The sequence below is a fragment of the Lygodium microphyllum genome, chromosome 7, assembly GCF_053477565.2.
Source record: "Lygodium microphyllum isolate KBCC chromosome 7, Lygodium_microphyllum_v1.1.10, whole genome shotgun sequence".
In the NCBI taxonomy this organism is placed as follows: domain Eukaryota; kingdom Viridiplantae; phylum Streptophyta; class Polypodiopsida; order Schizaeales; family Lygodiaceae; genus Lygodium; species Lygodium microphyllum.
Genome location: NC_141141.1, coordinates 50,638,115 through 50,710,203, shown reverse-complemented (window position 1 = coordinate 50,710,203; position 72,089 = coordinate 50,638,115). Strand labels below are relative to the sequence as shown.

At 42.4% G+C, this 72,089-nt stretch overlaps 1 protein-coding gene across 3 annotated transcripts; it reads right to left on the bottom strand.

Annotated features, from left to right (window-relative positions):
• Positions 1 to 31,816: 31,816 nt before the first annotated feature.
• LOC148033432 (integrator complex subunit) lies at positions 31,817 to 66,297 on the bottom strand. 3 transcript variants are annotated; one of them, XM_087681356.1, is made up of 10 exons: positions 66,121 to 66,297; positions 65,545 to 65,970; positions 65,097 to 65,311; positions 64,832 to 64,975; positions 64,394 to 64,723; positions 35,492 to 35,588; positions 35,128 to 35,424; positions 33,818 to 33,903; positions 33,692 to 33,743; positions 31,817 to 33,559 (listed from the first exon to the last, which is right to left on the bottom strand). In XM_087681356.1, the coding sequence occupies exons 1-10, from the start codon at positions 66,127 to 66,129 to the stop codon at positions 33,017 to 33,019; spliced, it is 2,199 nt and encodes a 732-aa protein (XP_087537482.1). In that variant the 5' UTR covers positions 66,130 to 66,297; the 3' UTR covers positions 31,817 to 33,016. The 3 variants fall into 3 exon arrangements, with proteins under 3 accessions (XP_087537482.1, XP_087537480.1, XP_087537481.1); XM_087681355.1 differs by having other exon boundaries at positions 31,820 to 33,559; positions 35,128 to 35,248; positions 35,333 to 35,424; positions 64,394 to 64,975; positions 66,121 to 66,296; XM_087681354.1 differs by having other exon boundaries at positions 31,819 to 33,559; positions 64,394 to 64,975.
• Between the last annotated feature and the right edge of the window lie 5,792 nt (positions 66,298 to 72,089).

Sequence of the window (72,089 nt, the reverse complement as noted above, 5' to 3'; positions counted from 1 at the left end):
GACATATGGTGTCAAAGAATGGCATTGCCACAGATTTCTCAAAGATCAAGGTCATTGTCAATCTTTCACCCCAAACTAATTTCAAGGGTGTTCAGTGCTTCTTAGGACACACAGGGTATTATTGACGGTTCATGTTGAACTATGCATTGATTGCTAGAACTCTATACAAGCTGTTGATCATATTCAAATGGACCAAGGAATGCCAATGCGTGTATGAGGAGCTGAAAAAGGCTCTGACCATAGCACCAATTCTACGAGCCCCAAATTGGACACTCACATTTCATGTGCACATCAACGCTTGTGTTGTGCCGACCTAGTGAAATTGGATTACTCTGTGAGCTTTGTTAGTAGAAAACTCACTGAGACCGAAATAAATTACTCAACAACAGAGAGAGAGGGCTTGGCCATGGTGTTTGCCATAAAGAAATTTTGACATTATCTTTTGGCTACGCCTTTTATTTTCTTTGTTGACTATCAAGCCTTGTTGCATCTTGTTAACAAACCATGCGCTATATGATGCATCACTAGATGGCTTCTTTTGCTTTTGGAGTTTAACTTCTCCATGGTGGTGTGTAAAGGAAAGCATCATTACATGGTTGACCATCTGTCTCGTATCCCCACAGGAGAAGTAGTTGGACAAGGCATTGTGGATGACCTGCCAAACACACATTGTGGATGACCTGCAAGGCATTTGTTTAGAGCTGACATGATGTTGTATTGGGTAGATGACATAGTTCAAGTGAGCATGGACTACCAAAATGACTGATAGAAAAGCCCACCGACACACTCAAAACCTAGGAAGCCAAGACGGAATTGTAAGCAATGATGCAGAAACAACCAAAACTGCTACTCAAACGCAACCCTCGAGCTTGGCCACATGAAACTATGAGTTGGAGACACTCAGACCATAAGAGAAGCAAGCCACCAACTCCATAAAATCGCTAAAACCTAGCTCAGTAATGCCTAAACCAATCTATCGCCCAAAATCACAACCTGCTACTAATACAATGCCCAAATCTCATGCTGATGATACACCTCAAATCTCAAATGCATCTAGTAGCATGACAACCACAACTACAACCCAACCCATCAAACATGAGGCCACAAGCTACAACCTAAGGAGCAAACCCACCACATGCAACCATTAACTGTTGAACTCTCTAGTGCTGTCAAATCTCAACCACCTACCCGGCTTGGACCCTCTTATGAGCGGTGATCAATTCTAACCTTGGTTGTGGACTTAGCTAAAAATAATAGGGACGACTTGGTTGATTGCCTAAGACGCTTGGATGCTACTTTCATGGCATTGGCTAAAAGCTACAATCGACTAGACTTAGGTCTCTTGGAAGAACCTATAGCAACGGAAGTAGGAACACTCCCTTGCTCTTGGGAGGAGTCGGAATTTGCATTCGTTAAGGCTTCTGAAAGTAGTTGAGGAGTTAATTGCAACTGAGATATCCAAGGAACAAGCAATCAAACTACATCTCATTACGTCATATAGCAAGAACACGATCATGGCCACAAACTAAGAAATCGAGAAGTTGAAACAACTTGCTAACAATGACTCCTTCTTGTAGAAATGGTAAGCTCTACGACTACAATGGGCGCTAGAGGGATGTCAAATAATTACCAAGGCTGAGTAGCGATGTGCAATCAAGGCATTGGAATAAGACCCAACCTATGTAGCTGTAACTTCATATAGGGTGTTGACTACCCTTCGTAATCGACCCCTCAAAGAACACATTAAGGGACATCCTTATTTAGATTACATCCTCACTGAGGAGGAGTTGCATGTTGCTAGCTGAGTGGACTTCGATGACTTCTTGTTTGATGTCCTCACTTACATTACGCATGTAGGCATCTGACCTTTTCATATGGATAGCTATTCTAATTTAGAATATAATCCGAATTTCTACGCCTAGCTCATGCGAAAGTAAAACACTAAGATTATGTGTTGAAGACCCTTCATCCTCTAACCCTTTAATCCTAGGAAGGATTCTTCTCATTTCAGAAGTGAGAGAGGGTAAGGTGAATCAAACAAAACATATAAGGAAAAGTGCACATTGCAAGGGTAGGATGCAATAATTTTTGATTGAGGAAAATGTCAATAAAATTTGAAATCAATAGACTACTGGGAGGAAAAAGTCTACTTCTGCACTCAAGCATTTCAGTTTAGAAAGTCTATAGTCATTTCCTGTTGCTTGTAATTATTTTGAAAAACACTAATGGTGAATATGGCTTCATGACAAGCACCCATCATGGCAAGCCAAGAAAAGGCTGGTAAATTGCATTTTTCAGAAGAAGAATAAGAAAAATATGGACTCTCGGTGGAAACACGAGCCTTCAACCTATTCAAGTTTCGTCAACCTAGAATATGTGGCCATAGAATAATGGGTTGTGAGGTAGATCATCAAGCAATGCAATCTACAAAAATACATGAAAGCAGTAAGCCAGGGGGTGGACTACTTCCACTGTGAAAAGTTCCTAAGGACTTTCCGCAGGAACCGCCGCACCTTAATTGTGCATGAGGGAGAGGAAACTCGTCAGGTGCAGATTGAATTGACCCCGGAGCTGGTGGAAAAGGCATTGGGCTTGGTGAAAAAAGTAGAGAGGAAGTCGAAGAGAGATATATATGCCTTGCTAGGAATGGACAAGGTAAAGGTCCACAGCAACAATGACATCAGCTTTGGTAGATATCTCAGATTGTGACATCCAACTCCAAGCCAAGATGGTGCATGCATTGTTCTCTAGTCAGAGGTACAACACCATCATGAGCCGCATCAACATCCCCGTGCTAGAGAGCATCGTGTTAAAATATGCAAGATCTAGAGCATGGTAGATGCGGAAGCTATGGAGGTTGAAACATAAAAAAGAAATTCATGAAGACATTGACTCTGACAAAGACAAATTGTCACACAAGTGAACTAGGCTCCAAGATTGAGACTTGGGCTCATAAACACAATCTTATGTATTGACGGTGACAAGACAATTTATTGGAAAGAAAAGAGTACTATCATTGCATTAGAAAAAGAGTGCAAGTACAATGCTTTATAGGAATTGAGTGGTGGCACTTTCTCCTACTATTCATATGGGATTTTGGTCCTAGGCCCTCACTGCTCCTTACAAAGGGGCTGAAGTAGGTGTGATTGCAAATATCTCAACACCCCATGGGGAATCCAAAGGACTAGGGGATTAAGCACGAAGCCGGCCCCCAACCAAGGCCACCAAACACACCTAACTTGAGGACCCCTAGGTGCAGTTACTGTGATCGATGTGTAGCTTGTGGTGTCTACGTGTGATTTTTTATTTATTTTTGCCCAAGTTACATAGTTGTGAAAGAATTTAATCTTCATCATCACAATGAGGTGGAGAAGGAGGACTTGATAGATTTGTTAAGAAATTGGTGGCTTTAGAGATACCCCTTGAGGTTTAGGCAGACCTAAAGGGTGGTGGTGGAGAGAAATAGATGGTTGCAATGGGTGAAGCAACTATCACTCATGTCCTCTAGAAGGGCTAAGAAAAATGAAGGTAATAGAGTAGCCCACATCATTAGTCGACTCATCACACAATTATCTATAGCATTAGGATCAAAATAAAGTACTGAAGGCCACACTCCTGTAGGGTGGGGTCTTGCCTAAGGAGTATCCTAAGCAGTCTAAGGTAATTACAAGTAGTAATAAAGGCGGGGTCAGGGCATGAAGAGAATTCATTAGTGAATTGGATTAGGGTATCATACAAGTTCTCTTATGTGAAGACGAGGGCCTCTTCATATGTAGTATAATGAGGATTATAGATTATAGGAAAGTCGTAGTGGCTATGGATTGGAGTCAAAATCCACTCCCAACCTTCGAGGGTAGGGTAAGGCATAAAGATTGGGTCATTCCACTCAAAGGGTTGAGTGTTGCAAAAGGCCATCCAAGTATCTAGGTTGGAGTCGCAAACCCTTCTTCTCCATTTAGGTTGACATTCGTAGTTGGCCATTGACCTTGGCACTTCAAAAACCTTATCCTACCAAAATTCAGCATCTTCAGTAGCCCATAAGGTGGGATTCTGCTCTCTCTCCTCCAACCATTTCTGTCTGAGCGTGCTTTTGATGTTAATCACTTTCTCCACCACCTTGATGGGCAAAACCCTATGCAAGGTGGTGGGGAATCGGAAGTTAAAATTTGAGGGGTTCCTGGATGTTTCTTGCCTCTCCTAGATTACAAGGTCGGTATGGAAGCTCACTCGGGCATCATCCTCGCATGGTGGGATAGGTGCCTGGGGCTCCCTCATTCCCTTGGCATTCCATTTTCTCCTTGTGTCCTCCACCATTTGTTTCCTTCTTCAATGCAGTCTTCCCTTCTATGGAGGTGTCTGCATATTGCTGCTCTCCAAACCGCAGGGAAGGAAGCGGTGGGACAAGCTCTTCTTCGTGTTATCCCATTTCAAAGTTCACATCCACCTCTCTCTCTTGGCTTTTGGCTCATGCTGCTCTTCTTTTATGAACCCGAGTGCGTCCACTTCCTGCGAGGTTAGGCCTGCCAATAAGAGATAATGGCATTGCTCTTTCAAGCTTGGGCCAACTCCACTTGGTTATGGCAGCATCTGCATTCCTACTTTCAGTGCTCTACGAGCCATTCCCAGTTTCTTTTTCATTGCCTCTATGGACTCTCCCTCCTCTGCCAAGGTGACGTCCAATAGGGTATCTAGGAGGTGTGTTGTTGGGTTTGGAAGCTCACTTGGGCAACTTCCGCTCTGTTTTCAGCGAGTATGTTTTCTTTTTCAACTTGAGGGAGACGGTATGCCAAGGCTTTTTTGACTCTTTTTTCATTCTGGTTAGCCCATTCCTTTGTCCTCCTATTCATAACTTTGAGGCTTTCCCCCTGCCTCTAAGCTAGCACTGTCAGCTTTCGTTCTTGATCTTCCATTTCTGTCCTTAGCTTTTGCTTCTCTTCCTGTGCTAAGGTAGCCTCTTGGGTTAGTTTCTCCACCTCTCTTTCATACGTGCAAGCTCTTTCCTCCCTCAGGTCCTCCAAATCTTCTGTGGCTTTAGTGATTTTCTCCATTTCAGCTTGCAGATATTCGTAGCATGCCACAATCTCTTCATGGTGCCGTTGTAGGTGTCGTATGGCCTTTGTTTCTTTATTCAATCACGCTTGTCATTTCGTTTATGTCTCTTCCTTAGTTTGTAGTTGCTCCTTTAGCTCGTGAATTTCCCTTTGGGCCATGGCTATTTGGTGTGTTTTCTCCAACTGGGATGAAGGCATGGCCTCTTTTTTGGCTTCGATCTCTACTACCACAATATTTTTATCCTCCTTGGCTTTCTCTAATTGAGAGAGGAGCTCCTTGACATACTCATCATATTCTTCGGATGGCCTCTCTATTGCAGGGACGAGGTTGTGGAGCTTGCCACGTTTTGCCTCTTAGGGTCTTGCCTCGACTCGGTGTTTGCCATAGCTGGCCTTTTGGTTCCTACCAGGGGAGTTCCTTCTCATGATCCTTGGCCCATTTCTTTATTCACAAAGTACTAGACCCAAGCCATTAAGTTGCTGGCGTCCACATGTGTTGTAGAATTGGGAGTGGACATGACAGTGGTGGTGGCGGGCGTCATGAGAGTGGGAATGGGGGTGATTGGGGCCTTGCGTTGCCTTCTTGCACTGCAAGTGGCATGAAATCTAGCACATGGGCACTTGAGCTTGGCCCTTCATCTTTGATTGGGCTTGTAGGTTCTAGCTCGTCCTGCCCAGTGGAATGTTGCTCAATGGACCTGCACATGGTGAGGGTCATGTCTTTCTCCTTTTTTCTTAACTCCTCTTTCTCCTCTTCTTGCTTTCTCCTTCTTTCCTCCTTGGCCTTTTTGGACTCCGTACGAGCCTTCTGCAAGTCTACCTTCTCTTGTTTCCTCCTCTCCTCTTCTTGCTTTCTTAGCATAATTTTCTTCTTTATCTTCTTAGCCTTCCCCCGGCTAGTTTGCTCTTCTTGTTCCCTGTCTTCTTCTTCCTCACTTAGTGTCCTTTCATTTGACTGCACCTCCTATTCCTCGTGAGGTGGAGACCTGCTTAGCATTTCATCTACTCCTTGCCTTGCTTCTTCTTGCCCTTGTTCCTGATGATCGCGGCGAGGACCCCACCGAATCCGATGGTTGTAGCCTTTGAAGATGAAGCTTTCCTTTTAGCCTTGGTGGTAGGAGATTCTCCTCTGACAGGTTGTCCTCCCATTGCCAAAGCTTTTGCTAAGGTCTCAATGGTCTTCCTCACAAAACCATTGAGGTTCACCTCATCCAATGACCTTGCTGCGATGTGTTGAGATATTTGTAATCACACCTACTTCAGTCCCTTTGTAAGGAGCATTGAGGGCCCACGACCAGAATCCCATATGCACAATAGGAGAAAGTGCCACCACTCAATTCCAATAAAGCATTGTACTTGCACTCTTTTTCTAATGCAATGATAGTACTCTTTTCTTTCTAGTAAAGTGTCTTGTCACTGTCAATACACAAGATTTTGTTTATGAGTCCAAGTCTCAATCTTGGAACCTAATTCACTTGTGTGACAATTTGTCTTTGTCAGGGTCAATGTCTCCATGAGTTTCTTCTTTCTCTTTCAACCTCCATAGTTTCCGCATCTGCCATGCTCTAGATCTCTCAAATTTAACATGGTAGCTCTAGATCTCGCATATTTTAACATGGTATCAGAGCTCAACTGATCATGGTCCAGATCTCCTTTCACTCCTCTCAGTTTCTCTTCATCTCAGTCTAGCTTAGATTGAGTGCATGACCCTCATTTCTCACTTGAATCTCATAGTCACCTTGTGCAAGCCATAGCTAGACAGGGACCTGCTACACTTGGAGCTTTCATATCTCATCATAAAGCTCATATCTTTGGAAGCTTCATTCTAGAGAGTTGTGCCTTTGCTCAGGGAGAAGATTCCTATCACATGATACCTTGAGATTGGCCACTCCAAAGCCCAACATTGCAGAAATTCGTGGTCACTGGCCCAGAATGCGCATGCTACCGTTCGTACAGCCGTCGCCGTCAGTATAGCTCACGATATCGGCGACCACCATAGGGAATTGATAGCCCTTGAAGTAAGCTTCATCTTTATATAAAAGGTTTTCAAAATGATCAAGTATAGCTCCTGCAATCTTAGAAAAACGAGGCTGTCCCCAAAAACCCTAGCTGTGACTCCATAGCCAAACTCCACCAAGCTAAAAAATCTTATCTTTTTCTCTCTCTTGCCACTTGGAACAACCCACTGTCACTTGGATCTGAAGATCCTAGCATCAAATCAAGAAGGGGAATATTTGGATTTGTAAGAACTTGAATGATTTTGCAGATTTTGAAGACTCAGGGAAGAAATGTAGTGTCTATTGACACTCATTTTAGTGATCTAAACACTTGTGTCTTTTGACACATCTCAACCAACTCTTCTACTACTTAAATCTAATAATTCTAAAGCCGATTTACTGTTGTTCTCGCAAGTCTAACATGGGCAAATACTCTCCAACTACTCGTTTCAAAGGAGTTGGGTTTCATACCTGGCAAACCTGCATCAAACTCATCCTGATGAAGAAGGGCCTTTGGGCCATTACCACTGAAAAAGAAAAGAAGCCTTGTGATGTGGACGTTGCTGTCACTTGGAAAAAGAACGATGATAAGGCTTAGGCCATTATCAAAATAGAGCTAGACGATAGTTATATCCACCATATGGATAACTGTGAGACTTCACAGGATATATGGAAGAGACTTGACACCTTGTTTGGTGCACAGTCTAAATCATCAAAGTATGGTCTCTTGATTGAATTTTTCAGGCTTGAAATGATGTCTAGCACATCACTTGCCACACAGCTAAATTACATGGAAGGACTTCTAGCCCAACTTACAGGAATCAACATTAAAATGGAAGAAGATGTTTGCATCGGTGTTCTACTTAAGAGTTTGCCTCCTGAATATAATAATATATCAACAACTTTAATCAACATGCCAAATCCTGAACTTGTTGATATCCAGACATCATTGTTAGAGGAGGAAAAGAAGCTAAAAACTAAGGAAGAACATCTAGAGATGCACATCTAGAGATGAACATGCATTATATGTTGACAACATGTACAAAGGCAAGAAGGATCAGCTCTTCTATGACTTTTGCAAAAGGACCAGACACACCGAGAAGTTCTGCCATACCAGAAAGAGGCCCAAAAGGCCCATCTAGTTGCAGTTAAAGAAGAAGAAGAAGAAAAGGGAGCAAAGGAAGAAGAAGAAGACCACCAGGAGAAGGACAAACCTCATCAGTCCTTCTATTTAGATAGAATTTTTTAGCTTTGTATTTCCTAGCCTTAATGCCTCAGACATAAACTTATAAAGTCCTCAGTTGGCCATGTACTACAACCTCTATACACTTTGTGAGGCCCCTGCTATAGCCTCTGGATGTCCATCATGTTTGTGGTACCACACTTAGCCTTTTTTGCAACGACCTCTAGAATTTTGCCATGTTTATGGTGTGCCGACACTTAGCAGGTGTTGCTTTCACTAAAGCCTCTATGCACTTAGTACTTCTGATTGTGATTGAGCATCAAGGGTAGGACATACCTAGGAAGGCAATTATTGCCTAGGGTTAGACTTGTCACCCTAAGTCCCCTTGCACCACACCTCCCTTATGCACAAATTGGGTCCTCAAGTGTGGGACATCACATCGAGGGCTTGCCCAAGGTTAGACCCATCTCCCAGTTCCACAAGCACGGTCACCACACACTCAAGTATGGGACACCACCGAGGGATTTAGACCCATATCCCAGTTCCATAAGCACGGTCACCATGCACTTCATGAAAAGGCACAAACACCCCCAGGTAGTGCACCTTTCTTTTCTTTCCAAGTACAAACAAAGGCCACAACCACTAACTCCAAAGACCCCATCATCCATGCAATGCACTCCCATCTTATGCGACATTTCACCATGTAGATGCAAAAAAGAAAGGGGTGGATATAACAGCCCTAGTCAAAAAGTGAATGAAGAAACTCATTTGGAATAGTACAGGAGAAGGTAGCCAAGGAGGGCCAAACGACATATCTGTCCAACTATATCTTCAATTTCAAAGATGGATTCGCACACCTGCCACCTCTCTCCACGTAGGGATTCACCCAACTTTATCTTCAATGTAAAATGCATAAATCCCTCCAACACTGAGGCTCATGTCCAACTCAAGGGCCTTTCAAAACCATAAATTCTTCCAACACCAGGGCTCATATCCAACTCAAGGGCCTTTCAGAACCATAAATCCCTCCAACACTAGGGCTCATGTCCAACTCAAGGGCCTTTCAGAACCATAAATCCCTCCAACACTAGGGCTCATGTCCAACTCAAGGGCCTTTCAGAACCATAAATCCCTCCAACACTAGGGCTCATGTCCATAAATCCCTCTGAAAAACCTTCCAACAGGGTGGGTGCGTATACAAACTCAAAAATCCATATGGCTACCCCAACAACACCGTCGTCTGACTCACCACCCAACAGTGCCATGGGAATGGCACTCAACTAGGAGGGGGGTAATGTTTACTGCAAAGCGAGGGAAGTGGAAAATGAGGCATCAAGAGGAAAAGCGCAAGGCAAAAAAAAGGAAAAGGTGCCCTACAAGAGAGTGGGCCCAAAAGAAATCTAAAAGCATGGGAATAACCACTAGGAGTATAAGACGCAACCATGGAAGCCACAAGAAGTCAAAAGTAAGAAGGCGCACCTTTAAATATAAAGGTGAGCCAAAACCTCTATAAAAGAGTGCCATGCTCCCTCCTATGCAATTTGTAACCATGAATGAGCATTAGGACTAAGCTAGGAAGAGAGAAGGACAATGGAAAAAAGGGCCTAGGCCACGGTCAGTCATGTAAGAAAAGGGGGATAAGGGGATGACCGCCCAAAAGAGATTTAGGGTTTTGTATATGAAGTTCAAAAAGTGAATGAGAGCTCATTCTTTGGTGTGTGGCAAAGTAGACTCTTCTTCTCCTCTTCTTCTCTTATCTTGCTTCCTTGTGAGTGCTTGAGGGAGGGAGTGTGAGTGAGTGAGGGATATTGGAGGTGAAGCCCTTCTCCATCTCCTCTCTTCTCTTCTCTCATCTCATGTGTGGCTATGGAGGATGGAGCTTGGAGGAAGAGGCTTGAGGATGATTGAGCATGCATCACAAATTGTGGAGTCATCAGAGTGCTAAGAGAGGAAGCAACTGAATCGGGCATTAAGGTAAGCTCACTACACTTGTAGAGAGGGATAGAGCATCAACTATGTGAGAGGTAGCCATTAGTGCTCGCTTGAAATGCTTGAACAATAAGTGGTCCATGGGTCTTGGCAGTTGACGCCTCTACATTGGTCGAGCAACAAGCTTGGACTGATGAGGCTTCAAGTGCTTCAATTAAACTTCAAGTTCTTCAATTGAGTGCTTCAAGCTAGCTTTCAATCGAGTTCTTTCAATCAAGTGCTACTCGGTTCGAACCAAGTCATGGAATTGATCAAGCAGCGAGTCATGCAAAAAACTCAAAATTTCTTTTCTATAATCTCTCTAAGAATAAAAGCAACCAAAGTGTGGGCACTCACCTACTACTCTCCAAGGAGCCATACATCTATCACCTTAGCCTCTCTTATATAAAGAGATCATTTGTATCAATCCTTTCAATCAAGTTCATAATACAATTGCTGGATCCTTCTCCATTTGACCTCTCTCTCTCTCTCTCTCTCTCCACACACACACACACACTTACATTATTGTCTCATTCTTCTCTTCTATACATGCTTAGAATCATGGCATATGGTATCAAAGCAAGCAACTCTTGATAGATATCAAGTGGATAGCAAGTACAAATGGTAAGGACCCTCACTAGTTCCAAAGAACTTTGGAAGTTCTTGAGTAGTAGCTATGAGCCCACATATCTAATTTATCAAGTCTCTCTAATCAAGAGACTTGGTAGTTTTACTATGCAAGAGGGACAAGTTGCTTTTAAGTTTCTTGATATATGGATTACTTTTGTAGGTGTAGTACACCTAGAATTTGGATCTAGATGAAAGAATGCATATGTGTCATGCGCTCTCTCTAGTCAAGATATCTTGTAGTCTCTCACCCACAAGATCTCTTACCATAAATTCCTACCCATTCGACTACTCCTAGACAAAATCCACAACTTGCTAAGCAAGTAGAATGATTCACACAAATACTCAAAGTGAGAAAACTCACCAACTGCTATAGTCTAGGAGTCCGTTGAAGAGCTTCCAAGTCTAATGATCTCGTTGATTGCACACCCACCACAAGCTCTGCATCTTTCAATCTCACAAACTCCATGCAAGGTTGTAGCTCCTCACTTGTTTCTCCAAGCTGAGCAAGATGCACGTGCACACACACACATGTTCTCTCTCTCTCTCTCTCTCTCTCTCTCTCTCTCTCTCTCTCTCTCTCTCTCTCTCTCTCTCTCTCTCTCTCTCTCTCTCTCTCTCTCTCTCTCTCTCTCTCTCTCTCTCTCTCTCTCTCTCTCTCTCTCTCTCTCTCTCTCTCTCTCCCCCTCCCTCTCCCCCTCCCCCTCCCCCTCCCCCTCCCCCTCCCCCTCCCCCTCTCCCTCTCCCTCTCCCTCTCCCTCTCCCTCTCCCTCTCTCTCTCCCTCTCCCTCTCCCTCTCCCTCTCTCTCTCTCTCTCTCTCTCTCTCTCTCTCTCTCTCTCTCTCTCTCTCTCTCTCTCTCTCTCTCTCTCTCTCTCTCTCTCTCTCTCTCTCTCTCTCTCTCTCTCTCTCTCTCTCTCTCTCTCTCTCTCTCTCTCTCTCTCTCTCTCTCTCTCTCTCTCTCTCTCTCTCTCTCTCTCTCTCTCTCTCTCTCTCTCTCTCTCTCTCTCTCTCTCTCTCTCTCTCTCTCTCTCTCTCAAGCCCTAAAGCTCCTATCACAAACTATGTATCTCTCCTATCACAAACTATGTATCTCTCTACCTCTCAAACTGGGAGAACCCAAGAAGGAGAGAGGGAGAAATTGAGAGGCTGCCAACAAGAAGTAGAAGAGCACAAACCTATTTAGAACATAACACCATGCTCATAGATCATTGCATTATGAAATAAAGGAAACTTTGAGATAGAGTCAACACAAATTTACCATTTTCACAAGAGCGATTCCATTGCTTAAGAAAAATTAATTTTATATTTTTGCTCTATAGGCCACTTGAGATTACAATGTCAGTAGACTTTTGAGTTTTTCTACTATACTTCAGTCTTCTCTTGCCAAAAAGTAGTTTTTTTCCTATTTCTTAAAAGGATATGCATCCTCTTCTGCATTGCCTATTTCTTAAAAGGACATGCTTGCTCTTCTCATCTACTTACCCCCTCCCCTTCCCTAAAATTTTGTGGTGCTTCCTAGATTGTAGGGGAGGTTAATGGTGAAGTTCTAATATTCCATGGCTCAAGAGTTCTTGTTAGACAATGAATGTGAAAGAAAGAAAAAGAGTTAAATGAAATGCATGTGCAAAAATTATATAGCACTGGGTATGTAAAAGAAAATTTAGACTAACTCAATAATGTAGAATCTTGTTGCAATAGCCAATCATAAAAATGAGGATTGTATTCCATGCCATTGTAATAATCCATGTTGCTTAGCCTTATGCCCATATGAGTGATGTAGGTGAGAATATCCTTTAGGAAATCTCTTGTCTCCATGTGACTAGCAATATGGAGTTCCTTCTCAGTGAGTATTGGATCCAAATAAGGGTAAAGTAGAACATGGTCCTCTAATAGTCGATTCCGTGTGATGGCTAACACTGGAATGATATTAGAGAAATATAAGTGGGATCACATTTGTTTTTACGGCTCAACATTGTTTAGCATTGGTCATAATTTGGTAGCAGAAGGTGAGTCTTTCCTACTATGTACAAAGAGTGTTCCACTTCTGTAAAAATGGAGATTCGTAGTTGGGCAAGCTATCTAAGTTTTCTATTTCTTCTCTCATTTTTTCTATGCAGTGACATTTGAAGAAGGTGATCAAATGATTGTTGAGGACTTGCTCTTGGTCACTTGTGTTGCTATTACTTCTTTGGCAGTAGAAGCATGCTTGGTGAAGATGAATTCAAGAACAAGGAAGGCTTCTAACTACCACTGTTGTGTCTTCATCTTATAGACCTAAGTCAAGATGGTCATAGCTACAAGCAAACAGGGTGAAACTATTATCAAGGCATCGATACTATTGACTATACTGTCACATGTATTGGCAGCCATCTTTGAAACAAGTTTCATTATTGAAGGTCTAAAGTATGTAGGCAGCAAGTGCACAAGTGGTTTGGGTTTAGTGTGGCATACCTGGTGCATACTATTACCTGACCTCATGGGAGGATTTCCTTAATTATCATTCAATGTTGCTGCAAGCTTTGGTGCGATGTCACTATTGATGCTCGTTGGGGGTCGGTCATGGGGTGGGAGCTAGTTTAAACTTTGTGAGCGAGCCTCCCAAGGGTTGAAACATGATGGCCCCATGATTTGAGTTTGGTATCCTTTTGAGTGTTTTTAGTTGAAGTCATTGCTAAGGATGCAAGTTCTTTGTGTTTAGGATCCCACTTTTGAGCAGATGGTGGAGGCTCATGGTCAAAAGGCCTTCTTGTTTCGATTGTGGTCGCATTGTAGTACTCTTGGGTGGTGCCAAATTAGATGTTGTACCTTGGTATTTTCTACTAGAGGGGAGGACATTCATAAGTATAATAGAGGGTTTATAGATATCATTTTGAGTGTATTTGTGCTCTCTTTGTTTGGAGGATGTCTGCACAATGGATGGTTGTACAACCACTTGTGGAGTCACGGTCTTTAAGATTTTGATAGGGAGCATTGTGGAGACCTTTTGGAGCCAAATCTATTGATTACCTTCATAGGATTCTTATGCATGTAATAAGGTTTTTGAAACCCATCATTACTTTTTATATGTTTGTTTATCATAGCACCAATTCTTACGTTTGGGTCTACATTATGGGGTTTGAGGTCTAGGTTTTTCCATAGACTAAGTTTCTGAGTTAGGTTTAGCCTTGGGGACCCATTTGGTTTGGTGTATTCTAGTTGTGGTCAACTTACTCAATGGTTTCCTCTTGCTCTTTTGAGCCTAATTTTTTTTAAAAAAATAAGATTTTACCCCTCACTAAATTTGGTACATGATGTGGACATGAATGGCACCACATGCTTTGCAAAATGTAGGGTGTCCTTGCTGAAAGCCATTATGATTCTTAAATTTGCTAGGGTGAGGTGGATATGTTGGTTGTCATAAACAACATTACAATGGGTTTGTTTCTTGAAGGCCCTCTTTAGTATCATTTCCTTCCCCACCGCTTCAGCATTTGGTAGTACATAGAAAATCGTTGGAAGGCTCTCAATCTCAATGGATATTATAACCTTGTATTTTCCTAGTAAAAAATAGGGTTTTCCCTTGTATGGGTTGATCTTGGCTATGGTTGGGATTGAAAAAGGTTGTTCTAATTTGGTCCAGCCCTTATACATAAGGATGTATGGTATGCTCCTTCATCAATCAGTGCATTGAGGACATGCTCTTTATGGGCGGTGACTCACAACCTCAAATAGGCTAGTGCTATGGGCTCTTCATCTTTGGTATCAATATTTGTGATGTAGACTACACATAAGTCACAATTGGTAGCAGCATGGGATGCTCATATAGCGGTGAGATGGTAGATAATACTTCTTAATTCAACTTCCATTAAAAAAGCAAATTCCTTCATTATCCAAGGTCTCAAGCTCCACATTACTGGTTCTATTTATTTGAAGAACTCAAAAGAGTCCAAGTCCTCTAAATTTCATTTTTTGATTATGGCCTTTAATGGAATATAGCAACTCTAGATTGCCTTTCTCAAAGTCATGATATTTGACATGTTTGTTGAACTAGGCATCTCTCCTAGTTTTTTTGCAAATGAGTCGCATTTCAAAGAGTCATTCCAACTTTAGCAATGAAGGGAGAAGCTCGAGTGGAAGCACAAGAAAGAAAAATCAAGAGAGATGTAAGCTATGGAGGATGGAGAGAGAGAGAGGGAGGGAGAGAGAGAGAGAGAGAGAGAGAGAGAGTCAATATGTAGAAACTCTAATAGACACATGTGTGACCGGTTTTCCCTACTAAAAGGATAAAGAATGAAGTGACAATGATGGGTGCCCACCACCTACAATATACAAGTGTGCACATATTAGAAGTGTAGTGAATATACGGATGGCAAAGGCACAAGCATCTTTACTCCTAACAACCTCCCACTTAAAGACAAATGTGCCTCTAATGGAGAGAACAAGAAAAAAGTGATAAATTTCAAATGTACATAATCAACAAGATGAGGAAATACATAATCTCATTCTTAATCTCATTCTATGACCTTCATCTTCCTAAGGAAAAATGTTCTACGAAGAGACTTTTAGTGAGCAGATTTGCAAGACTTTGGTTAGTTGAGATCTTGAGAAGCTCAATGGACTTATCCTCAATGACCTCTTTGATAAAGTAGTAAAGCATCTCAATGTGCTTTGTCTTTACATGGAAGACCAAATTCTTGGCCAACTGAATAGCACTCATAGAATCCAAATGCAATGTAGGGACCATATCAGTAATAGCAAGATCTCAACCTAACCAAAGGGCCTCCTTATAGGGGTCGGTGTGACTGTAACATACTCTATCTTTATAGTACCTAGGGCCATGTATTTTTGCACCTTGGACATCTAAGAAACAACACCTCTAGTAAAGGTAAAGGCATAGTGAGAGGTGGACTTCCTACTATTTGCATGTCCTACATAATTAGAGTCAATGTACCCCACGTCTCATGTATCCTAGCTACCATAACATACATACATATATGTAGTATCCTTAATGTACCTCATGATACCCTTCATGGCATCCTAATGCCACCTTCCAGGTCTAGCTATATAGTGTGCAACAAATCCCACTGTAAATTCTATATCATGATGAGTTGCGATCATGGCATCCATCAAACTGCTCACCACAGATGCATAAGGGATAATCAATAGGCTTAGCATCTTGCATATAAAACTGCTCAAGGACCTTCTGGATGTACTCCTTTTATAACAAGTAAAGGAGCCCCTTAAAGAGACCATGCATGATATGCATCCTAAGAATATGAGAGGCCTATCCCATGTTGAGTTGAGTTTTCAAGCTAACTCATCATGATGAGCTCGCCCAACAATCAACATATAGAGTATCAAAATCATAAGACTACCATCACTAGCCTTCTTTGTGTATAAATACGGATCCATGTCATTGAGGATATGTCCTTGTGAATGCATAAAAGTATCAAACTTGTGGTACTATTCTCTAGGTGCTTGCTTAAGGCCATAAAGGCTCTTTCTCAACTTACACATTAGGTATTTTCTACCTTTTTCTTCAAAGCCCTTAGGCCACTGCATATAACTCTCATAATGCAAGTCCCCATGTAAGAAAGCCATCTTTACATCCATCTAATAAAGATCTAGATCTAACTTAGCAACCAAAAGTAGTACCAAAGTGTAGGGTAGTCATTTTGACTACAAGAGAAAAGACCTCATTAACATCAATATCATGCTCTTACTTAAAACCCTTAACGACCAATCTAGCCTTATATGCTAGCTTAGGGCATCCAAGGATACTCTCTTCAACTTGTATACCCACTTGCATGGCAAAGCCTGCTTTCCACTAGGTAAAGAAACTAAATTACATATATAATTTTTTTGTAATAAGTCATACTATGATTGCATGACCTTTTTCCAAGAGTGACTGTCATCTCTACACATGGACTAATCATAAGTAAGAGGCTCACTAGCATTTGTTACCACAAAATATTCCATAAAGGGCTCAAACCATTCAAGAGGGCATCTATCTCTAGTAGAATATCTCAAAATAGGCTAGGGGTTTGTACATCTTGTCTAACATCACGGTCATGGGCCACTGGAGCATCAACTCTGCAAGTTGTCTAGTGGGTTATATGAGAGCTCAAGGCTCCTCCTTAAATATCACCCTGCATACCTCAACTACCTACTCAGGCTACTTATGCATTTTCTCTTCATAAAAAACAGCATCATGGCTACAAATGACCTTTCAACCTTGCGGATCCCATAAGAAATATCCTATCTCACCTACATTCCCATAACCAAGGAAGATGCATTTCATTGACTTAAGATCCAGCTTATTACACTTGTCCATGGAAACATGCCAAAAATCCCCACAAACTAAAGACGCACAAATGAGTATATGATGGAGGTTTTCAGAAATGTTGTGGTAAGCCCATTTGGCTAGTCATACTACAAGCTTTCTCTTGAATCATCATGTTCATGCACTTAGCCATACCATTTTGGAGTGAGGTGTACGAGGCAGTCAACTAATACTTGATGTCCTTCTCATCATAAAATTACTTAAAGGCTTTAGATACATACTCACACCCATTGTCAAGTAAAAAGGATGTGTATAGCAGAGGTGAATTGATTGTGTTGACCATGTGTTCTAGTAGAATAGTGCAACATGATGGAAGGAATAAGCCCTGACATGGAGTCATGCTATCGTGACATGATCAATCTTGGCATTCATATAAAAGAATAGTAGTAATAAACCATCTTCATGTGGTGCAAGTATTGCTAAATAACTTTACTAGTAGTCAAAGGTAGTTGTAAGTTGTAATCAGTGAAGGTCTGGACAATTACTCAACTTCATGACAATGTTGTTGAAAGATGGTTTAACGTTTTTGGGTTGAAACAAATAGATTTTTTCAGGTACCATAGTTTGCACATTAGAAATATTGAGGAAATTATACCTTCATGAAATTTGGAATCATAGTCCTTACCATGCTTCTAGGATATGGACAATAAAGCATGTCAATCTATTCATATATAAGTGAATAAGAAGGAATGATCATCTACCTCTAGGATAGTGTATTGCCACTTTGGTTTCTTCTTCCATACTTGGGCTTCATTTCAAGGCATATTTTTTTCTTTTCTTAGATTTTATAGGTCCCGTTAAAGGCTTATGAATCTTTTTGTTTAATCCATTTTCTTGCTATGTTTGCCCACGTTTTGATGAGTGTTTACACAATATTTATGGGAAAATGTTGTCTAAATCTTGCTTAATCTTGGTTCTTGATAGACATTAAAATCAAATCTTATCAGAAACTAGATCCTCTATTTGTCTTGGTATTTTTGTAATGTCTCTTATAGACTTGTAAAGCTAGAAACTCTAATGGAAAATCAATCACTTTTTGGGGTTGTCCCATATAACCTTGACCATCTTGTCATAGCTTTTCTAAGTATCAAAGACCACTCTTGTTGATTGTTGTGAGTTTTATGGCTCTTCTTCAGTTCCTTCCATAGGTGCACCAAAATCTATTGGATAAATACTTTCTATTGTGGTCACCATGATCTCTAGTGGTTCACATGTGTATTACATGGTATTGGCAAACTGAATGTCACTGGGCTCTACTTCTCTTAGATCTAGATCACTATAACTTGTGAGGTGGATATGATCCATCAATCTTTCTTTAGTGGGCTCATAGATTATGGTCTTCAATTCCCTACCAAAGTTAAGCCTCTGTAAAGAAATGGAACCAAGAACATCATTGGGCTCTGAAGGTACTGGCAAGATCAAAGTCCTATTCGCTTAGATCTAATCATTATAGCATGCGAGATAAAGGTGATTTATTGGCCTTTCTTTAATGGACTCATAGGTTATGGACTTGAATCTCTTGATAAAGTTAAGCTTCTCTAAAGTAATGGAGACAAGATTGAGTTGATTGAGCTTTTAGTTCCTCCACATTGTCCATTCTAGTCATAGAGGCTTTTTAATACAATTCCTATTGTGGGGAAATCATGCGTTTTCATATTCCCACTTGTTCTTTAAAATAACACCCATGATATAATGAATTGACCAAGTATTCAATTCAATTATTGCTTTTTGGGACCCAAATGCTCTAATGTGGGCATGTTCCCTACTGTATGAGTCAATCTTTTGGTTTGTTCTTTAGAGTCAATTTGTTGACTCTGGGTTATTTTTTATCCCCTTCATATGTGATGATGACATGTTTTGTAGACTTTCCTTTCTTTGGCTCAATATTTTAGTTTGAATGCTTTATACAATTGCCATTATTAAGCATCACTACATGCTATACTTGAATTGGTTCTTCAATCACTTTCTTCTCACCCTTGCTTGAGCTCTCTACTTGGTGAACTAATTCAATTATTACCCTTTGATTTTTTATCTCATCTCTCTTGTGCATGTCTTACTTATAGGATAAGTAGATCATTGAAAGGTTGTCTTCTTCTTCCCTGACAAATGCAACTTGAATTTGCAACATTTTCTTATTTGACTCCTCTACTATGGTATCTTCTTGTTCCTTGGCAAGCACAACCTCAATTTGGCACATTTTCTTTTTTTAGTCCTTTACTATGGCATGAATCGCCACTTTCTTATACTTTGTCAAGCCTTTTGATGTCCTTTTCTAACCCTTTTTCTTGCTCTTCTTCCCTTCCTCTTCATCTATTTCTTTCGTACATGATTTTTTCTCTTGCTCTTTGGGTATCTCTTCTTATCTCCGACTATCTTATTCCCTTCTTCTCCCTCCTTTGGATATATGTTTCTTCAGGATGAACCTCTTCTAGGTGGGTTTAGAATCTTCTAGTGTATATGGGATTCGAGGAACAAGTGTTGTGGCATCAAGTACATCTATAGCTGTAATGATAACTCTACTTTGTTGGAATATCATAGTGAGAGCATAAAACTACGTGCACAAGGGAGAAGAGAGCTCAATTACAATAAAGAAATCTTGCTTAGTAAGTTGCTCAAGTACAACTAAGGTACACTCTCTCAACCCTTGAGAGTGACCTCTTGGCTATTTATATAGCCTCACTATGGGCTAGGGTTAGGGTTTCCCTTGCCCTTAAATCCACTCACACCTCACCTCCCCTAATGCGCCCTTGCTTACTCAAGGTTCCCATGGTATACTTATAACACCCCCCCCCCCCCCTTAATGCCAAGGTGGCATTGGATTACATAGCATGTAAATGGTTTGCTCCCCCAAAGAACTAGTGGGATGCCTTTATGAAAATAGGCTAAAAGGATGTTTATGGAAAGATGAGACAACAAATACTAGAAAAGTCAATCATTAGGTGCTTTGGAGACATATTTGGCCTTTCATTCTTTTTGTGCTTAATGAGATTTTGGACATTTACTAATGATATGCCTTGTTTGTTTACATTTTTGCAAGTGTTTTCTCCTCACATGGACTAGGAAATTAGTTTTGGATTTTAGAGATTAAGATGGTTGGGGGATTTCTAGGTCAAAATCATGATCTCCTTCTATATTAGAGTTAGAGCTTGTCATAGTGTTCTCCTGGACCTCATCTTGGTCATTCTTGGAAGAATACCTTTAGGTCAAGACATAAATCATCGATCTAATGCCTAGTTTGTTGGTAATCAAGAGCTTTGGGATAATTAGGCCAATCTAATGTGGATGCGACTCTAACAATCCTAGCCTCAATGACCAGAAGGCTTTTGAGTCGTCCAAGAATATTTGCTTGGTGTGGCCATCAATATCATAGTCCATTATGTTTGAATCAGAATCTTTATAAACTTGAATTGGTAGATAGTCCTTAGAGTCACTCATCTCTTTAGCGCCTATGCCTTGCTCTTGCATCAACAAGATGAAGAGGTTATTATGGAAATTAAATAGGACTTGGTGAAAACTTATCCATTGCCATGTGGGGTCGTGTCAAAGATATTCAGGTTGATATTTGATCAATTACAAAAACACAGCCTCCACTAGCTAAGGATAGTTAGTGGTCAAAAGTTTGTCAAAGACTCTCATGTTAGTATTTGGTCAAGAGTTTGACCAAGATAGTCAAGTTGGTATTTGATCGTATTTGATCGATTGCAAAAACATGGCCTCCACTAGCTAAGGATAGTCAAGTTGATCAAAAGTTATGGTCAATGATAGTTAGCTTGGTATTTGGTTAAGAGCTCATCGAAGATAGTCAAGTTAGTATTTGATTGATTGTTGCAAAAACACAACATCCCTAGAATGTGGTGGGTGTGAAGTCATGGGGGGGCATCATGAAGAGAGGCACTGAAGCAAAGGGTTTGTGGATGTAGTATCAATGCATCTTCTTACTCATGTATTCATGGGCAGAGCAATATTCCAACTCCTTAGTGAATGGAAATTCTAAGGTTGTAAAGATACGCATCCAATCTTGTTCATGCTTAAGGGAGGGAAAATATCTAGCCAATGGTCAAGTGGTTGGAGGGTTGTTAAACTCACCTTATAATAGCGTTGAGATAGCATCTAGGTCAACAAGGGTTGTTTTCTAGGATTCCATCTCAATGCATATTGTCTACTTTCAATTACCTAGGAAGACTAGACTGTTGCCCAAGTCTTCAATGAGATGTCCATTGTGCATCCATGGTTGACCAAGCAATAAGTTGTAGTCAACTCCTTTCATGACAATAGAGTTAACCTTAAAAATCACTTCTATAATTTTGACTGGCCAATCTCTTAGCACTTCCATCCATCAACTATAGTCAAACTGAAGTGCACTAGTTCATTGGGTGGATTGCCCCAGGCTTGGAATACGATGTGCTTACCTATGCTCACACCGACTCTTGTATCTAAAATTCATTGACACATAGTGTCTCCAAGGGTTCCATGGGAAGCACTGCATGTCACTCTAACTCTATCCCAAAATGTGTTAACCCCTAAAGCACTTAAATTTGGAGGTGCACTAAGGCCAAATTTTGGAATGTGGTGGGATTGGCCAGGATTCATGCCTTCTACCTATACTTTTAATCCTTGCAAAATCATTGGACTACCTTTAAGCAGGGTTCTGAGTGGAATGGTGACTTGGGTTGATACAAGTGCTGCAACTAGTGGTTTGGAGCACTCTAAAGGGAGGTAGTCTCCATCATTCTACACACATAACATGTTTTGATGATAAGGCCTTAAAATTTTTACATATTCTACCACCCTAAGAAACTCTTGATGTTTCTTCTTAACATCAGCAAGTAATCTAGCATCTCGTTACTCTCCATCTAAGTTTGTCCTGCTTGGAATGTCTTGGTGGGATCCCATTGTTCGTTGATCCCTATTGTGCTCTCTATGAAGGTCATCCATGCAAATAGCTTGGTCGAGGACATTGTTGATGATGGAGCAATTTAACTAAGAATTTTTAGCTAAGGTCTCATAAATCCTTTCATTGTGGATGCCCTTGATGGGGGCTTTTGTGATTGCCTTGGGTGTGGGTTTCTATACAAGGGGTATGCATTTAAACAAGCTCCTAACCTTAGAGACATAGTCTCTCATGCTCTCCCCTTCTTATTATTTGATGTTCATCAACTGGACAATGAGGTTATCTCCATAGCCAACTTCAGCAAAATGCTTGATGAACGAGTCCTTTAGTAGTATAAAGGAGGCCTACTCTATGACATCTAGACATGTGAACTAGGTGCACCCTTTTTCACCTAGGCAAAGCTCGAATGCTTATGCCTTGTTGGCATCACCCACAAGGTTATTTACCTTGAAAACTTATTCAAATTGTTCTATGAAAATGTAAGGGTCGTCACTACCTCAGTATTTTTCTAATTGATCTTTTCTTGGTCTTTATGGGTTGGTGTATTTACCATCTTGATCAGAATGGTTTGTATGATGTGCATTCTGGTTTGAGAGTCAAACAAACTTCTTCGCACAAAATCAAAGAGGGAGTCTTGTGATAAGCCAATCGCTTCTGCATTGAATAACATCCTACAAATGCTATCCATTCCATTGCAATGCTTCAAGAGTCATGGTTGAAACATCAAAGCCCGTAGCTTGCTAGAAGCAATCGACTATGGCTTAGAAATCATCAGAATTACCTCTCAAGTTATCCATGTTGTTGGCTGTGGTCCCCGTGGTCTCTAAGCTTACTAGGTTGATTATGTGATTTATGAGGTTGTGCACATGTGTTTTTTCTAGGTCAAGAGTGCGACTAGGGCTTTGGTCCCTTGATAGGCAGAGTAGGAAGCTCACACAATGACCACATCTTAAGTGCATGCAACTCTTGCACAGATCTAAGTCCGTGTGTTGAAAATGTGCAGTGGTTCTCACTTGATCACATGTGTTGAAACGTGTGACTTCTCTTTTTGTGCATTGGTTGGTTTTTTTGTTTTTTTTTTGTTTTTTTTTGTCATTTTTGTGGTTCCTTTATTTTTTCTAATTTCATTTGTTTTGAAATAAATTAAAATAGAAAAAATCCTTGCGGGATACACCCTAATTGTAGCATGCAAAGTGTAAGTGTGTGTGTCATGCAATGTGGTGTTGGGTCAGTGATGTAGGGTGTGTGTGTGCGCGCGCGTGCGCCTAGGTATGCAAGGCCATAAGGAAATGCAATGTTTCCTAAGATGTAGTGGGTTTACAATGATTGATTGTGGATGCACATGGTGTATACAAATACACATAGGTTAGGAGGTTGGATGGTTGAGTATGTGAGAAGGTGAGTTCTAAGCTCATATAGCCCCACTTGGGTGCATACAAATGCACTCTGCAAGAGCTTCATGATAAAGAAAAAGTACTATTTTCCTCATTAACACAAAAAGATCAAAAAAGAAAAACCCTTCCAACATAGAGAATCACATCGACAATAACTACACCACACAAGGGTAGATGCACATACAATAAATCCTTCATTTTTAGTGCACAAGCTACATTTAATAGCCACCCGCTTGCAATGCACAAGCTATCAGGGGTCTCTCCTTCTTCCCGTATTGCACTCCTTCCCTACCATGAGGGGATAGAGTCACATGTGAAATTAATGCCCTCTAATGTGGTTCTAGTGCATACCTATTCTTGTGAGATGGCCATGGTGCTTGTAACAAGATGGCTCCTCTCGTTCATGACTGTGGCTCCTCCTCCTCCTCCTCCTCCTTATTTGCTAGTGGGATGTGACAATGTGTGGTAGATTCAGCACAGGGATGAAGATAAAGAGGATGATAGTGGTGTCAAAGATGGAGGTAATGCAAGTGATGGAGGTGATAGAGGGAACTGACATGGGTGAAGGTAATAGGGTAAGAGAAAGAAGAAACAAGTGAAAATATGAAGAAGATGATAATCTTGTTGATGCTCAGATTGATGAAGAATGATCTGATGAGATGATGGAGATGATGAGGATGAAGATGATCATGATGCCAATGATGAAGACAAAGACGATGCTAATGATTAGGCTACCCACAATCAGCAAAAAGCAAGTGCAATTTGTGCACGAGAAGATGCTGACTTTGTTGCCGATGAATAGCAAGAGCAACATGCACAATTTGTAGATGAAGATTATGACAATTTTCTATCCATAAATACACACTAAAAAGTGCAATTTGCAGGAGATGATGATGATGAATATGCTACCCAAGATTAGCAACACAGGTGCAATCTTTTGTCCACAATTTGTAGCCCATGATTTGTAGCCAAAGGAATAGCACGCCACAATTATGATGCTACTATGATTTGCAGTAGGAGAAGTAGTAGGTGCAATTTTATAAGAGATGATGATGATTATGATGCTACCCAAGCTACCCATGAATAGCATAGATGAAGATGCAATTTGTTGTCCATGATTCTGATGAAGGTAATGATGATTTGTGTCCACGATTTGCAACACCAGGAGGAGCATGCACCAAATTGATGAGTAGTAGATGAAGGCAATGATGATTGTGTGATGAGCATGAGGTTGAAGACAAAGAGAACTATGCTAAACTAAGAGTGGGTTTGATAAAAGCAACTGCTGCTTTTTTTCCTCCACTAATTCTTTTCTCTCCTACTTTTCTTTAATATTCTCTTCCTAAACACAAAAGCAATCCCACAAGCAACCCAAGCTCTTTAATCTCTAATACATGCAAGGTGCATTCATCTCACTCTAAGATGATAATTTACAATTGTGGCTACCACTTACAATTTGAATTGGAAATTGTTACTACCATCCTATTATGATTCCAATCATATCTCACGAACCCGATATCTCAATCATAAATTGTTACCACTATCCTGTTATAATTCCAATTATATATCACGAACCTAATATCTCAATCATAAAACCCAAATGTACATATAAACATGAAAGACTACTTGGAGGAGTTTTGGAGTTGGCACGTGTCCCCTCCTATTCTGCAACCATGAACCATCCATACAAGCGACTTCACAGTCAATGTATCCCTGGTCCTGACAATGGAACCAAAATGTTGGGCCACACACACTCAACGTAATTGGGGCGTTTGGACACATTGCTATTAGATCAAGAGCTCTGACCACTTAATCGGTGACTACCCCTCATGTAGCCTCTTGCACATGAACATGAGATCTGTTTGTAGTGAATATGCAAAGCATAGACTCAATGTTGAAGGATGCTCATAGCTCACCCCATGATCCAATATGCACCTCCTAGATTCTCAAACCCTCTACAACCTTCTTCATCCTAGAAGAGAGCATGGTAAGGCATGAGAGCATAATAAGAGATGGAGTTCATGCTTCACCCTCTTGGTCCCTCACGCTCACTTTCACTCTCTTGATCTCAACTCACCTCTCTCTCTCTCTCTCTCTCTCTCTCTCTCTCTCTCTCTCTCTCTCTCTCTCTCTCTCTCTCTCTCTCTCTCTCTCTCTCTCTCTCTCTCTCTCTCTCTCTCTCTCTCTCTCTCTCTCTCTCTCTCTCTCTCTCTCTCTCTCTCTCTCTCTCTCTCTCTCTCTCTCTCTCTCTCTCTCTCTCTCTCAATGCAAAAGCAAGAAGGCAAGAACCAAAAGTTGGCACACACATAAATAGCTTTTTTCATTCTTTTTTGGCCTTTCTATACAAAAAAGTTAGGTTAGGTTTCCCAATACCCTTGATCATCTTGTCCATCTCCAAAACTAAAGTAGCCCTACTCAACTATGATGCAAATATTAAGAGCTTAGTCATAAAAGGTAATAGAAGTCCCAATTTCCTTTGAGCTTCTCCCATAGAAAGAGGAAGAGAATCCACAAGAAAAAATGCAAAGATACCAAGAAAAGTAGGGGTCCAATTCTTCCATAATTTTTTACTTCAATGTCAATGAAGAGAGTAGATTCAAAAGACCAAACCAAAATCCTCGTTTCTCCCCTTACATGCACTAAAATCCATATTTCCATGCTGAGTGCTACTAATTTTGATTACAATTTGCACAAGAGAGCCCAAGTCTCATTTATAACAATTGATTTCTTTTCTCAAAGGATAATAATTTTCAAAAAATTTAAGGTTTCCATGTTCTTCTTTTTCTTTATGTCTACATGTCTTCAAATTGGTTAATAGAACGATGTGATCTTCAATCAAAAGAAGATACATAAGTAATAATGTAATCTTCAGTGAGAAGAAGATGCATAAGCAATCTCTTAAGTGGAAACAAGCAAGGTTACTTTCCAAGTTGCGGTGCCACCTATTATTTTGCCGCATAGGGCAAGTACTAGTGTACCCAGTGTGTAGAAAGAGTACAATTGATACTTTTGTTAGTGAGCGAAAAGCAGGGAGATCTACTAAGTAACAGGTTGAGAGCCCTATGATGCCCTAGGAAGAAAGAGTGGAGGATAAAATTCCCACCCCCAAGTCAACTTATTGTCCTATTTAGATCTACTCTACTTATATCTCTCATACCCTTGAAAGATTTCGACCTTGGGTTGACTATGTGATGTTGACAAATCGTGGGGAGCCGTCATGTTATGAAAAAGTCATGACTCGTGATGATAAACTTAAGTGGGACTTGATTGAAGTGGATTCCATTATGAAGAATCTAACTTGGAAGTTGGTTCCTTACTAAAGGGAAACAATACTTTTCCATCCAAGTGGATCTATAAACAAATCTTATAGGTGACAACTAAAGTACATGGCAAGGTTGGTAGCCAATGACTTTAAGTAAGAAAAAAGTATAAATTTTGATGAGATATTTTCACCTATATTAAAATTGACTACATTTTGCACCATGCTAGCCTTGTGGGGCTGAGGATGGCATGGATCTTGAACAATTGGATATGAAGACAACATTTCTACATGGCGACCTTCATGATGAGATCTACATGTAGCAACCAAAAGGTTTTATGAAACATAGGAAAGAAAAGATTGTTTGCAAGCTTTAGAAAAGTCTTTATGGATTAAAGTGGGCCCATGAGAATGGTACAATAGATTTGATGCATTTATGTGGTCTTATAGCTATAAAAGAAGTGAGATAAACCATTGCTCATATAGTAGAAAGGCTAAAGATGGTGGTTTGATACTGCCAATCCTTTATGTGGATGACATATTGATAGTTGGGAAAAGCAAGTATGAGATTGATGCCTCAAAGCAACAGTTAATGGAAACCTTTAAAATGAAAAATGTTGTACTCTTGGTGCATGCATAATTAGGGGTATCACTATATTCATCAAGTGCTTGAGGATAAGTAAGTTGGGCTTGTCAAAGTTCATATTGATTATAACCCAATAAACCTTCTCTTCAAGAGTCTTCCCTTTGAAAAGTTTGCACATTGCAAGGAGTTGATGGACACTAAGGGTAACTCACTAATGCTTACCTCACACATTTTCTTATTATTTTCTCTCCCTTAAAGGCACATTGGTGTTTAACTAGGAGGTTGTTGGGATAAAGGCTAATCTGGTTGGCTGCCCATCTTACTTACTAATCCTAACTACAGATGTATACACTTATTCTTTATTATTCAAGTGATAAGGCAATAATGTGATGATTACAATAGAGCTCTGTGTGTGTGTGTGTGTGTGTGTGTGTGTGTGTGTGTGTGTGTGTGTGTGTGTGTGTGTGTGTGTGTGTGTGTGTGTGTGTGTGTGTGTGTGTGTGTGTGTGTGTGTGTGTGTGTGTGTGTGTGTGTGTGTGTGTGTGTGTGTGTGTGTGTGTGTGTGTGTGTGTGTGTGTGTGTGTGTGTGTGTGTGTGTGTGTTCAATCTCCATTCTCCATTGACCTCCATCAAGTATTACTCTAGTAGCAACCTTGGATAGATCAATATATACATGGAGAATTATTGTCCAATCTAGGGCTAAAATGGGTGTGATTGTCATGGCCTTTTTAAGGGCCTTATATAGAGCTTTGATATTCCTTAGTCCATTTCTAGATCCAGAAGGACCTTGTATAAAGGTCTCACTATGAGCCTATAGTACCCAGGATGGCCAAGGAAACATTGGATGCCTTTAGGGTTTGTGGGTGATGATAGGTCTATTATTACCTAAATATTTGTAGTGTTTGTAGTGATGCCATTCTTCATGGCCTAGGATGAGTCAATATTTTGCCAATTATTGGCACTTCAAGGGATTGAGAGTTGATAATGTCTACACCATTCAAAGACTAGACTTAACTTCTCTAGGTAATTATTCCAACTAAAATTCACATAGATATTATCCATGAGTACTTTAAAACATTTTCGTAGCATGTTTTCAAAAATAATGCACATCAAGCATTGGCAAGCGATCAATGCATTAGTTAGGCAGATTGGTATGATAATGTATGCAAATACTCCTATTTAGTGGTAAACCTTGTCTTTTGTTGGTCATCTAGATGGACCTCACTAGTTGTACCTTAAGGATCCATCTAGAAAGCTATACACCTCCTTATTTTCTACATGCTTGATTGTGTAATCCATTTAAGGTAGTGGGTAACAATCTCTCTCAGTAGTAGCATTCACTTTTTTTTGCAATTTATATATACTCATGTTTTATTATTCTTCTCAAGCACCATGATGATAGGTGACATCCAATCGATGTGCTCAATTTCATAGATGAATCCTACCTTGAGGAGCTTATCTAAATCTTCCTAAACAATATGTGTATATCATAGCTTCATTGGATATATGGTTGCTACTTGGTGGGCTTGGCATTAGGGTCATCTAGGATTGTATGTGTCATCACATGAGGTAGGACTCACTTGAGATCTATATAGGTTTGGGAAAATACTTCTTAGAACTCTTTGAGAAAACTGATGAGCTTTTGCTCATGTTCTTTTGTGACATCCTCGACAATGTACATTAGTCTTGGTGTTTCCCCCTCTTTAGTGAGATTTACCTCTTTAATCTTTGCAAGTCTCTCAATTAAATTGCGAGACTTACCCTATCTCTTTGTGTGAAGCATCGTGATGATATGATCTCCCTTCTTGAAATTTGTAAATCACTTAGAAAGATCCTATGGTTTCTTTTGGTTTTTAGCATCTAACTCTTTGCTTTTTTAGCACTCTTCAACTACCACCATCTCAAGTGAATAGTCAGATACCTCTTTCTCCCTTTCTTTTGAAAGTTTGAGGAATCTTAGGCCTGATATTTGTACTACATTCAAACTTTGAGCTTGACTTGCCTAACTCTGGAGGAAAGTCAGTGTCTACATCCTTTGCTCCTTCCATCGCAAATAAGGAAGTGTAGCCACAATCAATTCTTCGTGTACTTGCAAATTCTTGGTGTGGAGAGAGGGAGCTTGTGGAGTGTGCGAGCAAGCACTCAACCGTTGCACTCTTGAATATCATCAATCTTACGTCTTTCATTATTTTGCTAGTTATTTTCCTCTTGTAACAAAAATGAGCTCTAATAGGATGATTACATTAATAGGCTAACAGTCAAACTCATGAGAATGCATCTAGAGAGTGTGAACCACATCCTACCAATATAGAATTGGCAAGAGAGGACTTGTATCTTACTTATGGGATTGCATCCTTGCTTCTTAGATCGTTGACCCATTAAGAGGTTTCAAACCTCTTGGACAAGGAGAGAGTGTGTTTTTTTGAAAAACAATCTCATTTTACCTTTTATATTAAACTATTTATGACCTTTCAAGAATTCTAAAGATGAATACATTCAGGACTTATATTTTATCACACTTGAGATTCTCCCTTGGAGTCAATTCAAAATAAGAAAATTCAAAATAGGTAGGAGATACAAGTGGTTTTGTAAAATACCCCAATTTCAATCCCACGTACTATCACTCTTTCCCACCTCTATGACTATTTTATAATCCTAGTAGCAATATGTATTAGGATGCCATTCGCCAATGTCAAAGTAAATCAAATTTTGACAAGCATCAATTGGGGATATATTACCCCTACATTTTTGCACAATGCTCAATGTCCTGAATACACAAGCCAATTATCAAATCAACATGAAATATCCTAATTTGGAAGTTCTAGAAGTAATATATAAATTAGAGCAATTAGTTATAACATGTTCTTAGTGTAAACTCTATCAAATTGATGAAGTGGACATTAAAATCATCATAAATGGATTTACAAGTTATTTTGGATGTAAACTCTATGAGTTGACTAAGTAGGTGACAACTATTATAAATGGTTTTAAGTTGTTTTGAGTATAAACTTTTCAACTCACTAAGTAGCTAGGCAATATACCCCCCCCCCCCCCCCCCAAAACCAAATTTGTAGGATGCATCACTGGACTTCAATTATTATATTTGGTTTATCAAAGCAATTAGAGGAAAATAACAAGAAAGAGCGTCAAGTTAAACAGTTGAACATGTTTTATGCCAAAAACATGCATTAGCCATTTTTGAAAGGAGAAGGTTAAAAAGTTACATTAGAAATGGAAAAAGAAGCAATAACCTTTGAGAAAGGCAAAAGATGATCAATTGAATGAAGCAAAAAAGGTAAGAGTTCACCTTAAAATTTGCTTATGTTGCAATTGAATGGGAAATTATATGATTTGCATATTATGCACCAAAATATAAACTCTTAAAGTTATGTATGGCATATCAAGGTGCCTAATTGTTGAGGAAAAGTAGTATTATTCACATTGAAGGCTACAACAATTTGATTCATTATGTCAAGGTTAACTTTGGATTGACACTTGTAAAGTTTCCCATTTGTAGATGGAAGCCCATTGGCTTGAGAAAAGCATCAAAGCGTGGCTAAACACTTGCACTTCTCCCAAGCAAAGAGAGATGCCTTCTAGAATCTTTTGTGGAGTTCATGGAAGAGCAAGGTCTTCCTAGTGCAAGTCCTTGAGAAAGATACCCTAGAGGCTCTTACTAGTGAGTATCCTAATAAGTCTTAAATGCCCAAACAAGAGATCTAAGGGTTTTTTCCTACCTATATACAATTGGAAGTACTCTCACACACAAAGGAGAGCAAGTAAAAATCAAAAGGCAAAAGTACAAAACCTATGTAGCAATTACTAAAGTGGGTCTGCCCCTTATAATAAGTCATAGGGATCCAACTATAACACATCACCTATGTCAAGATAGCATCCCACTTGGGACCACCTGGAAACCAAAAAAATAATGGTCTCTTGTAATGATTGTTGGCATCATTCCTTGCCCTTATGATTTTCAATTTAGAGACCAAATAAACCCCTTAAATCTTGGGTGCATCCTACAATTGAAGGTTGGATAAACTATCTATATTCGGATTTGGCACCAACTAATTGAGTTCACCCTTGCTTTATGAATAGCCCTCACCCTAGAGTTCACTCACTCATTAACATTTCTAAGGTAGTTAAATGGCTTGTTATGGGCTGCCAGAGATGTCTCATTCCAGTAACCCTTCAAATAATATGGTTACTTTTAGCATTCACATTATTGCAAGTTTAGCTTATTCACATAATTACATAACCAGATAAGACTCATCTTGAGATGTTTTATTGTACCCTAAATTTTATAATGTTATTATTATAGGTAACATCCTAAGAGGGCCTAGCTACTCCATTTGGAAACACACCATAAATTTGAGAGGGCACACACCATAAGCTTCTTGTTGATGGTCCAAATCCCAGGAGTTCTGTTGCTACCTTCTTTTGCATTAAGAGTTCCTACAGAGAGTCAAATGCTGAACATGAATGGGATTTAGACACAATTTCACCAGAGACAAAGATTACCCATTTCATTATCAGGTCACATATTGTAACCCTTGAAAGAACCTCCCTATTTGAGGCTTGGGCCATAGTCAAAGATAATGCATTTCAAAGTTAATCGGCTCACGTATTGTCATCCTTGGAAGAGAGCCTACCTATTTGAGCCATAATCATTCTATGCCTCAAGCTCAATTGCTTGATGTGCAAGTCCTGAAGAGTCCCATTCCAGCATGATGGAACACTAGTTACCACCTCCAATGCTTGTAATATCAATGTGGTGTTCAGCATTTCTTTCCTGCTACGTCTCTTTCTGTAGTCAACCTCTTACATGAGAACTGATGATTGAGATGGACCATGGGCACACAAGAAGCGCTCAATGTTGTTTTTTTGGAAGGCACGTGCACTGCAATGAGAAATGCATCCTCTGAACTGCCATACAAAGTTTGGATACTTAGCAGTGCCTTTTGCTCTGCCTTGTTCTTAGGAGAGTATCACCTTGCAACTGCTTATCATTTTCTTTCCCCTTCTTCCTTGCTTCCATTTAAGCAGTCCCCCTCCCCTGTCATCCTCAACATTTTTATCCTAATGGTCCTTAAATGAATAACTTCTCAAGGCGCACACGGATTCTACCAGAGAAGTCACATAATATCATAGGGTATGCCAGCCCTCTGCTGCAAAGGACTTAAGTCAGAGGGGTTTGAGCAAATGGTTGTGGAGCCGTCCATGGCAAAAGCCTAAACCTTTAGAGGCCCTTGATGTAACAGAACTTTCAGAGAACCAACAGATGACTTGCAACGTGTCACAGGATCTCAACCATGGCCCTCGCTCATGGCAGTGAGGTGCCAAACAGATGCAAACTACAATGCAGCAAGAAGCTTGTATTACGAAGATTTTTGCCTGCTGCGAAACAATCTACTAGACCATGCCACCTACTCAGAAGGGTCAGTTATTTGCCTTCCCTCTAGCTCATCTGTTGTTGATGCTATGACTCTGTTTTGCCAAAAAGCATGTTTTTAATGCAAAGAGGCCACATCAGCATGCACAAAAAGTTTCCTCTTCTCGGTTAAGATTCAGTAACTTCTGTCAACCAAGAAAATAAATTATCCAATTCTCTGCATTTTCCGTAGCTGGAGCTTGTATCCCATGGACTGAAAACCTCCTGCTGTGATTATGGCACACATAGGAGACACACATAAGATATGCATTTTATTTATATGAGTGGAAACAAAGCTGCTGTAACTACATAAACTGCAACAATTTCTTCACTACATCAGTTACAATCTGACGAACAGATGGGTCATTTGTCTCAATCAATGTACTATTTTCTTTCAGATCCACCCTTGCAAATGAGGGAGATTTTACAATAATACATGCACTCCGGTCAGAACCCTCATCTTCTGCTCCAAGTCTCAATTCACAAGCTAGACCGGCATCCTTCAGGGACGTGACAAGTTTAATCCCATCTATGGATCCCCAGCAAACATCATCTCTAGCAGAAAGTGAGGAACTGCCTTTCTGAATATCTGAAGACGGCTGAAGCCCTAGTGACCATCTACCCCCTTTTCGTCGTAAGCTCATGGTCATACGATCAGCAGCTCTTTCAGAGTCCAGTTGTTTGGGACGAAATAGGCAGGCCAGGTCTGCTGACATGTCTACCTCAACCCAAGGAGGCTTAGAAATATTCAATATATCCCATACACTATAGAATTGATTGAAGTCACCCACTGTACTTGCCCTTTCAGTACACAACTGTTGGAACTCAGCTTGCATGACTTCTGGCAACTGTAAAAGGAAAAGTAAATCTCATAAATGCACAGGTCTGTACATCCAGTAGCACATGTACATTGGCATACCCAGTAACACAATTCAATTGCCTGAGAGTGCAGTGCCTGCAAAACACTCTGATGCCCTTACCAAGCAACACATAGGTTGAAGCTTCTCTATGATGGTTGCAACTTCCTCAGACCTGCAATAAATTATCAAATTAGCTGCAGATCATCAATCAGACTAATAAACTCGCATATGACTATCTGAGCATACCTCAGTTTTCTCCCACTCTCATATTCTAGAAGTTTCATCGATATGGGTTTGAAAGGGGCCAATGCAAAATTAATGTCTGCAACTGTCTAAACAAAGCCAACTATCAGACATTAGCATGCAATCTGTTCAAATGGTTTTAAGATCAAGGTGCCATTAAAAAACAGTCCCTAAACTACTACCCACACCCCTTGTTCCCCTCTCTCTCTTTTCAAATTCAGTGCAGATCCTCCACAACCTTGAGAGCCTTGAGGCCTAATATTTGAAAATGCGAACATCAGAAGCACAGCAGCAAACATAGACAAGTGACGTGCTGCCATCACCCTTTCTGCTGTACTCCAGGCTTCCAGCCTACTTAACCCACCACTGCTGCAACCACCACCACCTCACTTTTTGGCCCCTGCTCAGCCCTCCTGTTCTTCCTCTTTCCCATCCCCCTCCCTATTATCCCTCTCTTCCCTCCACCTTTCCCTCCTCAACCTCCTCTTGTTGAGCAACCAAAACTTGACTTTAATTTATCTTTTTTGTTTTTTGGAAACTTTTCGGCTCATTAAAACAGCCCCAAAAATGCATTTTAGCCATATCCATTTGGCTACCCTTAGCATCCACAATTGTCACCATCATCAGTCTACCCTCATCTACCAACATCTGGAGGTGCTGCCCTTGCTGCCCAGTGCCAACCATCACCACCCGCCCCAAAGGCTGCTGCCAACCTGTCTGTGGCCCTCCTCTGATCGTGGCTCACACTACTGCATTTTTGCTACCTTCACTTCATCTACTGATGCTATTGCGTGTCATTCAACCTTGGTGCATCTGCCAACATCCTCATCAACATGGTCTTCACTTCAATCAGCTAGGTGACATCATTTGCTGACCTGGCAACCTGATCTACAGCCCTATCAACCTGATTTCCATCTGGGCGACTTATTCCGGACCTGTAATTCACTCCAGCTGCTGCGTTTTGATCAGCGTGATCTGTATTTTACTGTTCCAGCAGTTCGTGATCAAAGGTTCCGCACGATGTGAGTGTAACAAGAACAATCATTCTTCTCTTCAGCTGTGTGGTGTCCCCTTCACTGACCTTTTCCTCGTCCTACTACTTTTACCCACTCAGTCCACTCCAGCCTCTTCCTCCCAAGCTTTGCTACTCGTGCTTTCTCTTTATCCACTGCCCCTTCCTCTCATATCCACTGCCCTTCACCTTCCCAACTGGCTACCAATCCTTTCCTTGCCACTCCTACCCTCTAGCTTCACCCACTTCTGATGACAAGCAAGACCTGAAAAGTGAAGATTTAACAGTAGCAGTATTTAACCTCTGTCAAAATAAGAAGACAGCAAGGATTCTGCCGCCATTTATGCAGCAAATGTACAACTGGTCCCATTCTAAGGCTCCAGTGTGAGGCAAATACAATACAAGGCTCCTTCCACACATTTCTGCAAAAGGGAAACATTTGCGTAAAGATTTTGATAAGAATGCAGGCTACATTTAGAAAGTACAAGAAATTAACAATTATTGACATTGTTTTGGGCGAATGGAGAGCAGATATCTGATGGAGTCTCTTCTCTTTTAACAGTTCCACATGGCCGAACAGATCCAATCCTGCGTATAGCTATCAAAACCCCTCATTAGCACTTTTACATAGACAGGGTCAACTCGTACATGAGGTTTAAAAATACCTTTTCTTGCCTTGCAGCACAGAGCCATTCTGGCACAGTGTTAGTGTAAACAAGAACCTCTTCTGCCATGGGGGAAATGTAAAACATAGGAACCTGCCTGTCATAAGAAAGATTGAGAATGGCCTCTACTCAAGCACAAAGATGAGCATTGTTACTACTTAATTCAAAGCTAGTCTTGACTTGGTAAACAACAAACATCAGCTTTGAAATACAAAAATTTCCTTTTCCTACCTGGACCATAATTGCTGTTTGCAAAAACTCGAGCCCCAACCATACACCTGACAAATTTGCATGTTAATTCCTACACTACCCTTCTGTCAGGTGTATGAACTATCAGGTCCCAGCATCAGTCAACCACTCTGGTAGTGATCCAGATAACTGTTTTCTTAGACTATGTGATCCTAGATGCTTACCACTAAATTTCCAGTACACCACTCAAAGAGCAAGAATCGCTTAAGTAACACAAGGGACTTGCAAGACTGAATAATTATTGGTGATGCTGTGAAGCATGAAAAGTGTCGTTATGAAGTAGGATGTCTTCTTCCCAAACCAAGATGAACAATGGTACATCCAATGTCTAAGTATGCTAGAGCCTAGAGGATATGCTTGGAATTTCCAGCCAATCAGAGAGGTTCAAAATTAAAATGTGCTGGGTCAGTCAACTTACCACTAGTAACTAGCTTGACTGATGCCCTTCAGATTTAGGGTTTTTGCTCTTAAAACTTCAAAATAGTGCCCAATCAACAGCCCTTTAATATTACTGAATGTGATTTCCTGCTTCTAATGCAGAAGTCTTTAACTAAACATACACCTATATTTGGGACAAACCACTTTGTGAACCATCCTATTTGTCTACTGTGAACGAATCCAATATGCTTGTTAGCAACTTGAAACCACAGTTGAATTGATATACTAAGTGACCAATAGATGAGATGTGAAACCAGACATCAAGAAAAGTAGCAGTAGTGTCAATGACATGTCCTAAATGGAACATAACAAATTAGTTTATCTAAGAAATCTAGCTCATTGAATCTTATGGTGTATTTGAAAATATGAATCTTGATTCATAGTTATGTTCCAATACGCAACTCAAGTTTCAAATATACAAGAAAGAAAATGGAATTGTCATAACGGAAGCAATGTTCTTTGTGGGATCGAGCAGATGAGAGCTTGTTCTTTGCAGTTTTTCATTTGTCTTTCATAGTACTTGAGCTCTTAGTTGCCCACATCTGATGGACAGATGGACTACTCTGATCCATCCTGTCCAACACAATTCATCCGGTGCCATACTATGATGTCCAATCCAAACTGCTTGACTGTTTTGAAGTGCCCATTTGTGACCAGTTGGGGTTAGTTTTGGGCATAGTTGCATCCATACATGGTATGGTATGGTCCATACAGTATCGTACCACATGTATTTGTACAATTTAGTATGAAAATTCTGACCCTTCTTTCCCACACCCTTTTAGTACAAAAACTGTCCCCTTTTTATGATCATTGATGTATGATGTATCCACTCCTGTCTATGTCCTTGTAAGTTGTAGCAAATATTGCACATGCAACATATGCCATACACGTTTCGACTTGTCACCCTCATGTATTCATCTTATATACTCTAATGGCATTGCTAATTTGCCTTTAAACATGTGTTCTATCATCTATAGTCCAAAATAATCAAGTTTTCTTTTTCACACTAATATCATACTATACCTTATAGAATTCCATTTAGTATCATATCTTATCGTACCATACCATATTACCTTTCATACCTCACAACTATGGGTAGCATTTAATGTTATTTTAATGAGCGCAAGGCAAAAGGGCTATGCAGCTTGAATTTGCATGTGGAGGTCCCAATGAAAATGAAAGTCTGGGTCAATTTTGGGCTGCCTACAAGTGCATCTTCCATGTTGGGTTCTTTTTCTCCCATTCTGGGACGTTTGGGGCAAATCTAAGGGTGGACAATTGAGTGATAGACTATGAGAGAGCAATTGAGCCATTAGGAATAGCAAGAAACCTGATCTCCAACACTTCTTGGTGCTAGAACAGCAATGCGACTATTGTGCAAACATTTTCCTTATGGTAAAGTCAAAGAATTACCTCTAATTTGCTGCTCCTCTCTTCTCTCTCAGCAAATCTAAAATTTCTCAGCCCTAATTTGCTGGTACAACTCTGAATTTCTATAAAAACTAAGGTTTCTCAGCTATCTAGAGAAGTGTGCCTTCAAATCTCCCTGTTCAATTTAGCGATTTACTAGAGATTTGAGAGAGAACAATAAATCCAAATGAGATTGCTCATCTACAATCAAACCAGCTTGCATACAAGAGAAGAAGACCCAATCAAAATGTGTGCCTGAATGTGCTTATAATCAAGAGGCAAAATGGGAAAAGTTGCCGGTTGGTCCTTTTTGGTATCATCATAGCTATGACATAGATGTTGGCCATAATTTCAAAGGCTAGAAATCAAGAATTTCTCTCTCCTACTTCATCTCTCTCATTTATGCTTGATGTATGTGCCATATACAAATGTTGTGGATTGCTAATATGCTATTCTCAATGTGTAATGAGCAAAAACTAGGGGTTGCATGGCAACATTGTAAGCCATGCATTTGTGCCTCTCTAATTAAGCAAGGTTGTTGCTGCACATTTTCAGAGGACAACAAAATAGGTGAGATATAGATCTACAAGTGGGCTAATTTGCATGCAATAGCAAAGGTGGTAATTTGAGACTTGATGCTACTAGACAATTGAAGACTTGCATGCAAGTGTTCTTGACCCAATTTGCGCCCAGATGTGCATCAAATTGAAATCAGCCTTCGGAAATAATCTAAAGAGCAATGAATATAAACTAACTTGCACACATGAAATAAATCAGCAAATAAACAAAAGACTCACTTAACAAGAGACCTAGAATACTCTTGTGTGGTAGACGACACATGATAGGCTCCACAAGTTGGCACCCCTTTCAGTATTTATTAATCATAATTAAAAGCTTGCACAATTCACAAGTAAATTGTTGTCACAAACTAGCACTCTCTTCATGCCAATTATTCCCCTATGCCTTGCTCTTGAATCAGCCCAAACTTGCATCCAATGCAATATCCTTAGTTACTCTAACCAACCTTGACTAAATGTGTGGCATATCTATCCATTCACACTCTAACAAGTATTATATATAAAAATACATGTCTGCAATCCAATGGCCTGCAAAAGTGACATTTAAGGTGCAAAGCTAGTTTCACATTGTTGAATGCTGCAAACAACGTATAAAACATGAAGATATCGCTTCCATTAATTAAATAATTAAGTCCATTTCTCATTCTAAAATAGGATCAAGGGGCAAATTGAACTTGGTGGTTGCACGTCACAAAGGAGAGCTCCATCCAACCTACGTTGAGAGTGCAAGGGCTTCCATCTCGGTCCAAATTATTGAGTTGCTTGAGCAGCCAGTTGAGACCCACCCCACGCTCCCCTATGGCCACCTAGTCCAATGGATTATTGATAGTGGTGCTTCTCACCATATGATCATCATCTGCAACAATTTCATCTCACAAAAACCTACAAGTAGATCCGTCCATTGTGGTAATAACTCTTAATGTCAAAATTCATAATATTAGTTTGGTTCTTTTTTATGCTGACCAAGGCCCAAATTAAGCCATGGTTGACAAAGTTACTATGTTGCGTAAGCTAGGATAAGTCTACTTTTGGTTAGCCAACTTTGCTAGTTAGGATGAGCCATCTTTTTTCACTACAGATATTGTTGGGCTATACTGATGAGCCTACAGGTTTGATTATCGCTCGTGGCATTGCTCATTCAAATGGTCTCTACTACAGGAATGAGTTCTTCTCCATGCCCACTTCTAATAACTCTAAGTTCCATCGACTACACGCAGTTGTGACTTAAGCCACTCTGATATATTCAAAGGGGTTTTGCTTCATTATGCTTTATGTGGATGACCTGATCATTACAATTCACATACTTTTAGTATATAAGCTATAAGGCATAGCTCCCTTCTACTTATGCGATGACTAATAGGCTAGTTGTCATACTTTCTACGCATGGAGGTTGTCTCGCATTTAGATGGCATTTTTGTGTCAAAGCAAAAGTACAAGTTGCAATTGGTTAATCGGTACTTTCCTTACATTGTTAGATCAATAGCTACCCCACTTAATTCAACTATGAAACTAATCAAGGATCTAAATGTTGCACACCGTGATGAGACTTCTTATCAACAAGTGTCACGAGAACGTGTATTTTTAATGCTTAGCTTTGGCAATATTAAGTTGTGCATATGTGAGGTGCACATGTGAAACGCAAGTCACTTTAAGCACTATGACAATCTCAAACTCTAAGCATACAGTGGGTGAGAATAGCAAAAGTTGTAATGAATTATGGTGGACAAGTACTTGTAGGTGCTTGCTGTCAGGTTTAGCACTTGAGCATTAATTACGCCCAAGAAATGTCTTGTGGAGACATTTGGGCTAAGTAATTAATTAATTAATGCTAGACTAAGACCAATTTATGCAGGAGACAACTTTAAGTTCCAAAGGAACTAGTACATTAAATGAGGATGCATTGAGGCCAAATAATGGGCAGGATCAAGTGCAATTAATTAATTTTCACTCATAAGTTGCCCATGCAAACCAAGGGAGGCTGTTTAGGGGCTGGTAGAGGCTGTGCTCAGCCATTTCAAGTATGAACTGCAGCTCCAGGACAGAGATCAGCCATCAGGGAGCAGTTTAGGGCCAGATGCCAACTAAGAAGAGGCCACATGCTGCAGGCAACGGCCTTTGGAGGCTGTTTGACAGCAGGTGACAGCAGCCTGAGGGTCTAAAGGAGCAGGCAGCAACATCTGGAGGTCCTGGAGCAGTAGGTGACTACTAGTTGGCCTATTATGGCAAGGACAGCAGTTGATTCCAACCATTTCTTGTGACAATTTTCAGAAATTTCTCTTGAAACCAGCCTTCCTTCTCGGATAGGGTGGTTTAACCTGATTAAGCACTTAATTATAGCAATTAGCAAATGAACATAAACTGAAATGCTCACTTTACCTTCATAAACTTGGACAGTTGACACCCTGTTGGCCCCAAAACTGGCGCCCCTTTCGATATTTCTTTAATTTCAATTGTTGATGAATAAATTACAAGTCGAGATTTCACGATCTCCTTGGCTGATTCAAAAGTCCCTTGCTGTTCCAATAATCAGCAAAGCATTCGGGCAAATTGCCCCTTGATTTTCGCCCAGGACTTGCTCTAATGAAACCCCAACTGGTCAAATGCTACCCCAAATTCACAATAGATGGGCTGGCATCTGAAATCCTCACAATTTCACGAATTTCCGGTGCTGATTTCAATATACAATGCCTTTGACTGATGGCACGGGTCCCAAGGTGGCTAGTAAACCCTAATTACTGCTGTAATTTAGGGTTTACAGCAGTAAACTCTCTGCTGTCCACCAAATTTGGCTGTACTCCGCTACCAATGGCTGAGAATTACTAAGAATGCTTGAGCATTGACTGGAGGAGATGAGAGAATGCTGTAGAGAGAGAGAAAATCAGCTGAAATGTATCTTTTGATTCGTAGCTCTGATGACAAATCTGATGGCACCAACAGCTTCAAAAGGGGGGGTAAAACACCAGCTTTGCTTGCGAGCCCTCCTCTCCTACCACCGCCTCTCTTGAGGTGGAAGAGAAAACCTGCTACCCCTTGTCCTCTCGCAGCACGCGATCAGTCGTCGTCGGCTCTCAGAGCCAAATCTGATCACCTCCTCTCCCTCCACCAAGCTTGGAATGGTTGCCAATCAGCTTCCACCACCCTCCAACAGCCTTCTTCCTAGTTGCATGAGAAAGTTTTGCCAAGTGGCAGCCTTCCTAATGCATTTTCAGCCATTAAATTAATTTTTCAAAATTAATTAATTCTGAAAATTTATTCCAAGCCTTTTGACCCTGTCCAAAATTAAACATGCCCATCTGTAATAAAATTAGCTAAGCCATTTGCAACTTGGAGTGGTTCTCAACCTCTGTTAACCCTTAGACTAGCATTAATTAATTAATTAATGTTAGTCCCTAGTGTCACCACTGACACTTAATGGCCAAACAATTGTTCTAGGGTCTAACCTGGCACCAACTGACCACCAAAACCCAGTTGGCATAACTTAACATAACTTTTGTCTTTAACACCCACTGCATCCTCGGGGTCCTTGGCCCATTCCCATGAAATAACTGCCATGTGCATCACATGTGCTAAACAACCTTGCACATTTGATTAATAACTTAATCAAATGTTACTAGCAAGATTAAAAGCATCTCAAAATTTCATGTCCCCGTGACAAACCTCCCCCTTGAAAACCTTGCAATCGTCCTCGATTGCACTGCATTGGGCCAAAGCAAAAGTATATTGCACTGGAATTTCAATTTGGCATGGTAGTGACCACAGCATTGGCCACTATTGTCGAACCATTGCATATGCGCAAAACTTATTGAAAATTTCCAGCCAACAAAACATAATAGAAAACTGAAAAACAGTCCCAAACTGTTGCTAGAAACCGTTGGATGCATCCATAACTCATGTTTCTCAACCATTCTGACTTCAAAACCACAGTAAAGCATATTCTCAGCATAAACCATGGCTGAAACTGTCAATGACATTCGTTTACATGCGGCTGTCCATGGAATCAGCTGTAAATCATTAAAAACTAAGCATGACCTGATCATAAACTGATCATGGACTGATATGAAAACTGATCACAAATGGCTGCAAATGTGAGTCCAAATTGATCACAAGCTGATGCTAAAAAACTAATCAAAAACTAATGCAAAACTGATCCCAAAGTGATCATAAACGGTTCTCAAACTGATCAAAAACTGAGCTGAAACTAATCAAAAATTGATCTCAAAACTGAGGCAAAAACTCATGCCAAACTAGTCCAAAAACTCATGCATAAGTATAGTCTCAGAGCCATGGTGACAACCATACTCATATACATGTATCTCACAGTAACTAGTACACCGAGTAGTGACCTTATGGCAGTCATACTGTCAGCACAGTACCTTAGATACATGCTGAATACATCCGAGATCCACTACATACGAGAGCTGTCCAAAACCAGTGGAGTGGAAATACTACCACCCCCTTGAGCATCAAGCAATGCTCCGGACCCCCGCTCTGCTAAACCTAAGTAAGCCCGATCCAAAGTCGGCTCTAACTGAAAGGCATCGAGATAAAGTTGCAACAACTGAGGATGGTCTGCCAAGTCATCCTCTTCCATCCATTTTGCATCCATTGGTGAATAGTTTTGAAACTTCACCAAATATCTTCTAGAAACTTTACCTCTGACCTTCCTTTCCTTATGTACCAAAATCTGCTCAGGTACCAAGATCTCATCTAGTTCCTCAACCACTGGCTGAATTTCAACAGATACATCTTCTGGAACATCACCACGAAAAGGTCTCAACAAACTAACATGAAAGGCATTATGTATCCGCCAATGTGGAGGTAATTTCAGCCAATATGCAATATCGCTGATCTAATCCAACACTTGAAAGGGCCCATAGTATCTCATGCTTAACTTCGGATACAACCTCTCTCTTCCCTTCATCTTTTTCAGCCTTGCCTTTTTGAAACGCAGCAATACATAATCGCCCTCTACAAACTGCAAAGCACGTATATGGCGATCAGTTGCCCGCTTTTGCTTGTCCTCTGATCTCTAAAGTGCATACTTTATCTTTGCATAGGTTGCATCCAAGATTTCCACAAAGTGATCAACCTCAAAGATCTTATCCTTAGTGTGCAAAATAGGTAGAACCTTCTTGCCACCCTCAACCATCTCAAATGGAGCCTTGCCAATGGAATTATGCACCGTATTATTGTATGCAAACTCAACCAATGGCAAATACAGCTCCCACTGTGTCTTGTGGTCTCAAACATAGCACCTCAACAGATCCAACACTGTGGAATTTGCTTCCTTAGACTAACCATCTGTCTGCGGATGGAAGGATGATGAGAATTTCAGCGTGATACCCATATTCTCAAATAACCCCTTCCAAAATGGATTGGTCGTGCGAGGATCTCGATCACTAATGATCGACTCGGGCATACCATGATACTTGAAAATTAGGAGGGCTACTTCCAGGGATAAGGTCTATGCCATGATGTTCGGGTCTTTTAGGTAATAGCTGCTCTGGAAGTGACTGAGAGAAGCAATCAGCATACATTTTCAGAAATGGCATGCAATCCTTCTCTAATTTAGACATATTCCCAACATTCTCACTATCATCCTTATCCTGCAAAAACTAAATACACTGAAAGATAATTTTTCATTACTTTAGAAATAGCAGCTGCAGATACAACAGGGACATATTTCCCTTTCAACTTTACATCAAGTGTGAGTGTTTTTCCCTTATGTTGAATAGTGATCTCTTTTGCATATGAATCAATCACTGCATGCATACGGTGGCACCATGGCATACCAAGCAACACATCACAATCCTCAAGTGGAGCAATGTAAAACTCTTCGTTGTCCACATATCCCTGTATGTGCAACCGAAGCTTTTCAATGAGTGGTGTGTGATAGGTTCTGTATGACCCTTACATGCCATTCCAACTTTCCCCATGGCTTCCATCTCATCCTCTTTGATGCCTAGACGGGCTGCCATGTCAGTAGAGATGAAGTTGGCTCATGCACTATTATCAAAGAATATCAATGCATGCTGATCCCTAATTTTGCCCCATGCTCTACACAACTCAGTAACATCATCATTGGACTGATCACTAACAACATCGGGCACCAATCCCACTAATGTTTTGGGCCTTTTACCCTTAGGATCTCCCTGATTTTCTGATTTTGCAGCTTGCTGCCTATTGGGACAGCTCTTTGCAATATGACCCTCATGTTCACAAATAAAGCATTTATTTGTAGCCATCAATTCCCTATGTTGTGCCAATGTTTTCGAGCCCTTTCTTTGTTGTTTTGGCCTCTTTTCAAGCTAATTTTCAGATATGACCCTTTTCTCAGCCTTAAACAACTTTTTATTCAACTTCTCCCTGCTCTCTTGGAAGCCCGAATCCTTTCCACGCAAGAAAGCATCAGCTGTAGCAGCAGTCTCTATGAGCTCAGACATGCTAGACACGGTGGATTTTATGCAAAAATCCTTGATTCCTCTGAGCAGCCCACATACATATTTTTCCACTTGCTCATGAAGGGGTACGGCACGATAAGAAGTGACCGGCAGCAATGCATCCCAAAACTTCTTATTGTATTGCTCTAAATTATTGAATTCCTTTGCATTAAGCTTGTTCCAAGCTATCATGATGTCCACCTCAAAGGTACTAGTCAACCAATTCGATGCAAACATTTGCTTGAATTGTACCCATGTTGACGGTGCTCTACCTTGCATCAAGAGCATGGACCACCATTGCAATGCATTCCCCTTCAAGAAAGTGATTGCCTTTCGAATCTTAGAGGATTCGGTGAAGTTTCCCCCTAAATAGGCTGCATCAAACTGCTGAATGAAGGTCAAAGCTTTCAGCATATCTTGTGCACCACTGAAGGACTCAAACTTCACTGCTTTTCCACCCTCATCATAGTCTTTTGCTTCCCCTTTGGGAGTCAAGTTGTCATACACTGGCTACTGCAAAAAGGGTGCATTTGCTATATTTACATCATGACCAAGCCCAAATGAAGCATTTTGATGACCAGCAGTCATTCCTTGAGCCCCATAAGCATTCGAGGGTGCAGATGCATTGCCAAACATTCCACTTTGTGCCCCAAGCATCAAGCCAATGCTACCATACATAGGGTTTTGCACATTTCCAGCCATACCCGAAAACAATGGGCCTTGCACACCATGCATTGGCTGCTGCATACCATAGGGATTTGTGCATTCAAAAATCAGGTGAACTAAGCATCCTTTGCCAATTCTGCAAACAGATTTGTTGTTGTCCTCATCCGATTCTTGAACCAGTCATCAAATTCCTCTTCCCTTTGTTGGTCATCTACCTCATGATGGCTCGAAGGCCCTACATTTTGCCCAACAACAACATTTTCAACTTGTTGTCCATCATGAAAGCCTTGTCCAAGATTAGGCATTGCATTTCCTTCATTCCCATGAGAATATCCATACTAAGAGGCATCATCACTGCTTGATTCCATCTCATTGCATGAAGACATGTTACTGCAATTTCTCAGCTGAGCACAAAAATCAGCACTAGCACAAAGCTTTGGCTTGCAATCAGGTGCCTCGGGCTCACCAAATCAAGAGATTGAGTGATTATCCTGGCAATGGAACCATGAAACCAACCTTCCTTCTCGGATAGGGTGGTTTAACCTGATTAAGCACTTAATTACAACAATAAGCAAATGAACATAAACTGAAATGCTCACTTTACCTTTATAAACTTGGACAGTGGACACCCTGTTGGCCCCAAAACTGGCACCCCCTTCGATATTTCTTTAATTTCAATTGCTGACGAATAAATTACAAGCCGAGATTTCACGATCTCCTTGGCTGATTCAAAAGCCCCTTGCTGTTCCAATAATCAGCAAAGCATTCGGGCAAATTGCCCCTTGATTTTCACCCAGGACTTGCTCTAATGGAACCCCAACTGGTCAAATGCTGCCCCAAATTCATAATAGATGGGCTGGCATCTGAAATCCTCACAATTCCACGAATTTCCAGTGCTGATTTCAGCGTACAATGCCTTTGACTGATGGCACGGGTCCCAAGGTGGCTGGTAAACCCTAATTACTGCTGTAATTTAGGGTTTACAGCAGTAAACTCTCTGCTGTCCACCAAATTTGGCTGTACTCTGCTACCAATGGCTGAGAATTACTAAGAATGCTTGAGCATAGACTGGAGGAGATGAGAGAATGCTGTAGAGAGAGAGAAAATCAGCTGAAACGTATCTTTTGATTTGCAGCTCTGATGACAAATGTGATGGCACCAACAGCTTCAAAAGGGGGGTAAAACACCAGCCCTGCTTGCGAGCCCTCCTCTCCTACCGCCGCTCTCTTGAGGCGGAAGAGAAAACCTGCTACCCCCTATCCTCTCGCGGTGTGCGATCAATCATCGTCGCCTCTCAGAGCCAAATCTGATCACCTCCTCTATCTCCACCAAGCTTGGAATGGCTGCCAATCAGCTTCCACCACCCTCCAACAGCCTTCTCCCTAGTTGCATGGGAAAGTTTTGCCAAGTGGCAACCTTCCTAATGCATTTTCAGCCATTAAATTAATTTTTCAGAGTTAATTAATTCTGAAAATTTATTTCAGCCCTTTTGACCCTGCCCAAAATTAAACATGCCCATCTGTAATAAAATTGGCTAGGCCATTTGCAACTTGGAGTGGTTCCCAACCTTTATTGACCCTTAGACTAGTATTAATTAATTAATTAATGCTAGTCCCTAGTGTCACCACTGACACTTAATGGCCAAACAATTGTCCTAGGGTCCAACCTGGCACCAACTGACCATCAAAACCCAGTTGGCATAACTTAACACAACTTTTGCCTTTAACACCCACTACATCCTCGAGGTCCTTGGCCCGTTCCCATGAAATAACTATCATGTGCATCATATGTGCTAAACAACCTTGCACATTTGATTAATAACCTAATCAAATGTTACTAGCAAGATTAAAGCATCTCAAAATTTGACATCCCCGTGACAGACCTCCCCTTAGCCTTCTCCCTCACTCTAACGTTTCTTTAGCAATTCTCAACATTTCCTAGTTCTTGCTGAAGGCAACAATGATTTACTGCTGTCAAAACCTAATTTGCAGCAGAAATTAGGATTTCTCGGACACCTTGGAAACTGTGCTCATAAATCAAAGACCCGAGCAACAGAGTGGCAACTGAAATTAAAGAAATCACAGCTGATCCGAAAAGTTTCACTATCCCCATTTGATTGTACCCACACGCAAGACATTAAATGTGCTCAATCCTCAATCCAATCAAGGGGCAAAGTGATTTCTATTGTAGCTACTCATCTATGACAGCCAATTGTATTTGAATTTGAAGAGGGATCAACACTTATCCCCATGTACTTTACACTAGAGCAATATAATTTAGAAAAATACCACAAGGGGCACCAATTGTTGGGGCCAATCAGGTGTCAATTGTTCAAGATTTAAGTGGTGAAGTATTATTTCAAATTTGTGAATTTAATGCTTGCCATAAATTGTGTTAATTAGGTCATCTATCACTCTATTCGAGAAGGAAAGTTGGTTTCAGAGGTAGAAGGCAAGCTGCTTTGGCTCACAAATTCCTAACCTGACCTTATATATTCCACATCTATTCTTTCACAATATTTCACTAAGACTTGTGCATATCGTTGGAGTAGTGCTTTGTGAATTTTGAGATACCTACATGATATTTATACATAAGGTTTGCATTTCAGTTCTGAATTGAGTTTGCAAGGATTCATAGATTTAGACTAGGCTAGCGACCTAGATACCCGAAAGTCCCAAGGTGGTTATACAATCTCTCTTGAATCTGCTCCTACTTCTTGGTCTAGCCGTGAGTAGAGACCATTGTCGCAACTTCTTCTAGCCATGAGTAGAGGCCATTGTTGGAGCTTCTTCTACAAAAGCAAAGTATAGAGCTGTCTACAATGCCATCTCTAAGGCCATCAACCTTAGGTTCCTCAATAAGTTGCACTTTTCTCCTACTCCCCGATTCCCATCTTTAGCAACCACCTACGTGGCATCACCATTGCGAGGATCCCACCTAGATCTCCCAAGACGAGGCATGTGGGAGTGCACTTTCACTTCTCTAGAGAGCAGGCTGAGTTGGGTACTATTTGGCTCAGGTTTGTTCCATCTGCACAAAATAATACTAGCCTCCTCATGAAGGAGGTCAACCAAACGATGCTCTAGCACTTGCACAACAAGATTGGTATAGGTCCTCTCCCCTCAGCACCAAGCTAGGAGCCCGTCAGCATCGATTTGGTAGGACGACCGCCTCTTCTCCATTCTACTTTCAAGGTTTGGTTTGTCATTTATGTATACTGCTTCATCAACTTCCCCTTCTATTTGTACATGGATAATTCATAGCTATTATCAAAGCACACTTTGTTGTGAAGAAATACCCTAACACAAAAAATGAAAGCGTACAACAAAGCATGAACTCAACAGAACACAGTTAGGCTTGAATAACTCAGAGACAATGAACACAGTGCAGATCTGAATAAATGAATGAATGAATACTAAGTATACAATGCTCATGCAACAAACAAACCGTGCAAGAAATGAAAATTGTACCCCAAACTCTGGTGTCTCAAGGACCAAGGCAAAGGTAATGAGCGAGTGTGTCATACTCCTGAAGGATCCCGAAATACAACAAGGTAGCCTTCAAGATGTTGAAAGGCAGCAAACACAACAAACAATAGTGTTGGCGAACAGAGAAAAAAGGGAGAAATCTGAAAAAATGCAGGCAGCAGAGGGGCTAGGACTGCCAAGCGGTAGCTACAACATCAAAACACAGTCTGTAGAGGGTGAACAGCAACCGACGACAGCAGACAGCAACAAACGCAGCAGGGAGGCTGGTCACCAATGGTCAAGAAGTTTGCAACCTGCCTTCCTTCTTGGAAAGGGTGGTAATTCCCCCATTGAGCACTTAATTACAACAATCAGCAAATAAATGTAATTTGAAAAATGTTGAAATTTCCTAATTCATAAGTGTTAGCTCCTACTAACACGCCACTGCCCTCGCCCTCATAACCCCGTCGAACTGCGCCCCCGTTGATTGGCCATTGCACCTCCCCCGTCCCTCTCGTCTGCCTCCTCGCCATCACACTGCCCCCCCCCTTCTCGTCATCAAGCTGCGCCTCCCCTCCTTGCCATCACGCTACGCCCCTCCCTCCTCAGTGCTCACCATCACGCTGACCCCCTTCTATGCACCCCCACACCCTGTGGCTCCCGCCATCACACTATGCCCTCCGCCCTATGTGCCCCCCCCACCCTGTGGCTCCCGCCTAGTACCTCCCCCCCCCCTTCTCGCCTGCCTCCTCGCCATCACACTACCCCCCCCTTCTCGTCATCAAGCTGCGCCTCCCCTCCTTGCCATCACACTACGCCCCTCCCTCCTCAGTGCTCACCATCACGCTGCCCCCCTTCTATGCACCCCCACACCCTGTGGCTCCCGCCATCACACTATGCCCTCCGCCCTATGTGCCCCCCCCACCCTGTGGCTCCCGCCTAGTACCTCCCCCCCCCCCCACCCGGTGGCTCCCGCCATCACACTATGCCCTCCGCCCTATGTGCCCCCCCCCACCCTGTGGCTCTCGCCTAGTACCTCCCCCCTCCCCTCCCCACCCGGTGGCTCCTGCCATCACGCTGCCCCACCTCCCCCCCCCCCGCCTAAAACCTCCCCCCCCCCCCGGCCTTGGTCACACCAACCCGCCCTGGTCACCCCCCACGCCCTGGTACCTGCCCCACGCCTGGTTCCCCCCCCGCCCTGGTACCTCACACGCGTTCTCTCCCTTCTCCACCCTACAGTCACCTGCCTGCAGGCCTCCCACGCCATCATCCTGTCAGAAGTGGAGCAGTGGTGGAAGCATAAACATGTGCTGAAATAAACTGCTAAAACACAAGACAAAAAGAGAAGAAAAGAACACGATACAGATGAGAACTCAAATGTATGCACGGGAAATGGAATCCATATATCTGAACACGAGACAGTCGCATACAACAGTGAGTCACTGGCTGCGTGGGCACTGACACTGGCACTGGCTCCTCTCTCCACAGAGTCTGCAGATGGTGAAGATTATGATGATGATACTGATTGAGGAGGAGCACTGAGTATAAATAGGCTGAAAAAGTGGGGAGCAATAATGCTGGTCGGACAGCTGGTGCATAAAAATGCTCCACTGGCATAAAATGCCACACCAGAAAATACCTAATAAAAATGCCCAGCCCAGATCAAGCTCAGACTCACACATGAGCTGACAAATACTCTGCTAACACCCTCTCTCAGATCATGGGTAATCTGATACAATACAATAGTACAATGAAAAGGGATCAGAAACTATACAACATAGAACCACCAAGTAGAACCATGGAGACCCAAGCAGTGGGTGATCAAGCCACCACCAAGGTGCCTCGGAGAGAACCTGATGTCGATGTCGATCGTACCAAACACCTGAAAATAGAGAAGATCATAGAATGTCTCTGTGTCCATCACCAATGTCTCGCAGTAGCATACAAGACCATCCTGTCAAAAATGCCCCTGAATATAGGTGACCACGGATTCCCCGTCTTTGGCCAGACCACCAAAGTGTCCCCTCATGTGAGCTCCAGACGAAAGCCTCCCGCTCTCTGTCAGATAACCACCTCATCATGAACCTGGATGTCAATCCCAGCTCCAGGATTTGATTCCACCAGATACGTCAGGAACATCCCTCTCTGGAACCTGTGCACCTGTATAAAAGTATAGATGAGGCGCGATTGCCCCATTTGAACACCCGCTCACACTCCCTCTCTGGCACAAGAGAGTCGTGAGGGATGACCTCATCACCACCACTAGAAAGCAGCCGAGGAAGGGGCCACCAAGCCCTTCCCGCGATCCGAAGAAGAGAATCCCTTCCGAGCCTTGGACTTCTCCTTGGTCGGAGGATCTGAGTCGGAGTGTGATGAAGGAGAGGACTCATCGATAGAGTCAACATCCCGCTTTGTCTTCTACGCCTTCTTCCTGGAAGCCGCTAACTTCTTGCAGTCCTTCCGCAAATGTCCCTTCTTGCCACAGTAGTAACACTGGGCCTTCGACTTCTTCTTCCCGTCACCCCTCTCTGAAGCTACATAAGCCTCACCTCCATAATGTGCCGAAAGCCGCCCCTGTAATCTCAAGAATGTCTCATGCTCAAGAAGCATCGAGGTCATATGTGTAAAACTGACAGGAATCGATGATGTCTGCGCCCGCGAAGCATTGGCCACTCCATCAAACTCCGGGGGGAGCTTGTAGAGGACCGTCCTGATGAGATGCGCCTCAGGAAGAGCAGATTGCATATACCGAAGCTAGTCCTATACCTGTGTAACACGAAGAAGAAAAGACTGAATAGTATCTTTCGACTCAAACTTCATCTGTTGGAGCTGGCCATAGAGTGTGACTGCCCGCATGGTGGAAGGTGCCTCGTACATTTGCTGCAACTTCTGCCATACTTCAAGAGATGTCCTACAGGAGGTAACCGCCGGTAAGACCGCTTTAGAAATACACCGAAGCAACGCCGAGTAAGCACGGGCATCGTCCGAGTCCCATGTGAGTACCGCTTCCTCATGGTTGTCCTCATCAAAGTCTTCAGGAAGAGGAAAATGACAGAGAGGACGAGGAGTAGCTCCACATACGATGTACCATAACCGCGTCTGCACAAACCAAGCTTTCATGACAGCACTCCATGTGAGATAATCAAGTCCATGTAACTTATCATCAGTGGAAGTGCACGGAGGAGCCATATGAGAGGATAAGAAGAGAAGTAGAGAAGAGATGGAATTTAGAGAGGAAACACAGCCAAAACACAAGCACAGACTTCAAGAAAATGAGAGTTCACATGCAATATAACCCAAAATCTGATCAATAGAAGACAAAATCTGCGGCAGAAAGTCAAAAAATCAGTCAAAAACTGCCAAAAACAGCAAAAACGGCCTGAATTAACAGTCATCCAGCCACGAGAGACGCTGAATCAGTAAAACGCAGGCTGTAAACTGCAGAAAAACAGGTAGAAAACTATCGCCAGCAGCTGCAGATGAAAAACGCAGGCAGTAGAGGGTGTGCGTAGGCAGCAAGCGATGGCAAAACTGCAAAAAACGCAGGCTGAAAACAGCCCCAAAACAGGTCGCCTGACTGCGACAGCAGTCGCCTGATCAGCAGGGGTACAAAACAGTCCTGAAATCAGCAAGAAAACACAGCAGAAACACAAATCCTGAAAACTGATACCATGTCAGAAGTGGAGCAACGGTGGAAGCATAAACATGTGCTGAAATAAACTGCTGAAACACAAGACAAAAAGAGAAAAGAAAAGAACACCATACAGATGAGAACTCAGATGTATGCACGGGAAATGGAATCCATATATCTGAACATGAGACAGTCGCATACAACAGTGAGTCACTGGCTGCGTGGGCACTGACACTGGCACTGGCTCCTCTCTCCACAGAGTCTGCAGATGGTGAAGATGATGATGATGATACTGATTGAGGAGAAGCACTGAGTATAAATAGGCTGAAAAAGTGGGGAGCAATAATGCTGGTCGGACAGTTGGTGCATAAAAATGCTCCACTGGCATAAAATGCCACACCAGAAAATACCTAATAAAAATGCACAGCCCAAATCAAGCTCAGACTCACACGTGCTGACAAATACTCTGCTAACACATCCGTGCCCTGTGGCTCCCGCCATCACGCTATGCCCCCCACCCTATGTACCCCCCCCACCCTGTGGCTCCCCCCCCCCCCCCCCACCCAGTGGCTCCTGCCATCACGCTGCCCCACCCCCCGCCCTGGTCACCCCCCATGCCCTGGTACCTCACCCGCGTTCTCTCCCTTCACCCTACGGCCACCTGCCTACAGGCCTCCCACGCTGTCATCCGTGGCGCCTAGCACCTCTATCAGTATCAAAAAACGAAATCCCCCTCCCCCTTTCTCCTCGCCATCACCCTTCCCCCCCCCCCCCCCGGGTTGCTCCCTCCATTTGCAGCAACAATCCCCCCTCCGTCAGTACAGCAGTGTGTTTGGTAAGTTCTCAGTAGGGAAGCACAATGGAAACCTCTGGTCAGACACCGGTGCATTCTGCAAGTGCCCCCCAGTCAAACACCTTGAGCGTTGTCTTTTCTGAGAAACAACTCTTGTCCGTTCGCGCCACAGAGCTCGAGCTTAAAGAAACAGTGATTTTCAGTCAAGTAATAGAACACTCTCCAGACAACCCAGCTTCAAGATTGGCTCCACTCCACGCTGCACATTGGCACAACGCAGATCGTGGAGACAGTCCTCATGACCGTGGGACCTTCATGGTTCCTTGGTACAGTGGTTTCACAGTGGAGTCATTTGAGCTCCACAACAGATTTCTTAGACACCCAGTCATTTTACTTATCCCCGGACTGGTGGTAGAGTACCGTCAGTTAGTGGAGGACTTTGGTCAGCTCTTCGGCACAGTTCTTCCCGCCTCCTTTGCCGATGTTGTGAGAGCTGCAAGAGTCCCCAAGGTACGAGTGGCCGTAAAAGACACAAATAGTATACCCAAGTTCCTGGAGATAAGAGGCTGGAGGTCACTCCTTTAGGTAGCAGGTCACAATGACTGGGCAACCAAGGCAGTGCCTGCGCTGCCATGACTTTGGGCACCAGGCAGTAAACTGTACACGCTTCGGAGCCAAGGCGGCTCCATCAAGACGCCCACAGGTGGACGCTGACGGCTTCACACGGGCCCAAGACGACAGAGAGGGAGACGGCAAGAGGGGCTGCAGTTAGCTCCACAAACGCAGCCTCAACAGTAGGGAGCAGGAGGGCAAGCGAAGCCCCCTCGGCAGAGCACTCTGCAGCCCCCCCTGCCCGCCCCACTCGGTAGGACCGCAACCCCCCCCCCCCCCCCCACATCCACCACCCGCGCCACAAACTACCTCACCTGAGATCCCACACCCCCCCTCCCATGCCCCCCCCACTGACCCAAGCCCACACGCCCCCCTTCCACGGCCACCAGTCCCCCCCCCCTCCACACCCACCATGTACCTCCGACCATCCCACGATCCCTCGATCTTCTTCCCCCCCACTACCTCCCTTGCTGAGTACCACCCCCCCCCCCCCCGATCTTCTTCCCCCCCACCACCTCCCTTGCTGAGCACCACTCCCCCCCCCCCCCCCCGATCCGCCCTCGGTTCAAATGATCCCCCCCAGACCCACCCCCCCCTCCTCTCACAGGAGGTGATGAGCCACACACACCTACATCCTCCTCGCACCTACAATTCTCCCCCTCCCACACAACCACCAGCTCATCTGCCCCTACTGCTCGTCACACTTTCCTGAGACAGGCACAGCTATTGCCATAGGAGTTCTTCTGCAGTGGCCCATGGTCCTACCTGAGAGTTGCGAAGCGCAGAGAGTTCCCACTACCTCTAAAGGTGGGGATCTTCCTGGTTTGTAAGTCGAGGGGCAAGGTCCATCTACTAGCGCCATCGGATGGACCAAACTACGCTTTTTTCTTTCAATCCTCTCACTTAGGGGATTGGACGACGACACAGATAGAGAAGTTGAAGAGTCGGGCAGAGAACCACATCTCCCAGTGGATGGGAGATGAAGAACTAGCACTATTTGCACAACAATGGCCTAGTTGCATGATGGACATTAACAGGTGGGCTGGTGCCAAGGTCCCACACTTGAGCATCATCTTTCGAGCCCCTCCACAGTGGAGAGCTCCACGAGATGTGATCAAGTGGCCCCTGGCACAAGCGGCCTGTTTCTACCAGTGTACAAAGTCGCAACTCTCAACATGGCTGATAGATGCATTGATAGTACCACCTGGAGCATCTATCACCCCTATAGTCTAGCTGAGGGCCACCATGGGGGATTGGAGTTCACCATCCAGACCTGCGGCAAAGCACACTTGCATGCTCCATAGCTTCACCTCCTCTTCAGCAACTTCCACACCGAATAGATGCCTGTTCGGTCAGTCATCACAGGTTTTCCCATGAGCTTACACCTTGCATCCTGGAATGTGAACAGTCTCCACTACAGTGGGGCACGTGGCTTTAGAAAGTTGATTGTTCAACAGGAGCTGCAGCCTGCCCTTGCCAGACGGATCGATATCCTACTTCTACGGGAGCACAAGCTCACACCCACCTAGGCCTAGCGGGTTGGAAAGGTACTCCCGAGCAGCTCATGCACTTATTGGGAGCATGCCATAGATGCCCACGGCAGGAGTGGAGATGTATGCACCTCTATTGACTCGAGTCTCACCGCCTGTGTACAAGACCACGGGACGATAGTGGCAGGAAGGGTTCTATGGATCAAACTGGATATTGGGGACTCATGCCTTGGAGTCCTCAATGTCTATGCCCCTACGGAGGTTAGGGCAGGCAGCAGGTTCTGGGTGGAGATTGCAGATGGACTCCCAGAGGTGGACTCCTGGATCGTTGGAGGAGACTTCAACAACCTAGAGGTTTTGGAGGACCAACATGGCAAAGGGAGAAACTACCAGGGCATGGCTGGGGAGGAGTAGAAGGCATGGGAGGTCTTTCTACTGGCAGTAGGAGCACGCGATGCCTGGAGAGACCCTGCCTTCCACAAGAGGGAGAGCTTACTAGACTTCTCTTGGGGATATAGGCGGCTAGGTGGAGCCTTGCTAGAGCGGTTGGACAGGTTTTATGTGGGAGAGTGAGATGGCTCTTGTGGAGGCCACATTGGGCAGTTGGCAAGTACCGACCATTGCCCGGTTCTCCTAACACTTGATCCCTCGGCATCTGCCCTAGATACATAATCCTGTCGGATCCCTGACTCGATCTATAGGAGGGAGGATGTGACGAGACACAGAGAGCAGATTTGGAACGAGGAGTGGGGCACGAGGGACCGGATCACAGAGGAAGTTGCAAAGGTCCTAGCCGAGTCGAGCAATATCTGCCAAGAGGCAGCCATACAGGCCAAGTAGCAGAGCTAGGAGGAGGAGAGAGCAATGCGACGGGATCTCGCAACCACACAGAGACTATTATAGGAAACACCAGGAGACACCACCCTCCACACACAGGAGGCATGCATGAGCAACCATTGCTGGCTTAGAGGATAGGCGCTCAGAGTTCTCTTTCCGCACCTCCGCAGCTTTCTGGGCGCCGAAGGGGGATACGATGTGCAGGGAGTTTTTCTAGGTGCATCAGCCTTGCACCTCAGGAGAGCAGATACGCAGCCTTCGAGATCAATATGGGAGGATTCGTTCTAGCCCAAATGAGGTGATGGAGATTGCCACCGACTACTACAAGCGCCTTTTCCAGCAGGAAACAGCTTCAGCTAGAGGACAGCAATGTAGGCAGTAGGTCTGGGATCACATCCCGTCCCTCGTCACAGAAATGGGACACTCCCTTCCAGCCCCCTTCACAGAGAAGGAACTAGAGGAGGCTTTCCATACATAGGACGGGCAGAAATGCTCGGGAGAGGATGGCCTCTAAGGCATTCTTCACCACCTACTCGGAGGTGGTGAAGGACCCCCTACTAATGACCTTCCAAGAGATTTTCACTTCAGGACAGTACCATGGTGAGGTTAGGTTTTCCCCAGGCTTGGATTCGCAGGGTCTCCGCACTTTACAGATCGGCCACTAGCAGGGTTCTCATAAGTGGTAGGCGAGGGATGGAGTTTCGACTAGAGAGATTGATCGGTCCAACAGGGCTGCCCCTTGGCCCCGTACCTGTTTCTACTATTTGCAGAGATGTCTCATTTCCTCAGGTCGTGTGAGCAGATTACGCGGCCTCCGACTTCCCACGAGGGAGGAGACTAAGTTGTTAGACTCGGAGTATGCAGATGATACAACACTCTACATAGAGGACAATGAGTTGATGCTGGAGAGAGTGAGGCTCGCTCTTGAGGTGTTCTATTCTGCAGCAGGAGAGAAAATCAACTGGCGAAAGTCAATTGGTTTCCTCAAAGACCCCGACTCTAGCACGGAGTGGAGCATCCACCTGGGATTTAGATGGGTAAGTAGAGAGCAGACCGTCCGTTACCTAGGGTTCCAGGTGGAACTCGACATCACTCCCGCCCAGTAATTTCTCCCAATCCTCAATTCTATTCGGAGGAAGCTGGCCTACTGGAGTACGGCTCGCCTCTCACTAGCAGGCTGAACCCTGGTGGTTAACCAGGTTCTCCTAGCATCGGTCTGGTACATCACCTCCTGCTGGTGCTTCTCCTCATCCTGCGTAGTCCAACTTCGCAGTCTAGTGCGGAATTTCCTTTGGTCCGCGTCAAATGGTTCCAGGGATTCCAGGGCCAAGGTGGCATGGGCAACCATCATACGGCATTGGTTAGAGGGAGGCCTAGGGATCATAGATCCAGAGTATCAAAGTATGGCCCACTTGGGCAAGCTAGTTGTACGCAATCTCACACCAAGAGGGCAAACATGGAAGGTCCTATTGCACGAGGTTCTTCAGGACTGTAGACCAAGGCTTGGTAGTGAGTGGAGGCCGTCCCTGAGATGGATCTTCACATCAACTCTGATCACCTTGCTCAAATCACATTTCCTGCGCAGCTTGATCCGCGTGTGGCAAGGCCTCCACAAGGCCCTAATCCAAAGTCCCCCAGATTGTCAGGAGGAGATAGATCATCAGCCGGTCATTTGGAACCCCCAGGTCAAAGATCCGAAAGAAGTATAGCTTGGCGAGCCTCCCCCACATCCAGTGGGCTAGCTAGGAGGCCGGCCCGCCAACTCATACCATTAGGACATGGTGGGAGGTGTACAGGATGATGGACGAGGAGGTGCTGCAGCGAATATCAAGCTGCAAAAGAGAAGTGGAGCTAAGAAGAAGGGAGATAGACGCAGCAATACCTCAGGAGTGGCTTGCTCCCCCGAGACGAGAGCCGATAGAGCCCAAGGAGGTATGGGCCGCTAGGTTCTCACCAACAGGCATCCCCCTACAAGTGGCAGGTAGAGTGGGCGGCGCTTCACCTGAGACCTTCACCGTACACGAGGAAGGGCGTCTGGCCCTTGACAAAGGGCAGTAGGATAAGGGGTTAGCTATCCTCTCATGGAAGAGAATCCGGATGATTGGCCTTCAGGGAAAGACATGGCGGTTGGACCCTTTTGTCTTTTGGCAGAAGCTCAGGGAGTAGCGCCTTTGGATCTAGGAGGGCAGGCCGCTTGATGAGCTGGAATGGGACCCGAGAGAGTGGCTATGGCCGACCACAGCGGTCGCCAAGAAGCCACAGAGGTTCCTAGAGTACACAGCCATGATTGGCAAACACGTACTGATGCAGGAGGATATGGATTGGGCACCGTCACGTAGCAGGCACTGGGCGGAGCATGGCATCACGGAGCCTTTCTGACGGACCTTCTGGCGCCGCTTATGGGATAGTTGGAGACCAAGGAGGATATCGTATTTCTTATGGCTAGTGGCACATGGAGGCCTAGTGGTGGGAAGTTGGTTTGTCCAGATGCAGAAGGAGAGAGGTTATATACGCTGCACACAGCAGCCTCTGGAAACACCAAAGCACTACCTTTGGTCATGTGAGGCGGCACAACTCGTGTTGACAGGTGCATGTTGCATTCTTCGTTGTATAGCACCCAGCCTTAGATGTATCTCATAGGGAGCTTTTTGTTGACACGCAATCAGCCAAGGCCGCCACCTTCTGTACGAAGTCGGGATGCAAGACACGATATTCATTATCGAGGCACAGTCGCCATCCGCCAAGTACTAGAGTCCATAGCAAACCGCACTAAGGTATAGGAGATCATAGGGAGTCTTATTAGTTGGCATATCTGGAAGGCGCAGTGTTAGGAGGTTTTCAATGGAGAAAGACTTTCAGTACATGCGACTTTAGCAAAACTCTGAACCTCCATCATCCACTCCCTCTGCAACCGATGGGATCGGGTGCAGGGCGAATCCAGGGCTCGTCAAGAGCTCCAAGGTCATTTCAAGCGCACTTGGGGCGGCCAGGACCTGTTTTTTGTGATGCAGGCAAGCAGCCCCAGATGGTGATACACCCCCCCTTCATGGCTTCTTGCCCCTATTCCCCCCTAGACCGCCTTAAGAGGCTTGTATACATGATGGACTTATGACTTTCATCAGCTCCAGCCAGTCTATTGAGCATGAGCACTCCGTTGTAATCAATTTTTCCGAGTAATATAATCAGTCACATTTTATTTGCCAAAAAAAAAAACATAATTTGAAATACACAAATTACCTTAATAATATTGGATATTGGACACCCTATTGGCCCCAAAACTACACCCTTTCGGTATTTCTTTAACTTGATTGCTAATGGAATGAGTACAAATTGAGATTCACAATCTCCTTTGTTGTTCCAAAAGCCCCTTGCTATGGCAACAATCAGCATTGAATTCGAACCAATTGCCCCTTGATTTTTCACCCAAGACTTGCACAAATGGAACCACCAGTTAGCCAAATGTTACCCCAATTTACAATGAAGGAGCTAGCATATGAATTCCCTAACAATTAAACAAATTTCAGGCACTAAATTCAGTATACGATGCCTTTACCAATTGGCACGAGTACCAATTGGCACGAGTCCCGAGGTGGGTGTCAAACCCTAATTTTTGCAGATTTTTAGGATTTACAGCAAAGATCTCTCTGCTCTCCACCAAATTTGACTGAAATCTGAACCAAACGGCTGAGAAATGCTGAGAATGACTGAGCACAAGTTGAAGAAGGTAAGAGAATGCCAAAAGAGAGAGAGAGATTTTTTTTTATTTTCACATGAAAAAGGCTTAAAATCTGGTTATTGCCTGCAGACAGCATTTAATGTTGTCGCCAGCTGCCAGGAGGCCTCAAACTGTTGTCACCTCCCCCAATCAACTATCGCCAGCTCTTGAAGGCCCCAAAATTGTTATTGCCTTCATTAGATAGCTTGATTCTTGCTAGTCCATCCTCCAAAAGGTCCTCCATAGCAGAAAAATCAGACCAACAACTTGTTCTCTCTCTTTTCCTTGGCTTGAATGGACTGAATCTCCCTCTTCATCCTCCAAAAACGCTTTCGAGTCTTACATGGGCATTTTTGCCAAGTAGCAACCTTCTACACCCATTTTTCAGCATTATCCAACCATTTAACTAATTTTTAGAATTAAATAATTCTAAAATTTAAATTCAATCCTTCTGACCCTATCCAAAATTAAATATACCCATCCATAATTAAATTGGCTAGGCCATTTGCAACCTAAAGTGATCCCCAATCTCTATTGACCCTTAGACTGGCATTAATTAATTAATTAATACTAGTCCCTGATGTCACCATCGACACTTATTGACCAAACCACTGCCTTAGGGTCAAATCTAATTCCAACTGACTAACAAAACCCAATTCGGCATAACTTATCACAACTTTTGCCTTTGGCACCCACTTTATCCTTGGGATCCTTGGCTTGTTACCATGAAATAACTGCCATGTGCATCACATGTACTTAAGCAACCTTGCACATTTAATTAATAACTTAATCAAATGTTATTAACAAGATTAAAGCATCTCAAAATTTCACGTCCCCGTGACAAACCTCCTCCTTGAAATTCCTGCAATCATCCTCGATTGCATTGCATTGTACCAAAGGAAAAGCATACTACACTGGAATTTCCATACGGTCTCACAGTCACAACATTGGCCACTGTAGTCCAACCATGCTACATGCCCCAAACCTGCTGAAAATTTCCAGCTTGCATATACATAACATAAAACTTAAAATTAGTCTAAAACCATTGCTAGAAACCCAGTGGATACATCCATAACTCATGTTTCTCAACTGTTCTGACTCCACAACCATAGTAAAGTATATTTTCAGCATATACCATGGCTGAGACTATCAATGGCATTTACTAACATGATGTTGTCCATGGAACAAACTATAAACCATTGAAAACTGAGCATAATCTGATCATAAACTGATCACTTGCTAATCTAAGAACTGATCACAAACTGCTACAAATGTGATTCCAAACTAACCACAAACTCATTGCAAAAACTGACCAGCAATCAATGAAAAAACTAATGCAAAACTCATCAAAAAAGTAACCATAAACGATTGTCAAACTGAACAAAAACTAAGCTAAAACTAATCAAAAATTTTGTCTCAGAATTGAGGCAAAATTCACACTGAACTAATCATAAGCTGATGCAAAAGTATAGTTCCAATACCCGAGTAAAACTCATACTCATCTGCATACATCTCACAATGACTAGTATACTAAGCAGTGACCTCATGGTAAACATACACTCAGCACAATACCTTGGATGCATGTTGAATACATCCGAGATCCACTACATACAAGAGTTGTCCTCAACTGGTGGAGTGGAAGTGCTATCCTCCTTGAGTATCAGGCAATGCTCTAGACCCCTAGTTTGCTAAACCTAACTAAGCCTGAACTAAAGTTCGCTCTAACTAAAAGGCATCTATGTAAAGCTATAACAACTAAGAATGGTCTACAAAGTCATCCTCTTCCATCCATTTGGCATCCATTAGTGAATAACTCTCAAAATATCACCAAGTATCTCCTTGAAACTTTACCTTTGACCTTTATTTTCTTATGTGTCAAAATCTGCTCGAGTACCAAAATCTCATCCAACTCCTCAACCTCACGCTAAATTTCAGCAAATATATCCTCTGGCACATCATCATGAAAAGACCTCAACAAACTAATATAAAAGGCATTGTGTATCCGCCAACGTGGAGGTAATTTCAGCCAATATGCTGCATCGCTTATCTTCTCCACACTCCAACACTTGAAAGGGCCCATAGTATCTCATACTCAACTTCAGATACAGTCTTTATCTTCCTTTCATCTTTTTCAGACTTACCTTTTCAAAACACAACAATACATGATCGCCCTTTGCAAACTACAAAGCACATCTATGACGATCGTCTACCTTCTTTTGCTTTTATTGTGATCTGTGAAGTGCATATTTTATCTTTGCATAGGCTGTATCCAAGTTTTTCACATAACAATCAACCTCAAAGATCTTATCCTTAGTTTGCAAGATAGGTGGTATCTCCCTCTACCACCCTCAACCGCCTCAAATGTGAAACTATGCACTGTGTTGTTGTAAGCAAACCCAACCAAGGGCAAATACTGCTCCCACTATGTCTTGTGGTCTGAAATATAGCACCTCAAATGATCTAACACTCTGGAATTTGCTTCCTCAGACTGACCATCTGTTTGCGGATGGAAGAATGATGATTAACCTAGTACCCATATTCTCAAACAACCCCTTCCAAAATAAGCTTGTCATCCTAGGATCTCAATTACTAACAATCGACTCTTGACATACCGTGATACTTAAAGAGGTGCTGCAAAAACAATCGTGCCATATGATCCCCCTTTATTTTCTTCCTCGCCAGAATGAAATGGGCTTGTTTGCTAAACTTGCAAATAATAGTCCATATCCCATTTTCCCTATAAGTGTCCTAGGAAGCTCAAAAATAAAATCCACCGCAATGCCCACCAAGGCCTATCTGGAATAGGCAAGGGCTGCAATAAACACGGCATCTTTTGCCTATCATGCTTTACCTTCTGATATACGATGCATATCTTAAGAAACTGCTCTACATCATACCTCAAAGCTCACCAATTAAAAAAATGCTCCACTGCCTTGATTGTGAAATCAATATCTTTGTGTCTTGCATGTAGAGAAGCATAACTTTCAGTGATAACTCTGGGCCTAAATTGCTTTGTGACACACAACTATCCATGCATCATCAGAAATCCATCTCTTAGCACAAAGTGCTCATGCCTCTAGCCCTTGCAAAGCTAATCATAAACATTAGTAAAGTCTGCATCAGCAACATATTACTCTTTCAAGGCATCCAACTTAGTGTGATAAACCATGCTAATGGCTGAAATTTGTGACTTACGTGATAGTGCATCAACCACAACTTTTTTTTTACCATCAATATGTACAATCTAAAAATGAAACATAGAGAGAAAATTTGGCCACCTCATATGCTTCTCTGACAACTTTGTTTACATCACAAAGTACCTCAAAGTCTGATAGTCTATCTACATTATAAAATCAGCCCCCAACAAATAGTGTTTCCATGTAGACAATGCATGAATTACAGCCAAGAGCTCTTTCTCATAGACTTGCAAATTCTTTTTTGCACGGAGGAGAATTAGACTCTCATAAGCCACAACTCGGCCATCCTGCATAAGAACAGCCCCAATGTTGTTACCACATGCATCACACTAAACTAAAATGACTTCCTTAGATCGAGCAACACAAGCATATGACCTGAAGTCATCTTTTCCTTCAACTTTTCAAATGCTGAAATTTCCACTGCAGTCCATTTGAATTGCACAGCCTAACCTATATCCTATGCCCCACCCTATTTATAAGCATAGAGGCACACAATGTTGTAGAGTATGCACTAACCATACAAGTGAAATATAAGTGAGCATATGTTATACTACCCAAAAATAACTACCAAAACCTAGATGCCGCAACGACTCCTCTTAAATATCCCCACCCAATGCAAGGTACCTACTCCACTACCACCGATAATTATTTTCAACTTGACCCAGCAATCAGTCTGCATAGGTCACCTTCTAACCACTAGCCTATTGGCTCGACTTGTTTAAATAAATAAACTAGGAACCCTTCTAATGACGGGTGCCCACCATGACTTCTTCTCATTTGGGGGCCTTATAACACTAGGGACATGAACATAGATCGGTGATTGAGGCATTTGGGCAACCTCAAACAACAAAACAATTCAAAACCTACTAAGAATCACATAAACAATATGCATTCAAATGACATTATTGATTGCTTTGAGAATGTGAACATATTTAAATTATCCACAAAACTATCGAATTACAAACAATGTTATCTATGCTTTAGATGTATTTCATATAGCAATACTACTGGCCAGCTGACAAGCCATAACCAAGACACCCATTTTATAATGCCCTAGCAAATTAACCGTATGCACAATCCCATTATATTGATACTTCTGTGCACTTTTAGATGTACTTCGTCTACCAACATCATTGGCTAGCTGACAAGCCATTACCAAGACACCCATTTTTATAATGCCCTAGCAAATTAACAATATGCACAGTCTCATCATATAGATACTCCTGTGCACTTAAAAGCTCACTGTCAGCATGTAAAGCTTACATGACATTTTGTAAAGTCAAGTGCAATGTGCACAACAACATTGATCAGAGCAGTGTTTGAAATCTCATGGAATGTACTTGCAACACAAAATTCTTTATTAGTGTTCTAAAATATACCTCATCTTAGAAACGGTTAATTCTTGAGAAAGAGCTTCCATCAGTTCCAATGAAGCACCTATACCAGAGATGGTCACCAAAACACAACCTCCATCAATAACAGCATCTAGAGCTGCTCTGCTAACTGATGGCAAATGGTCTGTTGTAGTAATCTCTGTCACCCGACCAGGAAGATTTGTCTTCTCTAAAATGCACGTGTCAGTTCCAATCATCTGCATTGCAGATGCTATTTTTGATTGCATATTTGATCTGTTTAGAATGGTCTTGGTAATCTGGCTGCAGGCATTCTGTTCCACTGAAGTGCCTCTTACAAGCACATTGTTGCAGCAACTTTTCAAATCACAAAAGAGTAGCACATCACTTTGTGCATGAGAAGACAAATTTAGGCCCATAGCATGGCCTGGCATGAGCTTAGAAGCTGAAAAATAAGACAAGCACCTTGCCCCATAAATGATCCAGTTTGACCCTCCTATTTCTGATCCAGAACTGCAAGGCTTTACCCGCAAGCAATCAAAAATATTCACCTCTTCCTCATAGTGGAGAGGCTGTACCTTTCTCATGCATGTTACTATGTCTTTCTTCCTGTGACATCATCGACGCAGGATCTATTAGTAGATGTTTTAAGCAATAGCTGGTAGATAACATAGGTCATGTACTTCCTTATAGTTGAAAGGAGATCAAAAGTTCTGATAAAGGAATAAACCTGTAAAGGCTATGCCAATTTGCTCTACCAACACCATCATCATCGACCAAGGCTTTCTTTGTGATCATAGGGAGTCTTTCCAATATTTTAGGTTCTAGCCAGTAAGGCAATGTTTCATCAGATCGTCCAAAACTTTGAATGTATTCTCCATGCATGGAGACGATCTCCTCCATCATTAGCTCACCTAATTTGGCTGTAGGGCCTGTTGCATACACCTGAAGCGCATAGAAACTAATATATATGAGACTGCCACAGTTTGCTTCTACAGCCAAAATATCAGAGCCGAAGGAGAAAACTGTTTACGCTTTGTCATTGAAAAACTACATCATTGCCCTGTCATGACTTATTGCTACAATACACATTGAGCAATAACATGCTGTGAAAAACCTCTGGTACTAAGAATGTGGATTAATTCATAGAAAAAAATTAGACACTACAAAATGCATACCTTGCCAGAGAACTCAGGCATGGATGTCAGAAATGGCAAACCCAACATGCCATCTGGGTTTGATATAAGCACGACATCTATGGAGGACACATCAAGAAGCCCGAATTCAGCCGTCTTGTACCATGGCTCCACATTTAGGAAACTATGTCCACATGAAGTATGGATGAGATCATCACGGACTTGAATTTCACGAGGAATTCCAGTGACCCTATCAGCATCAAGCTTAGGTGCTTTCTGACCAGCCAAGCTGCATGGCGGCACGTCTGCAGGCCTTTTACCAGATGAGGGAGTGGCCGGCAATGCAGAAGGAAGGAAGAATTGGAGGACAGCCATGTCCAGAGGGCACTCCAGTAAAATATGCAGGCCTGATAACTGAAGCAGATGGCAGGACGGCCCGCCATCGCTGGTTCCAAGCCCCAAGCATGTCTGCAAGGTGGGAAATTGCCGAAATCATGAAAGAGCGCGAGAGATGACACAGAAGAATCATGGACACGGAGAGAAACAGGCTTCATGGACATAGTAGAATTATGGACAGTAGAATAATGGACACACAGAAAAAAAGAACAGGCTTCATACAAATTCCATCGAGATGTTCAAGCCGAGGGGTGTAGATCGACGTGCACCATGGTCGTACAAGCAGATTCTTCTTAAACCCTGGTAGTAATAGCAGCAGCAGCATCCTCTGAAAACATATTATAAAAATGTTCAGTGAATGGCCGGTTACACACCGGGCTATGGATGGACAGGAGATGCAAGTTGTCCATTATTTTGTTCGGACACTAACCTATACCCATGAAATTTACGAAAAGAGGGTTGGCCCATTGGTGATGAATTAGGAGTGAGGGGATTGGTGGGGGTTCAATTCCTATTAGTCCCATAGGTCTCTTTTTGGAAAAAGGTGCTGTCGTCTTGTTCATGGGGCGTGCCCGAATTTCGGGACGGGGAAGACCCCCCGCCTAGAAGTGTCCGCCACCCACAAAAACCGGGTCCAATGGCCTTTTGACACGTAGGGCAGCGGACGCTTCCTTTTTCACGTTGCGTCCCGTCCACAGCCCGGTGTGTATCCAGCCTAAGATAGAATATCACACCCAAGACTAAAGCCTGCACTTTCCAAAAAAGAACAATGGCGCACTATCGCATACAATAGCACTAGGCGCTCCGCGCCTAGACTCACCCCGGCGCTTCGCGTCGGAGCGGGCGCGATTTTTACGCGGGGGCAGGTGCTGGACGCGTGGCACCCGCCCCCGCATTCTCTTTTTTTTTTTGTGGGGGAGGTGGGGGGCTGCCACGTGGCACCCACCCCCCACCTCTCCTTAACTAATAGTATAGAATTTTTTTTTGGGGGGAGGTCGGGGGCTGCCACGTGGCACCCGCCACCTCTCCTTAACTAATAGTATAGATTGTCCTTTTTAGAGAGAGAGAGAGAGAGAGAGAGCACCCTTTTCTTTAATTTTCTAAAAGTAAAACTCTTCTTTTTAGAAAAGCAAGATATCCACACATTTCAAAGCTAAATGGACCACTTAACCAAAGTTCCTTTTTTTTAATTTTCAAAAAATAAACTCTTCCTTTTCGAAAAGCAAGATATCCACACATTTTAAAGCTAAGTGGATCGCTTAACAAAAGTTAATAGTGTATAATTTGTTTGGGACTTGCATCACCTTGTCACTACACCATTGTATAAACATATGCCTTAAAGGACAATGCTAACAAAGTTTAGTGATCAAATGTAATTGTTTTTTTTTTAATATGTGCTACATGAGAATCGTTTTAGCCACTAAACTTCCAATTACTCGTGTAAACCCTAGAGTACATCATGCACATGGTCCAATCCTATATGGTACCACCCTTGGCACCTCATGTGTAAAACATCATTAAAATAACAAGTTAAACCAGCTACAACACATACCAACAAGGAAGTGTTTAGTATGTATTTATGGTAAAGGAGCTAGTCTATGATATGTCCCAAGCAAGGCACACTTTTTCAATGCTACTAGGACCTAAATGTAATGTACTAGTCAAATAGTAATGACGCAACATAATTGATGAAATAATCTAAGGGACACTCCTTCACATTGTCACCAACCTCATGTAAGGTGGGGAAAAGCACCACACAACTCAGTATAACATGACTAGTTCCTTTGACCTTACATTGCCCAAAATAGGTTCCTAACATAAGCAAACAACTTGAATTAGGATAATTGTGATATTAAAAAGACACTCCCCCCCCCCCCCCCCCCCCAAACACTCATTTGAGGTCTCTCCATGTATTCTACATATAATTTTTGCCATGGCTTAAGTGATCATTGAACAACCAAATAGCTTTCTAAACTTAGAAATTATCCTTGAACCTATAAAGTCATGGTACAAATGGAGATCAATATTAAATTAGCAACATGTTACCAATCGCCTAACCCATTGACCTATCACCTATCACTCCTTGCTAGCTTTGACACTACTACCTATCCCACTCCATGTCCCATGCCCTTGCAAACTTTAACACTACCAACCATGCATGCCACGTCGCCTACTCCCAATGCCTTCTGCATGTGTTAACATTGCCACTTCACCTACTTAGTCATGCCCCTTACTAGATGTCTCCTCACTTACTCCCATTTCCTATATGCACCTTCCATGTTTTTCACACTAAATAATGTCAACATAATAGTGGAGCATGCCAACTCATTCAATTTCTCCCATAGATTTGCATCTATGTCCTCAAGCTTAATCCCACTATATTTGATCGGTTTCACCTACCTCTTTTGAACCAATACATTGCATATTTGCTCTTTCCAATATGAAAAGTTTGAAATAATGTATTATTTGAACTCAATGAAGAAGCCATAATGATGAAAGTATGTCTGCACCTAAAAACAACAAGATATACCCAACTATAAGCTCAAAATAGACCAACTGACTACAAACAAAGTACCCTTCAAAGCCTGAAACAGTTATCCAAATATCAAACTAGCATAAAACTTATGCAAAAAAATGATATTTCAACACTTCCAAAGGTGTATAAATTTTCTAAAAGCTTTCCCAAGTAATTTAGCTATCTTTTGAGCATAAAATAACCATAAGAGACCAAGTACATGCAAATTGCCTTCACAAATCAATTTCGACCAGTCTAATCTTTGCAAAATGAGCATAAACTAGCATGGAAAATCCATCAAGAAGACAAATCCATTGAAGTCGATATACAATCTGAAGTCGGGAGTAATTTGGGAGCCTTCGAGTATGAGCTACTGTCCAAAAGTATTGTCCAAACTAGAATCTTTCTATTCTATGTAAAACAAAGAACTGAAAACTACACATAATCAATTATATGATTACCTAGATTGGTAGCTCTCATTGAAAACCTTGTTTTGAGCTATAAAACACGTTAATCCATTATTAGATGCATCATGGCCAAAGTATTGAAGCATTGTCAAACTGCGATAACTGTCCACGATTTCTATAGGATGCTTTGTACTCACTCAAAATGGATAGAATGACTCCCAAAGTGAATGCTTGAAAGATATTCTCACTTTCTTCTCTATTGTACATACGTTTGAGAGAAACAAAGTAGAAGAGAACATTGATTCCTCTTCTCTTCAATGCTACTCAATCTCTTTGAACATCCAAAACCTCTTTTTGAGTATCCAATGGCAAGCTGTTTTACATCAATTCCAACTAATAATGACTATCCAAGTGCAACCAAATCAGGCTATGGAAGCCTCCAAATCAAATCTCAATGTCTCCTCAAGCCAACACATCTATTTGCCTTAGATGTAGAGCTAAGTGATGAGAATAGTACCTCTATCAAGATGCGTACGATGCGTACAACAAGCACCAATGTCAAAGATGTTGAAAGATGTGAAATCTGGAGCATGGCAGTAGCTATGGTGGATCGAAGAGGAAGATTAAGCTCATGATGACATAGACAATACTTGACCTGTTACACAAGTGAATTAGGTTCCAAGATTGAGACTTGGACTTATAAACACAATCTTGTGTATAAGATTGACAATGACCAAGACACTAACTAAAATGGGAAAGCATCATGATATTGCATTCATCATATATGTGAAAAAGTGGTAGTCAAGTACAATGCTTTATAGTTGTTGGATGGGTAGTAGTTTCCCTCTCTGTGCATATGGGATTCAGTTTTCTTGCATGTTCTAAGCCCAAAATTGCCTCATACAAAGAGGCTACAGTAGGTATGATTGCAAATATTTCAACACCCCTCCTCAATCACAACCAGAAAGTACAAAGTGTGTAGAGGCTTTAGTAAAAGCAACACCTGCAAAGTGTGGGCACACCAAAAACATGGCAAAACACCAGAGGCTTTCGCAGAAAAGGCTAAGTGTGGGTACCACAAACATGATGGACATCCAAAGGCTATGATAGGGGTCTTACAAAGTGTACAGAGGCTGTAGTACATGAGGAGTTTACAAGCTTATGCTAGAAGCATTAGGGCTAGGCATTACAGGGCTAAAAAAGTTTAGTAAAAATTTGGGTCAAGGAGCGGCAGGCCCTTGTAGTTTTCAATATTTCTTTTCACATAGATCTTCAATTTATTATAGGTCCTCTTGTTGATGTAGTCCAGCTTGCTCTTTTTGATCTTATACTTGTTCTTCACTTTGCTTGCAGCTTCACTGTCCACCGCTTTGATCTTTTGGTCCTCTTCTTTTATGTCCTCCTAGTCTACTTCTTCATTGACTTTGCTTGCAACAATTGCATTAGTCTTCATGTCCATGTTCCCCTCAGGCAAAGGTATCATCTTTAAGGCAACGTAAATGACTTCAATCTCTTGCACTATCCCTAAGATAGGAGGCATTTCTTCAAATAGTGATAGCACTTGAATGCTCACAACTCAATCATTCCTTGCACGTAAGACAAGCACATCTTCTATGTGCTTGAAATGAGCAACAAGAGTAATGTTACTCTTTATTGGAAGTATCCATATAAAAATTTTCTTATTTGACATTCCCATGATAGGACATCAGCTCCAAGTGCCTAGCAAAGAGTTGATCTTGAATGTGCTAAATAAAGAGCACAAGTGCCAAGAAGCACTAACTCAGTATCAAGAGATACTATCTTGATGAGCTTGGTGTTGATGTTGATTCTTCTTGTTTGATGATTTGATGTGAACCCTTCAATGCTTGAGTCCCCCCCTTGTTGGTAAATCAGTTCAGAGAGAGAGGCAAGATCTCCAATGAGAAGAGTGGGAAGAGTGAGGTTGAAATGGAGCTTGAGATCTTGAAATCTTCAAAAATCCCCAAAGTCTTGTCCTCCTTGTTGATTAATCAATGGCATTGAGTAGATGAGAGTTGCAAGGGGTCCCTTGAGCCTTCCAACTAGCAAAGATAAGCAAATGAAGTGAGAAATGAAGCTTAATCAACTTTGGCTATGGTGGAAGGATTAGGGTTTTTGACAAGCAGCTGTACTTTTGCTATATGTGATCATCAAGAAGGGAATTATCACGAGCCCTTGTAGATAATAGAAGCCTACTATGTGGGCTATCATTACCTTATGGAGATGGCTGGAATCGTGCCATGTGGGAGATGTAGCATAAATGAAACAGGCACAGTTTGGAACATCGACCTGCAAAATCAACAATGTTGGGCCTGTGGAGCACTAATCTCATGGTTTGTTGTGTTGGCTAGGGGTGCCTTGAGCTGGGGAGTAAGTTCATAGAAGGACTCTCAGAGAGATATGCTTTGTATGTAGAGATCCAGCTCCTCCAAGTTGGGTAGGTGTTGTTGTCCATAGACACAAGTATGACAATGACTCTGAAAAGAGGCAATGCTGAAGCTATACTTGCCCAATGTCAATGATTGAGGTGCCAAGGAGGAGCTCTGGAAGTAGAAAAATACTTCTCTGGAAGGAAGTTTAGAGAGATTTGACCTGTGGAGAGAGATATGAAAGCTTCAGGCTGACAGGGTGCTGCTAGCTATGGCTGTCATGGAAGCTTCATTGAAGGTAGGAATGCAAATGAAGTTGGAGATGGGGTTTAGCACTCAAACTGAGATGAGAAGAGATTGAAATGGAGCTAACACATGCTAAGCCATGCTCAGCTGCACTCTGATACCATGTTGAAAGATGTGAGATCTAGAGCATGGCAGTAGCTATGGTGGATCAAAGAGGAAGATTAAGCTCATGATGACATAGACAATACTTGACTTGTTACACAAGTGAATCAGGTTCCAAGATTGAGACTTGGACTCATAAACACAATCTTGTGTATAAGACTGACAATGAAAAAGTGGTAGTCAAGTACAATGCTTTATAGTTGTTGGATGGGTAGCAGTTTCCCTCTTTGTGCATATGGGATTCAGTCTGCGTGCATGTCCTAAGCCCATAACTGCCTCATACAAAGAGGCTACAGTAGGTGTGATTGCAAATATCTCAACAAAAGAAAAAGCTCAAATCCTTGATCTTTGTGATAAAGCTTCACTTCTCACTTCAAGTACAACCTTCCACAAACACCAAACACCACTTTGATACTATTTGAGGAAGAAGCAATGGTGGAATGTGAGGTAGAAGCTATGGAATGTAATAAGGTT

Bases quoted from the DNA above. Each gene is read 5' to 3' on its own strand.
- LOC148033432 (XM_087681354.1), bottom strand. The intron at 35,589-64,393 runs GTATATTTTAGA...TTCTTATGACAG, and splicing joins TTAACCGTTTCTAAGATGAG to GCAGGTTCCTATGTTTTACA. The intron at 33,904-35,127 runs GTTAAATACTGC...GGCTTTGTTTAG, and splicing joins GTCTTCTTATTTTGACAGAG to ACAGTTGCAGACATTAATTT.